Source organism: Nuphar pumila, chromosome 6 (genome assembly GCF_984573655.1).
Source record: "Nuphar pumila chromosome 6, dmNupPumi1.hap1.1, whole genome shotgun sequence".
Taxonomy (NCBI): domain Eukaryota; kingdom Viridiplantae; phylum Streptophyta; class Magnoliopsida; order Nymphaeales; family Nymphaeaceae; genus Nuphar; species Nuphar pumila.
The window spans coordinates 24,658,882-24,719,829 of record NC_143254.1 but is presented as its reverse complement, the minus strand read 5'-3'; the positions used below and the strand labels follow the sequence as shown (position 1 = coordinate 24,719,829).

The following is a 60,948-nucleotide window of genomic DNA, read 5'->3' as shown; positions in this document are numbered from 1 at the left end:
ACTTCCGATTATGCATTTACTTACGCCGTTGCGTCGAACGATGCCAAGGCTCCTGCTTTCTGCAATGTATTTACTTACGCCGTCGCGTCGAACGATGTCAAGGCTCCTGTTTTGTTATATATGTAGAATATTTCGTTCAGTTACACACCCTGAACAATAGTATATGCATTTCCTTTACGCCGCCGCTGTATAAAGCACAGGCTTCTGCTTATATTACATATATGGCACGTAAGTGAGCGTTCAAATGGAGATCAAATCGCCAATGCGATTCCCTTACCGCTCCTCGTGCAAGATTCTGCTTGACGAATGAAGCCCCTATTGGAAAGGCTTTGCCTTTTGGCAAAATGCTCTTTACGTAAAGACTAAATCAATTACGTATGGCCTGGCTATGGCCCAAGGTTCCTGTAATCTTGATGGATGCAAAGTACGCACAACGGTGCGCATCCATTTCCCGAGTTAAGCGTAGCGATTTCCCACCAAAGAGGGGAGATGCCGCTGAAATGGATAAAAGAAAACACACGCTTTCTCCGTTAAAGAGAGGAAGTGCTGCTAAAATTCCTGAAGGTCTAAGAATAGCTCAGAAAGAACGTAGCAGAAGTGCTACCCAGTTTATGGAACGCTTTCTACGATGTAGAGAGGTTCGTCGCACCACTGCCGGTAGAGCAGAGAAGGTGTCGACAGAATGGTTGGCAGAAGAGCTGCCAGAACCAGTTAAGTGGCACAATGATGTCCCTTGTTGGAACGATGTCAGAATGACTCGTCTCCCTGGCACCTGCAAGGGCACCATACTTGTAAGGACCGTTGCGCCAAAGTAGTGGTAGCACCTTGACGAGGTCCTGAGCTCGTTGCGTAAAAATACGCCGAGTAGCCGATCCGTAGAGATCGAGTCATGTGCATGCTCATTAAGAATTATCAGACAACCAGACTCGTAAGGGCCGCTGAGCCGGAGTGTGTTCTTTCCACCGAAAGAGGTGAAGTGCTCGTCAAGGCCGAAATGTCGAGAGCAGAGTTAAGCATGCATATGAATAAAACCTTTGTTCCACGGTGAAAACCGTGTGGTTGATTAGGGTCGGGTACATACTTCTCAAAGGTTGCCCTATAGGCATGCAATGTTCGTCAAGTAATTGTAAGACCGGCATGCCCCTTTCAGAATTTCTCACCGAGGAAGACGGTGATGGAGCAGCCTTGAGTGACATATATTTTACCCGAACCTGATAGAGTTCATTGATGGCCTTCATCACTCAGAGGTATGGAGGTCGTGGTTATCCTTAAATATCTAAGGATTGAACCCAACTACTGCAGTAGTAGAATGCATTCGGATACCTAGTAAGGATCTCTTCCGGTATGTTGTACCGTCCTACTAGGGGGATGGGGTCAACAGACCTCTGGGGTATCTAAAATACATAGAATAATCAACCCCCAGATCGTCGCGTTGTCGCCCAGATATGAGTCCCCTAAGCCCAGGGGGAGGTGCAATTATCGAAACAAAGCATTAGCTTAGGTACATCGCTACTTTGAATGTATGAGTGGATGACGTTGTTGAGTCAGTCCTGCATAACCTTTATGAAGGTGTCATGGTCGGTATACTACTGTACCGATTGGGAAAGAACCCCATTGATATCCGTACGACTAAGTGAAGCTCGGAGAGTTGTCCTTAGATTCGTAGGATACGGATGTGCCAAGCATAAAGGCTTGAGCTAGACATCTATTCGTGACTCTGAGGAAGTCAAGGCTAAGTCGTAGAGACTTAAGCGGTTATTCTAACTCACATCTCTGAGGAGGCTTATGCGAAGTCATGAAGACTTGCGTGGATGTTCAACTCATAGCCCTGATAAGGCTTTTGCGATATACGCTAAGTCATGGAGGCTTGAGCGTCGTATTACGAACTGCGACCCTGAGTGGTCTATGCATTTACTTGAGTTGAATAGATAGGGTTTGCCTACTTACCAGACCATCAGTGGTTCTGACCCCGTTTAATGGAGATTTCAGGTGTTGGACCTGCGTGGCGATATGCGGAGCATGGCGGCATCGAGTTCCAGGGTTTCTCTAGACAGAGTTGTACTGCTTCTTTTTATTGAACCTATACTGCTTTTCTAAGCAGTGATGTTGTAATAAACATGTGGTTTTCGATAAGATGGAACACTTTGGTGGTCAATGAGTTGCTTGGCCACATACCTGCAACGTGCTCGGAGTTTTCTAAAACCGACAACTCATTATCGTCTGATTCCGCTACTAAAAGCTTTTGTAAGTTCTGTTGCAAAGAAAAAAAAAAGAAATTCATAAAATTTGTAACTTAGCTTTGTTTTGGAAATCCGGGGCGTTACACCGAGTGTCTCATCTTGTTTCCCACCCTAGCCTTCACAACTACTTCCTGTCAAGTTCATTTCCTTATGTAAGGCACTACTGAAATTAACAAAAAAAAATAGTGAATGCAAATTTTGGGGCAAAAGTTAAAAAGTTTTCCACTAGAGTTTGAAAACCACAAGGGCAGCAAATATTTTCCTTATAAAAACACGGTGATATTTTGAAAAATATTTCAAAGCTAACATTATCTCATAAACAAGTGCAATCCCAATACCAATGCATAGTGGTGGACATCAGGCTTTGTACCCATTGGTCGGACATTCAGGTACCCAGCCTGAAACAAGTCGGACTAATGCAGCCCAAGTCCAATAAGAGTCGGGCCCAACTAGCTGAACAAACCAGACCTGGGCCTGGATTGAACCAACCCCATTAGCTAGTCGGGCTTAAATGGCACGACCTGATCCAACTTGATCCCAGTCCCAACCAGACATGAATCCAGGCGGGGCTTGGGTTGAGCTTTTCGGGTACTAACAGGCCTCCCAAGCCCGGCCCAATTTCAACCCCTTTCGATGCAGTAAAAAACATTTATTTTCACATTTAATATAACCACCTTTTTCCTGAGAACTTCTGAAAAAAATGAGTTTTTGGATTATCACTAAGATTTTCTCAATACCGAGATCTATGACACGATATCTAAAGTGTGCATTCGATTGTCTTGCGCCCAGGAATGAAGTGCAAATCAGAACAGCAGAAATAACGAATAGCAATATAAATTTGCTTTTGGATCCAAAATGTTCAATGTTTCAAAATTCCAGAATTTTACATACTTGTGGGCATCTAAAGAACCAAAAGAAGCCAGTGACAATCGGAGGCAAACCTTGGGAGGCAAGGCAGCAGCTCATATGTTATTTTTATTTTCCAAAAAACCAAATATTTACAACGATAAGAAAAAAGAATATTCCTGATGGGAAACTCCTCTTCATGGCCTCAAGTTAACGCGCTTAGCTGCCCGGGTCCTTGTTGCTCGACAATGAATGATTTGTAAAAAAAAATCAGGCCGAAAAAATAATAAATTTAATAAAAACTGGTTTCCTTAATGCCAGCAGTTCTAGACCGGTGACGCCGTGAACCTGGTTTTCTCTCTCTGGTACGCTTCACTGGCAACTTCCTAGCTGGACTTCTCACAACGTCCCTGACAAGCTGTACCATTGGTGGTCCCGGTAGATTTACATGTGTGTCACCAGTTGTGACCAGCGACTGTTTTGCAGCTGCAGCTCTAATTGCGTTCTTCTGCTCTAACACATCTCTATGGTATGCCTGCAACAAGATTTATAAACAGCAGATAATTTCTTGTAAAAGAAGTATTGACATTAATTGCAACATTACTAAGGTAGCCACTATCATGGTGTTGTCTTTCTTCAATCACCAATTAATCAATGTTCAGACAAGTTGTGCAACAGAAACAGAAAGTTCTCACTTCTCAGTTTAGAGTCTTTAGACGGTGAGAAGGCAATCAAAAGACCAGAAAAAACTTAATCAGAATATCCCTAAATAAATGATGTCACCAATGCAGGTTAGCACAGACTTAGTGAAATGTGATGCTACCATAAACCTTACTCCGAAAAAACTTGTTTTGCCTAGAAAGCAGCTAACCAGGACATCAAATAGGCTCAGCAATTTTGATGAAAATGGCTGAAAAACCAATATCAATAGACCTGACCAATTAGGCAGAGTGTAAAGATTAGTTGTCTCAGGACTTGTTGAGATCAGAACAAATCACTCTGACATGCTTGATTTCCTCCACTGAAACCAACATCAATCACTGGTGACCGTCTTTGGCAACTTGTCCAATTTCAAGTTGGAGATCAACTTCATTAGTGAAACTAATTAACATCAATCCCCCATAAAATGGAGTCCTCAAATCAAAGACTTGGGTACATTAACAAATGAAACCTAATCACTGGTGAATGTGGTGGCACTCAAAATTCACCAGACTCAAAACAGGCATGCATCAATAGTAATCAATCTATCTATAACCTATTCATGAAAAAAAGTGTACCTGGATGACAAAATTGCGTCTCTCACAGTCGAAGAACATGTTGATGCTCCAATTCACCTTAGACATAATCTTGTCTCTTACGGTGGAAAAGCTTAGCTGGTCCCTGGAAGTGAATCGGTCAACCTCATTGAACCACAGACAAGTGAAGAGGTTTGTAATGGGAATGTGTTCTCTTATGATTACACATCCTTCAGGGACATCTGACAAGCAACATATTGATATGCACAATTTAGCTTTTCTGCAATGCAAGACAAAGCAAAAAAAATATGCAAGAAAAATCAAGCTTACCACTAGTAATAGGAAGCTTGGCAGAAGAATATGAAGTCAGCCCCTCCTTCTTATAGAATTCAATCTGCGCATCAATGGAGGCATTGTTATACTTTCCCGCAGCTTTGTTAGCCTCTGCTTCCTCAAAAACATCAAAGCGTCTGTAATGCCTAGAGATTGCAAAAGTGGCCTTTGTTCTCCACAAGAATCTATGGAAAAGAAAGAAAGAAAAGAGCATGTCAGAAAAACATGTTTGAAAGCTATTGTTGGCACAAACATAACCTTAGCTGAACTTTTGCATGCATACATAGTAGGGGTAGGCTTTGGTTCACACCATTAGACTCCATAAATGCAAAAACATGAGATTTTATTCTTTCAACCAGAAAAAAAACAACACTTTTTATTTTTGGAACTTTGATTCTTCACTGTGTACGCAGACACACATGCACACTAGTGAAATATAAAATAAAGCACTGGATAGACTAATACCGCTCAAGAATTTGGAAAGGATCTACAACAAGCTCTAGCTTTCCATCTATCCATATAGAGAAGCGAACATTGGGGAAAAGCCTATGCAGCAACAGCTTTGGGACCTGCCAATAGTATTACATTTAAGATCATGTAACCAATGACAACTTAATGCTTAAAGAAGATATTATTTCAGATTCTGCAGAAAATGGAAAGCAATAATAGAACAAACATCACTCATAACTGAACTCCGGCAGACCAGTGGATAAATGCTGCAAATTTTAATATAATGGAGTGAGATGATGAAATATTGATCACAAAAACAGAAAGGCAGCGAGAAGCACAAGCCACACTGTAAAAGTCGATAAAATCACGGATCAGAAGGATCATTTTTAATATGGATCAAGCTGAATAGGCCAACGCAGAAGAAAGTAGATGACTAAAACATAAAGAGAAATTATATTCAACAGAAATTTCAAGATCTAGGGTCAGGGAACCCGTTATTCCTCAAGCAAAAAATAACCTTTTTCTTCATTTTTTATAAAAAAGACACATTGCCGCACTTAAACCAGCTAAGGGTGCATTTGGGCACAGCTTGCAAGAATTCTTCCTAAGAAGCATTCTACTCAGGTCCGTCATTAACGTGTTTGGATGGTATTTCCCACAAAATTACCATTCTATCCCATTGCATTACTTTTCCAGAAAAGGTAAAGCCTAAAAAGGTGAAAGTACATGGGACTCACAAATTTCTTCTTTTCTTCTCAAAAACAAATTTCCACTTTTCTTATTCGCTCTAATTTCTAGGAATCCTCAACTTACCTTTCACTTTCCCTACTCAAAAGAATCTAAAGGCATCCTAACTACAGTATGAATTAGATAAGTTCTAGTCAAACTTGAAACCATCCCTAGATGTATCTGTACTCTGTTTCTGCAGCTAGTGCAAAAGTTTCTCAAGCAAAGATAAAAGCAATAATCCACATGGTCATCTTGTACCCTATGATATTAAACTCAGTGTGCACAAACTTTTGAAGTAAATGGATGTTTTCACACCGTATAAATATATAAGAACCCAAACTGGCCTAAACAACAAGTACTATGTTCATTACAACAAAATCAAGTTCCCACTGGTTCCATGATGACACGGGTCAATGAAGTCATGAGATTCCTATATGATTCCTATATGATTCCTTATTCTTCCAATCTTAAAGAATCTGTTCAAAATTGTAACCTAGTGTATTATTTTGACTTGAGTCCACAAGGCTCAAGGTTCAAGACTAGACCACCCATGCTGGCAATCAGAAAATGAATAGTTTCTAAATGAACTTTCATAGACACCTCCCATTTAATATGAATTTTTCTAATGATGGGATGGTTTGGCTTGATTTTCAAAGAAAAACTCAGAATTGTAAAACTTGGCTCCATCTGTTAAAACATATGTAATAATACATCTATATATATAAATATATATATAGATGTATTCATCTATATTCACCATAATACCCGATAGGGGTATTATGGTCTTTTCACAAGTACCCGATAGGGGTACTTGTTTTATTTCTTTTTATTTTCCTGTTTTTTATTTTTCTTTTTTTTGTTTTGTAGAATCTTTGTTTGAGATACTAAAGGGGCCCCACAATGGAGTCGTTGGGGGCTCCCAACGACTATTGGGAGCCCCCTTTAGTCTCCCTTTGCTTATAAATAGGGGAAACCCCCTTGTATCTTAGTATTGCTCTTGAGAGCTCCTCTCCAATAAAAGGAGTATTTATTTTATGTGTGTAGCCTTGTTGTAAGGCCTTTCGTATATCCCTTAGTGAATTTCCTCTCTTATGCTTGTTTCTTTTGTCCGGTGTTGGACATAGTGAATGCATTTGCATTCTTGAATTCTTCCGCATACTTCATTACATGGTATCAGAGCCATACGATTCTCTAAGGTGAAATCTTGTCTCTCTCTACTTCCTTTCTATTTCACATATTTTTTTTGTAGCAATGGAAGTCAAGATCGACTTATCATTCAAGCTTAATGGAAAAAATTACATGATGTGGGCATCCGCAATGGAGAATAATCTCAAAGGCAAGAAGCTTTGGGGTTATGTAATGGGAACCATTCCGGAACCCCAACTTAAGCTCACAAAGATGGAAGAAGATCAAGAGAAAGCGCTTGAAGGTGATGCTCGTCTCAAGGCCATTGAAAATTATCATCACCAAATGGAAGATTGGGAGAGCAACCATGCAAAAATCCTAGCATGGTTTATGAATAATGTTGAACTTAAGGTATGTGCAAATATTGCAAAATTCTGCCGGGCAAATGAAGCTTGGTTTTTTATGAAGGGTATGTATACCCAAAAGGATATTGCAAGAGCTTACTTTTTGCAAGAAAAAGTGAGAACCACAAAACAAGGCGACATGAGCATACAAAACTACTATAGTGCTCTAAATCCTTTGTGGGATGAATTGGCTCTTTTAGAGCCTAAATAGGTGGCTACGAAGGATGTAGAACTAAGACAAAAGCAAATGGAACAAGATAGATTGTTTCAATTTTTATTTAGGCTTCGTCCCGAATTTGAACAAGTTAGATTCTCACTCCTCCATAGATCTGCGTTTCCTCCTTTAGAGGAGACTATTGCCGAAATCACTCAAGAAGAGACTAGACATAGCATGAGTAAAAACATAGATGAAGTTCTTGCCGTATCTAAACCTGACAATCATGTTAAAACATACAAGTCACCTCATTTTGGTAAGCAAGGGAGTGGTGGAAGAAAAATGATTATATGTCATCATTGTTATGAGCCGGGACATATTAAACCCGTTTGCCCAAAGCTAAATGGGACATTCAAGCCAAAAGTGGCTTCCGTTGAGGAATCCTCCACCAAAGAAGATGAAGGCAAAAACGGGGATCTCAAGGATACTCTTGGTCAAATTTCCATGCCTCTCCAACAAATTTTAAAGGCAACTTCTTCCACCTCCGGTGCCGCCATTGCCTCATCATCACCTCCCGGTACGTACTCTTGGATCTTAGATTTTGGAGCCTCTTTTCACATGACTCCTTATGAAAATGCATTAACCAACGTGAGCACCAATTCAAAAATATCTTGTGTCTCTACGGCCGATGGAACTTTTTTCAAAATAAATGGTATTGGAACTCTTGATTCTAAAAATATTCAAAATTTCCTTGTTCCAAAAGTAAGAATAGTTCATAAACTAAATCTTAACCTTTTTTCCGTTTCTCAAATTACTGACGATGGATGTGAAATATCTTTCTCATCTCAAGGGTGCTTTGTGCAGGATCTCTGGTCCGGGAAGCCGATTGGGCAAGGCCATAGGAAGAGAGATATTTATTTTATGGATCACTTAACGCTCCTTAATGCCTCTTTTTGTACTTATGTCCAAGATAAAAATATTGAAACTTGACATAAAAGGCTTGTACATCCAAGTTACTCTAAAATGTATTCTTTTCCTTTTGAAAACAAGTTTTGTAAAGAAAAAGATATCAATTGCAAAGATTGCATTTTTGGAAAAATGAAGTCTATTCCTTTTTCTATAAGAACCTTTGTGTCAACAAGACCTTTTGAATTGGTGCATTCTGATGTATGGGGACCATTTCCGGTTCTATCTAAAGGTGGTTATTCATATTATGTTACATTTATTGATGATTATACTAGATATGTATGGATCTATTTTCTTAACCTTAAATCAGAAGTTTTTAACTTTTTCAAAGAATTTTATGCAAAAGTTCAAAATCAATTTCAAAGCCGCATATCCATTCTTAGATCGGATTCGGGTGGAGAATACTTATCAAATGAGTTTCAATCATATTTAAAACATGGCATTTGTCATAAAAAATCATGCCCAAGAACTCCTCAACAAAACGGTCTAGCGGAAAGAAAACATAGACATATTTTAGAAACTACTAGATCATTACTCATTTCTAAAAATATTCCTAAATTTTTTTTGGCCGAAGTTGTGTTAACCTCCACCTATTTAATCAATAGAATGCCATCTTCAAAATTGAACAATATCTCTCCTTATGAAAAGCTTTTTAATATAACACTTGATTACAATCGTCTTCGTATTTTTGGGTGTAAATGCTTTGTTCTTTTGCATAAAAGAGATAAATTATCACCAAAAGCAATTGAATGCGTGTTTTTAGGATATGGTGAAAATCAAAAGGGCTATAGATGCTTTGACTATAAAAACAATAAGTTATTTGTCTCCAAAGATGTGACTTTTTTAGAAGATGAAAATGGTTTTGAAATATTGGAAAAACCAAATGAAATTGATTATATGTTTATCAATGATCTTTTAGAAGATTCAAATGATGACTCTTTAAGTCATCCAGAATTTTTAGAAAATACTCATAATAATGATTCTCATGATATTGAGGTATCACCAACTAATGGTGACAATCTCCAAGTATACACTCGGCGTGAGCAAGCGCAACCTATTAGTGCTTTAGAAAAATTCTTGCGGCTTAATGAACCTCTAGAAGAAACCTCCCTTAGCGATCTTCTAGAGAATCAATTCCACCAAATAGGTTTGTCTCTTATGAAACTCTTTCACCTAACTATAGAGCTAGTCTAATAGCCTTGCATTCTTTCTATGAACCTTCCCATTATAATCAAGCAAAAAATATTTCTCATTGGGTTGAAGCAATGAAAATTGAACTAGATGCTTTAAATAAGGCTAAAACTTGGAAAATAGTTCAATTTCCTCCAAATAAAAAAACTATAGGATGTCGGTGAGTTTACAAAGTCAAAACAAAAAGTGATGGTTCCCTAGAACGATATAAAGCTAGATTAGTTGCTAAGGAATACTCACAAGAATATACATTGATTATGAGGAGACTTTTGCCCCCGTGGCTCGCATGACAAGTGTTAGAACTCTAATTGTTGTAGCATCATCTAAGAAATGACCTATATTTCAATTAGATCTTAAAAATGCCTTTCTTAATGGTCAATTGAATGAAGAAGTATATATGGACCCTCCGTCGGGAATTAATGTTAACCAAGGTAAAACTCTTCGATTATTAAAAGCTTTATATGGCCTTAAACAAGCCCCTAAGGCTTGGTATGATAGATTTAGTGTTATCATGTTACAATTGAGATTTCGTTTATGTTATACTGACACTGCTCTTTTTGTTAAACGTGCATGTAGTAGTATTATCATCCTTCTGCTTTATGTTGATGATATGATCATCACTGGCAATGATGAAAGTGGTATTCTTAATGTTAAAAATATGTTAAAACATAATTTTGATATATTTGATTTGGGTTTTCTCAGGTATTTTCTTGATATAGAAGTAGCGTACTCCCCTCGAGGGTATATTTTGTCACAAATGAAGCTTGCTGCAGACATATGTTCCAAATCTGGGATTTCAAATGACAAAAAGGTGGAGACTCCCGAGGTTATCAATGCTAAACTATGATTGGAGGATGGAGTTCTGCTGGATGATCCTACGCCCTACATGCAACTCATTGGCTTCCTCACCTATCTGACTATCACCAGGCCTGATATCGCTCATGTTGTGCACTCTGCAAGCCAATTTTAGCATGCCCCTACAACCGTGCATGTGAGTGTTGTGCTTCGGATCATTCGCTACATAAAAAATACTTTAACTAAAGGGCTATTCCTATCCTCACTCTCTTTCTTAAATTTACTTGCTTATGCTGATGCTGACTGGGGAGGAAACTCAAATGATCGAGTCTCAACTACTAACTTTTGTGTTTTTTTAGGAGATTCGCTAATTGCTTGGAGATGCAAGAAACAGTAGAAAGTCTCGTTGTCTTCCACTGAAGCTGAGTACAGGGCCATGGCAACTACTACAATAGAACTTGTGTGGCTTTGAAGTCTTCTTCAAGATATGGGAGTCGAAATTACCGGTGCTTCAAAGCTTTGTTGCAACAACAAAAGTGCGATCTATATTGCCAGCAACCACACCTTTCATGAAAGGACTAAACATATTGAAATAGACTATCACTACGTTCGTGATGAATATCTTTGTGGGACAATTACACTGTCATACGTCACTTCGGAATATCAGCTTGCAAATTTCTTTACCAAAGCACTTTCTGCTCCTCGCTTCTCCTTGGCAAACTTTCGGTCATCTCCTCATAAAGTTTGAGGGGGGGGGGGTTAAAACATATGTAATAATACATCTATATATATAAATAGATATATAGATGTATTCATCTATATTCACCATAATACCCGATAGGGGTATTATGGTCTTTTCACATGTACTCGATAGGGGTACTTGTTTTATTTCTTTTTATTTTCCTGTTTTTTATTTTTATTTTTTTTGTTTTTTAGAATCTTTGTTTGAGATACTAAAGGGGCCCCACAATGGAGTCGTTGGGGGCTCCCAACGACTCTATTGGGAGCCCCCTTTAGTCTCCCTTTGCTTATAAATAGGGGAAACCCCCTTGTATCTTAGTATTGCTCTTGAGAGCTCCTCTCCAATAAAAGGAGTATTTATTTTATGTGTGTAGCCTTGTTGTAAGGTCTTTCGTATATCCCTTAGTGGATTTCCTCTCTTATGCTTGTTTCTTTTGTCCGGTGTTGGACATAGTGAATGCATTTGCATTCTTGAATTCTTCCGCATACTTCATTACACCATCAACATAACACAAAGAAGCTTTATTCTTGGACTTTTCATCATTCACCAGGTTCCTTCAATGCCTTATGTAACAAAAAAGAGCACTTGTCCCTGAAAATGGTTAGTTGATAAAAATGCTATACCAACTTAGAATATTGTCCTATTTACTAGTGAAATAACTAATATATAGTATGGTTTTTAGATTGAGGCTACGGATACAAAGGATTCAATGAGAGAAGCATGTTGATGACTTCAAATCTATTCAAGCAGTTTGATGCTTTGACTTTTGTCATGGACCAATGACTCAAGGCTTTTAAGCATCGTAAGTAGAAGAGTGAGCGGATGATGTCTTTCAGACTTCAACTAGACTGCATCTGAAATTTCTTCTGTAACTGACTCATTGGCCATGACAAGCAGTCGTAGGACTCATGAAACTCGGGACAGTAACCTGTTGCGGGCTTTTTATGATTTTTTTTCATCTAAGCAAGGTGGTAGTTACGGTGGTGCAAAGTCTGAGGCAGCCAAGTTTGATATTAGTGGTGTTAGGTGCCACTATTGTAAGGAGATGGGACTCATGAAAAAGACATGGCCAGTATTAAAAAGAAAGAGTGTGAGGATGGGTGGAAGTTCCTCAGTTTCCAATGTTGTAGATGATGAAAAGAGGGATGGAAAAGATGAAGTGCATTGGCGGTTGCATCGCCCTCTACTTCCGATGCACACTATGTAGTCAAAAGCGCTAGGAGGTGCCTAGTTGGTAGACCCCCAAAAAGACTAGTTGAGGACTAGGCAGGACTAGTTGGTACCCCAATTAAAATATAAAAAAGTATGCAAAATATACATAAAAATATGTTTAATTCTTTTGGTAATCAGACACTTTTATCACACAAGTACAAAATTACACATGCTTTCACAAAATATATTAACATACATAACTAAAATCTACATATATATCTGTACACACACACACACACACACACACATATATATATATATATATATATATATAATTATTCATAACATATTCAGTATAATTAACAAAATATGTTTTTAGTTTTTCACAAAAGCACAATAACACATACATATATAAATAACATATTGCATCATCCATAATTCTAAACATGTTGTCAGGCTTTTATAGAAAACCAGAGTTACCGGAAACGCCTATAGAATAGGGGAAGCGCGCTTCCCCGGGACGCGTTTCGGAAGCGCGAAACGCAGCGCTTCCGAAACGCGAGGGGAAGCGCAGGTTCAATTGAGGAAGCGCGTCCCCCTTTAAAGGGGTACGCGTACCTCTTTAAAGGGGTACGCGTACCTCTTTAAAGGGGTACGCGTACCCCTTTAAAGAGGTACGCGTACCCCTTTAAAGGGGGACGCTATTATGGAAAGGTCGAGTTTGCCCTTAATTTTTTTTTTTACACATGAATTTATATTTTTTACCGAGGTTAAAATGGGTATTTTATAAAACCCGTGAAAAAATAAAATCAAAAGGGGCTTAGGGTTTTGTTTTTTCACGCGTTTCGACTCCTCTCTCTCTCTCTCTCTCTCTCTCTCTCGAGTTTTCGGCGAGCTCCGAGTTCCGGCGACCTCAAAAAATTCCGGTGGCCTCCACCGACTTCCGAAGATGAAGATGTTCACCTTCAGGTACGCTATCCCCCTCTCTCACGCTCTGTCACTCTCTCTATCTCTCTGTCGTGCGAGCTCCCCTCCACCAGTGGGATCCAATAGGGTAGTTTGGGAGAAAGTGATCAAATTCAAGGGTTTCTTTTTTCTTTCTCGGTGTAGATCTATCGCAGGGTTTTTTTTTTCGGGGTGTATATCTGTCTGTGACTCTCTCATGGCTGCTGGTGGCTGAGGCAAGGGCACCCCCCATGTCTCGCACTTCTTCTTCATGGTGCTGGTGCTGGTGCTGGTGCCGGGTGGAGACAGAGGAACACTCTCTATCTTCCGCCCCCTCTTTTCCTCACAGTGGGCGATAGGGACAGAGGGTGGCCCTATGTCCTCCCCCCTTTCTCCCTTTTTTCAGACGATGTTGACAACCACTGTGGTTTTTGACTCGTCTATTTCTCATAACTATCAAGGGTTTTTTTGTTACTGTAGATCAAGGGTTTGTTTGTAGTTTTTTTAGTTTCTGATTCATTATCGCAGCCGTTTTTTTTATTCATTCTGCATGAAGCAGTGGGTTGTTTTTTATTGTCTCCATGATACTAGTCTATTGATAGCGTAAGCAATGTAATATTAACTTCTTATCTAAACAGATGGTATGCATTCGTCACAAAACTTTTCTGATATAGCTGGATTGTTAATTTGCATTGGCCATGATGTGTTGTAGCTTCTTATTTAACTCTTCAGTTGTTTATGATATAATGTATTCTACACTGATGAATAATTTTTTTACTAATTGGTGTATAACGGGTATAATATGCAATATTATTGTTTTATTGGAGAGCATTTGAGTGTGCTGTTCCCACATTTTAAAAGCTATTTCTTCAGTCCGATGTACAGTGAGAGGCTGAGAGCTGCTGGAGGATGTGAGCTGGTGCCTGGTACAAATAGTAAATGAACATTATCATGAAGAAGATAACTGTAATGATTTAGAACCTCAGTTCTAAGTCTATTGTCTCAGAGATCAATGTTTGCCAAGGCTGGTAGCACTTTAATGTTCTCCATTTGTGCAAAATTAAGTTGATGGGTACTTGGAGAATTTCCCAATGAGTCGGGTATTGAACTTTAGTGGAGTCCTGAAAGAAAACTGGATTTATATGTTCTTGATCTGATTTAGCAGTTCAATCAAACTATTCTCGCTCTCTATATTCTCAGTTATTTATGTTGCTTGTTTCTTATTAGAACTTGAAGTGTCTGTTTGAGTATTTAGTTCAGTGATAGTCAGATTGCACGTAATTTCCCCCCCTTTTTTAGCTTAGTCTTTTGTTTACATCCCCATGCTTTGTGTTCTTCACTCTCCATTATTTACTGTTAATAATAGCTTTTTTTAAGTGTTTTAGGTTGATTCTGATACTTTTATGATGCAGATATATTTGTATGTTCTTTGCTTCATTAATGACCATCTCAAGCTATGATCACGATAATTCTGATGACGATGACGATTCTTTGTACAATTTGGAGCATGAATCATCTAGTGGTGTTGGGAAGGGCAAGAAGAGGTCTTCTGCTTGTCCATATCAGTTTGAGGACCGAAACGAAAATTGTTTTGATGAGGAAGATGAAGAAGAATATGACTTGGATGACTACTATTCTGAAGATGACCAAGATGATGAACCACCTAGCATGCATAAAACAACAGTGTTATGGCGCCATGTATTGAAACAAAAGAAGAGTGGGCAAGGAAAGCAAGGTGAAACCCAAGTTTTTATGTGCAGGCACTGCAAAAATATTTATCATGGGTCATATACTCGAGTTTTTGCACATCTCATGGGATCTCCAAAGGGACAAAGTGTTGGGATTGCCTTTTGCCCTGAAGTTGCAAAAAATGCAGAATTGGCAAAAAAAATTAAGAGGCAAGTTCGTCGAGTGGAGGTTTCATCAAGTGCATTTGAGTTGAGGAGATCAAGAATTGATACTCCAAAGAAGCCTATTAGTATTACTACATCATCTAGTGGAAGCCGAAAAACAGTTGATATTCGTGATACCTTTAAAAAGGTAGAAAGAGATGATGTAGATCACAAAATTATCAGATTTTTGTGTGCAAATGGCATACCTTTCAATGTGCTTCGATCACCATATTGGGAAGAGATGATATCTGCAGTTAGTAAAGTGCCCGGATATAAACCCCCATCATATGAAAAAGCGCGAACAACGTTGCTTGACAGTGAGAAAGAGTGTGTTCACAGGGAGTTAAATGAATTTCGAGAAAAGTTTGAGGAGTTTGGAGTTTCCATTGTCTCAGACGGTTGGACAAATATCAAGAACAAACACTTGATAAATATACTTGCCTCAAACTGTTTTGGCTCGATGTTCTTATATGCAAGCGATTTTTCTAATGTCCAACAGTCAGCTGCAAACATTGCCGAGTTTTTGAAAACGGGATTTAAACTTGTGGGGCCTTCTAATGTAGTGCAAGTGATTACAGACAATGCAGCAAATTGCAAGTTAGCAGGTGAAGAATTAAAACAAACGTACAAGTATATTTTTTGGTCACCTTGTGTTGTGCACACACTTAATTTGATCTTCAAGGATTTGGCACATGAGTTTCATTGGTTGGGAAAAACATATTTGCAGAGTAAAGAAATTGTGAAGTATATCACAAATCATTCAAAAGCACTAGCAATCTTTAGAAGCAATGAAAAATTAGAATTAATAAAGATTGCAAAAACAAGGTTTGCTTCACATTATACTACTTTGAAACGCTTGCTTGATGTGAGGGAGAGCTTAAGGCTCACAGTAATTTCAGATAGATTGAGTGATTGGAAGCAATCATGCACGGATGAAATTATGAAAAAAAGGGTTGTTACAACAGAAACAACTGTTCTTGATGAAGAATTTTGGGATTCTGTACGTTTAGCATTATTGATTACAAAACCCATCTATAAGATGATTAAATTTTGTGATCAGGAAGGCCCTATAATTGGTGAAGTGTATGAAGGCATGGACAACATGTTGGGGGAAATCAAAGACAATCTAAAAGGACAACCAGATTTATATGAAAAGATTCATAAGATTGTCTCAAATAGATGGGACAGAATGAATGTGCCTCTCCATAGTCTAGCCCACATGCTTACTCCAAAATATTACGAGTCGGAGTATCTCAAAATCCCAGCAGCAGGAGGGGTCAAACGAGTTTCTCCTGGTAAAAAATTAATTCTATCTATTTAATAAAGTTTAAAGTTAAATGATTTAATTATTTTATTATTTCATTTGCATTTCTCTTGTTATAGTTACTAAACATTTTTTTTTGCAGAAAAGGATAATGATATCTTAGACGGTGCAATGCTTGCGCTTGAAGTCATATCTTCTGGAAATGAAGAGTTATCTACACTTTATAGGTCACAACTTGTGGCTTTTGCATCAAGAAGTGGAAGATTTAGCCGAAATGCAGCACGAATAGATGCACTGAATCCTACAATGTCAGTGCTTAATTGGTGGCGTTTTTATGGTGGTGATACACCGGAGTTGAGAGCATTAGCCATTAAGGTTTTATCTCAACCTATTAGCACATCTTCTGCAGAAAGAGTGTGGAGCACCTATAGTTACATTCACAATGTTAAAAAAAATAGGCTAAATGAAGATCGTGCTCATACCTTAGTGTATATTCATTCCAATCTTCGATTGATTGACAGGTATAATTAAACTGTGTTGTACTTTTGTTTTGGTATTTTTTTTCTATTTTTTTATCATCGATTGTTTATTAACATTCATATTTTATATTCTTGTTATAAAATGTGCAACAATCGCTATAAAGAAGGGCCTAGTCGAAAATGGGATATCAATCCAGAACTTCCTATTGTAGAAGAAAATACGTTGAGATTAGAGGATATGCGATGGAGAGATTTGGATGATAGTGCACAACAATCAAGCACTATTTCCAAATCCAAACATAAAGATGCACAACCAAGAGCTCCATTACCTCCAATAATTATACGTACAAATGAAGTTCAAGAGGATACAAATCAATCCATCAGAGCTAGTAGAACTGCAGATATACAAGAGCGACCATCAGTTCCTCATGGTCGGATTGATCGTTTCTTTAGCCGAAGACCTAGGCAAGGTATGTTGATATTGTGTTTTTTATATTTTAAATTATGGTTTTTGAACATTTTAACTTTTTAACGTATTCATTATAGGAAATGAAGGAAGGAGCAGAAGACATGGTCGTGGAGGACAAGATGCACGTGATGATGCAGAAAGTTCGCGATCTATTGCTGACTTGAAGGGGAAGAGAAAGATGACAGATTAATGAACTCTTGAATTATTATTTTTTTTTATGATGTAGTTGGAGTTGTCCAACTTAAAAACTTTTGTGTTACTTTTTTGTCATGGTCTTATAATATTTTTTTGGTATACTTTTATTTTGAATCTTGCATGATGAAGTGAAGTAGTGGATTATGTTAATTTTAAGGTTAGACTTAGAGTTTAGAACATTGTAGCTTATAATTTACAATTTAGAAATTTATAGCTTCTTAGGTCGCTTCCGGTTCGCTTCCTATGTCGCTTCCGGTTCGCTTCCTATGTCGCTTCCGAGACGCTTCCTATGTCGCTTCCGAGACGCTTCCCGGTTCGCTCCTAAGTGGTCCCCCGCTTCCCGCTTCCTAAATTTTTGAAAGTGCCTCGCTTCCCGCTTCCACTTCCCGTATCGCTTCCCGCTCCCGCTTCCTCGACTGGCAACTCTGAGAAAAACTCATCAGAAACAAGGTATACACACATATATAAAGAACATAATCAATTAAAATTAATTTTGCATGCTTTCACCGTTTCACAGAAAAAAAAAACAAAAGCAAACATATATATAACATAATCAATATATATATAATTAACTACACATGTTTTCACAATTTCACAAAACAAATCATACATACACACACATATATCTAATTATATATATATATATATATGTAAAATAACCATAAATGACTAAATTACCCTCACACCTAGGCAGGACAACTTAGTCGCCAACTAGGCACTCTAGATGGCAAAATCGGTACCTTTTAACGCACCAACCTAGGAATTGCAAAGCCTAGGCGTTTTACATGCGCCCAGGCCGGCTAGGCAGACTAGTCGGTGCATAGTCGATGCTTTTGACTACATAGGATGCACAATCTTTTGTACACTCAAAGCTAGACCAGCTACAACAGCAAATTCAGCAGCTTCTCTCCCTATCCACCTCTTCGGTTGCAATTACTCCTTTGGGTACCTCTGGTTGTGCCTTCGCAGACATCCCTAGTATTAGTTTTGGCTGGTTAATACACTCAACAACATCATGCCATATGACTACTAATGAATCTATATTAACCAATTGCAAATTATGTTGTGGTACCTTTTACACAGCAGATGGATCTCTTATTAAAGTCTCTAAAGTTGGTTTAGTCACCTTTGATTCCAATCCTGGTGAAAAACTCAATGTTCCTGAAGTTTCTTAATTTCATCTTTTGTACTCTCTGTTGGTCAAATTACCTAGTACAATTATGATTTTGTTTTCACTCCTAATTATTGTTTCATGTAGGATCGGTCGCATAGGCGAGGTCATCTCTACTTTCTTGATCAGCTGGATCAGAATCCTAGAGGCTTAGTTAGGCATAGTGTTGGTGATGCAGTTTTGGAGCCTTCGATCCTATGGCATCAATGGTTGGGTCATGTGCCTAATTCAAGGTTACATTTTATGTTATCTTTTGGTGTTCTGGGTGGTATTTTAACTCTCGGAGTGTCTAATGAGGTCAAGTGTTGTGAGAGTTATACGTTGTCTAAGGGTCATGCTCTCCTATGCAGTTTTAGAGAGGTTCAATTTGTTTGTTCATTCTGACGTTTGGGGTCCATCCCTTGTGATGTCAAAAGAAGGGTTCATGTATTTTGTGACATTTATTGATGATTTTAATAGATATACATGGATTTACTTTATGATAAACATGAGTGACTTATTTGGTATCTTTAAGAAATTCTATGTGTATGTTGAGACTCAATTTGTTGCTAAGGTGAAGATACTTTGTTAAGATTCAAGAGGAGAGTATATAGGGCACAACTTGCAATATTTCTTGGTGGAGAAAGAGATTGTATATAAAATATCAGGTCCCTATATACCGAAACCTATGTCACAGGGATTCGGCCAGATAGGTGCCGCACCCGCGATCAGGTGCGGTCAACCCAACCCTGGGTGCGTTCACCGCACCCAGGGTCATTTTGGTCCAATTTTTTGATTTTTTTTTTAAATTTGCCCTGTGAAATGGGCTGTGGAATTTAAAAAAAAAAATCTACTAATAGCTGACCGCGCAGCGGGACCCGCCCCTTGCTGGATTTTGATTTTGGCCATGATAGCTTCAGTCTCTTTAGAGTTGCCTATTCCCTGACGAGGACTTCCAGATTCTTCACCTCTCCCCACCCCTTGTTGGATCCCTGCAGGTAGTGATGAGAGAATGAAAGGACAAAACAGCCGATGCCTACTTGCTGCTGCTGCTGCTCTTGTTTTATAAAGGGGGCACTTGTGACCACAACATCTGACGAGCTTTGTTGGCATCCCATGCTATTCCTGCCTCCAAACAATGAATTCGCAGCGTTGGAAAACATATTGTTAACTTGGAAATGATGATCCATCTTCCTCAAAAATTAAAACCAAAATTCAAGAGCCTTTTGAAGTCTTTATCCTTCAACCATCCAGATCTTTCTTCGTCAAGGATTTTCTCTCTCCATAATAAATGATAATGGTGGTGGTAGCCTTGGTGGCTATTAGTATTCACTTTTCTCCTGACGAGATGGGTGCTCTAGCCGTAGCCTGGTGTAGACCTCTCTTTTCCACATGTCAAATCCAATAAATTTCTTTTAGCTATCATCCAGAGTCCAAACCGGAGATATGTGTGCAACTGTATATAAAATGAAATTTGAAGAACCCGTGGCAGTGGCGGTGGAGCCGTAGGCCTCGTGAAGACTCTCTCTCCAACAAACCACATCAAACCTTTCGCTTATATTTTTTTCGTGAAGACCAGGGAGTTTCAGACATGATTGAATCATGACAGTCAACAGAAGGCAGCAGGCTGGGTCGATCTGATTGTCAATCCTTTCGGTTCATCAATTTTGTCCCGTTGCGCCAAAGTACACAACAAGCAGAACGTGGGTAACAAGTCTTCAAACAAACACACCAGCAAAAAGAAAATTGGTTATAAGTCCTATATATATATATATATATATATATATATATATTTATATATATTTATATATATATATTTTTTTGCCGCACCCCCGCACCCGGGTTTTTTGGAAGTGTCGCATCCCAGCACCCGCACCCATGTGACATAGACCGAAACAAAATGGAGTTGCTGAAAGAAAGAACAAGCACATGAAACTACGAGTGTTGTTTAACAGTGAAATGCCTAAATAATTTTGAATTGAGGTTGTGGGAGTTGCGGTGCATCTAATAAATAGGATGATGTCAAGAATTATTGAAAGAACATCACCATATAAGAAGCTATTTGGAATTATGATATGTTGAGGGTATGTAGAAGTACTTGATTTGTTCTTGTTTTGACCTAATGGGTAAAAACGTTTGGACTTCTAAGCATGTAGAATTCTTAAAGCACATGTCATATTATGAGTAAACATCAAGCAGAGAGTTTTGAGTCTATTTTTTCTTTTCTTATCCCTTTTCCAAAAGATCTTGAAAAAGATAAGAAGAATGAGTGGATTACCTATAGTAGAAGACTAGTTGATGTCCCAACCCAATCCTTCCTTAAGGAGCATGATCAAGAAGGTGAAGCCTTAACTGAGCAAAGTTCCATTGTTCCTCAGGTTGATCCTGAAGAGCAAGCATCTGAACCAATGTTGTTAAAAGCGTTGAGGCGTAGCGAGGCGCTCCACCAAAATCTGAGGTGAGGCGTAAGCCTCGAGGCGCAAAGCGTAAGCCTCAAAAAAAAATTTTAACTTAAAAAAAACTATAAAAATGATCTAAAATTATAAATAAATATACAAACTGAAAATTCATATCATGAAGAGAGAATTCAGACTTATACTAATTCACAGACAAAAACATACACAGATTCTTTTTTTCTTTAACATCCAAAAAGCCGATGGCATCGGCCTGCTCGTGGTTTCATCATTCTGAGGGCCTTCATGGCATCAGCCTGCTCGTGGCTAGGCTATAACAACACACTTTCAATCCCTCTTTTCCTCCATTTAGTGAAGCAAGCATAGTGTTTTGCATGGCACCCATAACCACATTTAGGTTCCAGTCATCCATATCGTCATTCCTGTCATTAGGACCTCACTGATGCAAGTTGTTTTCATCAAATTGGACCCTGTGTATGTGATCTACATCATCCATTTAGTGAAGATCGGCATTTGAATAGACAGAATCCGACTTATGTGCAAGACTTTTTTGCTGATTCAAAAATCAATAACCATTAATAAAAACATGGTTTTTTTGTTAAAGAACACTGTCAAAATAAATTGAAAATCATGTTTTTTTTTGTTAAAGAACACTATCAAAAGATTGATTTCTATTAAATCAACCGTGCTGAACCCATCGATAGGGCCAGATTGATCAAAATAACTTAGTACCAATGAGATCCCAGAGGGAGTTATGACCACAGAGGATGATATAGGGATGAGTGGAGCCGGGTTCCCCATAAACGTAGGTTACACGGTTTCACAAAGAACAAATGACAAAAGAAGAAGCTGGGGAAAAACACACATATCTTACCTGTCACCGGAATGCGCAGAGGTCGCCGGAATGGACGCCGGTGGCGGTGAGTCGCTGGCCGATGGCGAGTGGTGGCCGGCGGCGAGTGGTGGCCGGCGGGTCGCTGATGGCTTCTCAGCAGAGGAAAGAAGAAGGTGGAAGAGTGGTGGCCGGCGGCGAGTGGTGGCCGATGGCTTCTCAGCAAAGGAAAGAAGAAGGTGGAAGAGTGGTGGCCGGCGGCGAGTGGTGGCCAGCGGCGAGCAGTGGCCGGCGGCGAGCAGTGGCGGGGGACGAGAGGGGACAGAGTGGAGAGAGAAGGGGCGAGGGCTTTCCCTCGCCCCGAAGCGTCTGTCTTTTTTAAAGACAGGTTCTCGATCTTTCGAGAATACGGGCCCGGATCCGGGTCGATCTCGGGTCCGGGCCATCCGATTTCTTAATGCGCGCCTCAGTTTGAGGCGCGCCTCGCCTCAAGGCGTACGACTCAAGGCGCATGAGGCGTACGCCTTGAGGCTGTCGCGCTTTTTAAGTGCGCCTCAAGGCGAAAAGGGCCTCGCCTCGAGGCGAGGCGCGCTTTTTGTGCCTTGAGGCGCGTTTTTAACAACACTGATCTGAACTTTCTTCTATTCATCGGCTGCCTAGAAGCTCCCATCTTTCAGTTCCTCTCTCTAGCTTTGTTTCTTATGAGTCTTTTTCAGCTACTCACCAAGCATTCTTAGCTATGATCCAGTCTTATTAAGTACCTAAGTCTTACATTGAAGTTGTATTGGAGCTCAATGGCAGAAAGCCATAAAGCCATGTGTGAAGAGTTGGAAGCACTAGAAAGAATGAAATTCTAGTACTTGGTAAAGTTGTCACATAGGAAAAATGTAGTTGGATGCAAATGGGTATACAAAATCAAAACCAAGGTAGATGAATTAATATAAAGGTATAAAACTCGCCTTTGTAGCAAAGGGATGGTTAGTAATTCGAGATAGACTTTGATGAGACCTTTGTGCTAGTTGCCCACATGACAACTATCTAAACCTTATTAGTAGTGGTTGCAGTTAAAAGGTGGGACTTATGGTAGTTAGATGTCAAAAATGCCTTTCTGAATGGAGATATGGAAGAAGTATACATGGAGTTGCCCCCGACAGTAGTTCATAAAAAGGTAGAGTGTGCAAGTTGAAGAGAGCTTTGTATGATTTGAAGCAAGCTCCAAGAGCTTCGTTTGACAAGTTCAATACTGTAGTTATGAGATTGGGGTTCAAGCAAAGCTTTCATGATCCTGCATTGTTTGTTGCATTCCTTGCTCAAAGGCATTGCAAATTTTTGTTGTATGTAGATCAGTGTTGTGAAAAGCGTTGAGGCGTAGCGAGGCGCTCAACCAAAAACCGAGGCGAGGCGTAAGCCTTGAGGCGTAAAGCGTAAGCCTCAAAATTTTTTTTTGAAAACTTTTAAAAAATTATAAAAAAATATCTAAAAATACAAATAAATAAAGAAATGTGTTATTGATAAAATTGACAACCAATAAGAAATAGAAAATGTCAAATAAGTACTAAAAAATATAAGATTAACATATAAAAGTAACTAAAACCTGATTACATAACTAAAAAATATATGAGATTAGCCTACAAAAGTTAAAATATATGGGATTAACCTATAAAAGTTAAAATATATGAGATTATTCTAAAAAATATGAGATTAACATATAAAAGTAACTAAAAAATTGATTACATAACTGGAAAATATATGAGATTAACTAAAAGAAATTAAAATATATGAGATTATTCTAAAAAATATGAGATTAACGTATAAAACCTAACATCAAACCATGACAGTATATCATACACCTAACATCAAACCATGGCAGTAGAAGTAAATTTAGCCACAAACAACTTAGTTATTGTATTGTGGAATAATTAAAGATTGATAAAATTGATTAAATACTTAGTATCAAGAGCATTTACATTATTATGCCATAAAATAAGTTTGTTTGCATGTGCACACAGTGTTCTGGCCAATGAATGGAAACTCTAAATAAAGTAAAGTAAAAGGGTAAAGAAGACATGAGAGGGATCCCCAACATGAAAAGAGATCTGATATTTTTTTATGACATAAGAAGCGAACCAATACAATTAGCCAGAATCCTATATATTCCCAAACCTATACCATGTGCTTGAAGTTAGACTATTGGATTTGATTCCTGAATTAGTTATACTTGTCAAATTATGTGTTGAAAACTACGTTTCTATAAGCTAAGTAACCAGTGAAACTATGGTTCTCTTTACTGATCCAACTGTGATTTGCATCTTTTTATGAGACAGCGTGCAAAATACAACACTCCCAGTGTGGATGCTATTGAGAAAGCAAGAACAGTTCAACTGTTACAGTTGTATAAACTGCAGTGAAACAACCGTGACACTTTCATTAACGTGACACCCTTTTCTAAGATCTAGTTATTTAACTAATCCTAGGGATGATGTTTCTATATATATACCTATATATCCATTATTTTTGTAGAATAAGATTTAAGTCTGAGCAGAAAATTGGCCTATTGTTGGCCCATCTTTAAATTCTTGTATAATAGTCTACTACACTTCTAATCTTACTAAAAGTGAATCTAACTTATTGCTTATGACTTGAATAGTAAATTCCAGGACAAACTAATTAAAGTTGAACGATTAAACCTATACAAAGATTCTCACAAAGCACATATGAACAGACACACCACAGGGAGCACTTTGGAGTGGAGATAATAATAGATCGATAAGAGAATCCTGGTATTAATTCTGTGTAAAAAGGTGAATGTGGATATGATGAACATATAAGTGATCACTTTATTGAAGGGGAAAAGTGGGCATGAAAATCAATTATATAATTTCCTTCTTCGATAGGCATGTATCTATGGATTATATATAGAGAGATTCAGATGGCATATGCTAGCTGTTGGAGAGTATAATTTGCTAATGACATAGGATAAAGTTAATTACCCACTTAGTTCTTAATTTCATAAGGGGGTTTACTGTTTTCATACAACTTGCAAAAGATTGGTGTTTGAGTTGGACTCCCACTGCATAAAAGTTAGAAAAAGTTGGAGAGAAAATTCAATAGGACAAAACCAGTGTTATTAAAAGCCTCACCTTGAGGCGCGTACGCCTCACCTTGAGGCGCGTACGCCTCACCTTGAGGCGCGCCTCGCTCTGAGGCGTACGCCTCAAGGCGTATGAGGCGTGCGCCTCAGGGCTTTTGCGCCTTATGCCTGCGCCTCAAGGCACAAAGCCCCTCGCCTTGAGGCGAGGCGCGCTTTTTGCGCCTTGAGGCGCGTTTTTAATAACACTGATGTAGATGATATGATAATTATGGGGGATGACAAGATCACGATTGAGAATGTAAAATCTCGGTTGGCAGAAAGTTTTGAGATGAAAGATTTAGGCAAATTGAAATATTTCTTGGGACTAGAGGTTGCATACTCTGAGAGAGGTTATTTGTTGACTCAACAATAGCATGTAACTGATTTGGTTGGAAAAGAAAGGCTATTTGAGGACAAGAAGCATCTGGATACTCCTATATAGAAGCCAATTGCAAGTTAAAGCATTTAGATGGTGAACTTCCTGATGATCCTACTGCATATAGGCAGTTGGTAGGGAGTTTGATTTACTTGACCATTTTCAAGCCAGATATTACTTTTGTTGTGTATGTGGTGAGCCACTTCATGAATGCTCCTATATCTTCTCACTTGGCATTTGTGTTGAGGATTATTAGATATATTAAGAGCATAATGCATAATGCTTTGTTCTTCTCTACTTCATCTACATTAGAATTGAAGGTATATTGTAATGCAAACTTTAGAGGAGTACCATATGATAGGCACTTCACCACTGGGTTTAGTATATTTTTACGGAACTCCTTCATATCATAGAAGTGCAAAAAGTAGCAAAGTTGTTCTGTCCACAACAAAAGTAAAATATTGTATTACAACTCAAGTCACCACAGATATTACCTTAGTTGTTAAAAAGTGGTGCATAGGCGGCACCTAGGCTGTCCCCGCCTAGGCCGCAAGGACATGGTTATCATTTTTTTAATTTTTTAATTTTTTTATTTTGTCTTCTTTCTTTTTTTTTTCTTCCTCCCACCCCCAAAAAACTTTCTTTTTTTCTTTCCTTTTCTTCTTCTTTTGCTTTTTTTTACCTTTCATGCCTAACAAAACCACATGCAGTCAGATAAATGGCATGATTGCAGATATATAATATGCATTATCATGGGTATTCTGTTGCAGAACACGTTTCTCCCATATATGCAAGTGAGCAGGGTTTAAGAAAGTAAATGCTAAATAGAGATAGAAAGTTGTTTGAATAAAGAAAAGGGACTTACTTTGCCTGTGCGCCTTGCATCTGTATATGGTAGGTTATTCACAACAACAAGCCTCCACAGCCCAACCCTCTTTGTACCATTCAAAGCATTGGTCTTGTTAATAAAGGACATTGTCTCTTCATCTACGAACATAAAAAAGCAAACATCTCTCTTTGCAGCATCGCTGATGTTTTTTGGCTGTTGAATTTCGTCATAGTTACCTGTTTTAGAAGTATAAATAGCATAGAACATATAAGAGCCAAAGCATGAAAAAGGCAATTGAGATTTCTATGAATCCATACCAAACACAGCAGAAGCAACTACCACCCCATGACACTGCTCCATCTCAAGAAGATCATCAGCACCAATATGAAATCCAGTATGGTGACCAGGTTCATTTCCTCTCACAAATCTGAAATACAATAGACATCGAATAACTTCAAAAAACACCAACCTACAACCAATTTATAAATACTTAAAGTCACATCCTTCACTGAATAGAAAACTTTAATTTCTTTTCAACCCTGATCTTGCTGAATGAGAAGTCATACCCACAATGGACAGTCATTGACTCTTTTATATTGTATGAATCATCTCTCTGTACAAGAGAAGGATATCCACCAAAAGTAGAACCACCAAATGTAGCGTTTTGGACCAAACTTTCACCCTCTTCAACAACGTAAGTCAGATTCTTAAGCACAGGAGATATTGAAGGTGTTTCCGGCATAAGAGCCATTGCCTGCTCAACGGGAATGTAGCAAACTGGACATGCTGAGAAGAAATACTTATGAGTATCAAATTGAGAGATTGAGTTGAGTTAGTAGAAGCATGTTAATTATAAAACATGAGGCTGATACTTACGCCTAGGACCAATTCGTCTTCTATCAGTTGGTGGAGGTGGTACTACAAAATTGTCACAAGGATGGACTGTGGATAACACATTTGCTGGAACAATTGGATGAGGAGAAGCAGGAAAAATCAGGTATTTGTCACTCTCAAGAGAAGGTAACAGTGTTCTTGATGATGTCAACTCGTCACTTGCTGTATTTGTTTGTTCCTTCATGGTTTTCTTGAAATCAATCATGGTGAGGTCATCATGTCCAAAATTTGCAATGGGTTGAGATAACATTCCACGTGGATTGACAACTTCCTGAGCATCTTCTTCTGAAGAGGTTGGAGAAACAGATAATGCCAACAACAGAAATTCACATAAGCAAATGAAAATAAAAGAATGTCATACTGAAGAAATATGACCTGGTTGATAACTATCATCTATTCTACAAACGAAGGGTCCATTTCATTGAAAGAAAAGTGTAAATTTGACACCATATGACACCTTTAAATAAACAATTACAAAATAATACCTCCCTCAGTTCTCATGCAATGCATGAACCATATACTTAGAAAAGGAAGGGTGGTTGCACCAAACCAGACCTTTTTGGCCCCATTATACGCAATAGTAATCTGTCTAAAAAGGCCAACCCAAGTTTGAACAAATTGACCACCCAAATCATAGCCACCACCATCACGGCTGGCCTTTCTCGAGCAGGAACAGACTATATTAAGAATCTAAATTATCCTCAAACAATAACAGGAAGCAAACTAATGAGGAGAGGGGAAAAGAAAAACAAAAGAAGGTGGAATAAGATTGGAGACCAAATAGTACCACCCAATTCATACCACCACATTTATTATCAGCAGACTTTTTCGAAGAAAATAGAGAATCAAACTAAACAAAAACAAGGGAAGAATAACAACGCAACATTGTAGAAGAATTCAAATAATGTTGAAGGAAAAGAACTAAATCCCTAAGAAATGAAACACCAATTCATAAACACAACCAGAACTGCCAAGTTCGGTATCTTCCAAACAGAAAAAGTGTAAGCTGTACCATACAGTTGAACAAAAAAATCAAAGGTAAAAAGGGGGGAATAATGGCTTGATGCTACAATTCTAGGCCAAGAATCATGATCAGCCTGTGAAAATTCAAACAAGTTACATTAATGTAAAAAATAGGTCAGCATGCTTCAAAGTATGTTCTGACCATGGAATTGAAAATCCAATCCGTGAAATCCAATCCACTTTAACCCACACCCACAGTGTCCAAAATCTCGACAAAATAATACACGAACGGAGGCCCTTCTAACAACAAAGAGCAACATTTCATCATCTGCCGTAGAGTTTCAGACACGGTGTTTCTCACAATTCAAACCACAATTCTCGATTTTGTGCACTCAATTCCGCAGGTGAAAAGCTATAAAAATTCCGACAGTGAAATTAATTACTGGATCAATTTGTAATTGCCACCAACAAAATCCAAAAAAGCGCAAGCAGAATTAGAACAAAGTACGAAAAGGAAAGATCTCCAGGAACGACAGCACCAACCTTTACTGAGTAAGGACAACAGAGAGACGAAGAGAAGCAGCGACACGGCAGCCAGGAGGAACATCCCGGCACGCCTCCGTCCAGCCATCTTCCAGATCCAGGAAAGGCGCCTCTCCTTCTCCTTGGCACCCGAGGCGAGAATCTTCTGGGGCTTGCGCACGACGAAAGTTGTTGTCTGAATCGGCAGGACAACACTGTTCTGCAACGGCTGCTGCAATGATCCATAACTCCCTGTACGTAGACCCAATGACCCTCCAGTCATTGTCCCGCCACGGCCGCAGCTTCCCCTCTCATCTCCCCCCCGCCCCTTCCCCTGCCCCTCTCCCTCTCTCCGATCCTTATCCCCGCACTCACAATCCCGTCAAAACCCCACCTTTCTTCCCCCAAACCGCGTACATTATCCAAAAGATCCCAAAATCGATCTCAAATTACCTAAAAAATCACTGATCGAGCACAATTATCACAATTCACGCACAAATTTACTCGATATAGCAAATGAACAAGAATCACTCGGATCCTCTCTTCCGATTGCCAATTCTGACCAGGATCTAGCCTTAAAACGATCGGAAATCTCAAAATCCCGCCAGATTTCCTTGATCTCAGCCTTTTCCCTGTCAGATCTATCTCAGAGAGAGAGAGCATACCTTCTTTTCCGGAACCGGAAAACGCCGGAGCACAGAGTGAAGTGACCGCTGGATCGGGATAGGAAGGCACGCTAGGGTTTGAAGGAAGAAGAAGAGAGATAGACAGAGAGAAAGAGAGAGATACAAGAGAGACTTCGCCCTTTACCGTAACAAGCCTTCCCTTCGAACCTCCCCCCGCTCGTCGTCGTTGACTCTTCAAATCTTTGCAGAACGTCAACTTCCTTGCAACAAACTGCTCATGGGGACGCGCTCTCTCTCTCTCACACTCTCTCACTCTCTCTCGCTCTCTTCCTAGCAGTGCCTGTAATAGAGACGACGACTCTCCACAGTGGACCAGGCCGTGATCCCGAGCCCCGCAGGATCCCGTTCATTTGGATCCGAGTCCAGTTCCGAACCTTTGATGGAGGACCCCTAGCCCAACCTCATCGGATCTGGGTGGGTTGGATCTCTTCTTCCCGGAATTCCAACGCGTTCTTATCATATCGGCACGGAAGAGGGCTGATTCGGTTGAAAAAAAATTAAAATAGTTTTTTTTAATTAAAATAGTTAAAAAATTAAGATGAGAGACATCATATTCAAAAAAATGAGTGTAGCTACAATAAAAGATAAGATTCGGAACGAGGAGATACGTAATTCGGAACGAGGAGATACGTAAAAAGGTAGGCGTTGCACCCATTGAAAATAAGATGAGAGAGAATCGTTTACGGTGGTTTAGACATATTGGACGAAAGCTTAATGATGTTCCAGTTAGAAGAATAGAGAAATGGAAAAATATATTAGTTAAAAAAGGTCGGGGTAGGCCTAAGAAGACATAGATGAAGGTGATAGGAAAGGATATGAATGCTTTGAACCTCACCGAGGACATGGCATTGGATAGAAATGAATGGAGGAGAAGGATTCATGTGGAAGACCCAAAATGATTTTCTTTGTTGGTTCATATCGCTGACCCCAATTGTTTTTGGATGAAGGCGTAGTTGTTGTTGTTGTTATAGTTAAAACTGTTTTTTATATTTTCATGACACCTGATTAAAAACGGGCGATTCAGTTTGGTTCAGTCCAGAATAATCAGACGACTATCTGGATGGTTTTAAAATCCGATTCAGGGCGATACTGGTTCTGGCAACATTGGTCCATGATCCTCACTTGTTTTTTCCTATAGGTCAGCTTGGGTTTGGCAGAACCCCCACCAACCATACCATTGGGTTTTGAACTTGCAACATCCGAACACTATTGTTCAACCCAGGCTTGTCTTCTGTTCATTTGACCTGATGACCAGGTCGGGTGGGCTTGACATAGTCGCGCATCAAGATTTTTTGGACATTCTCACGACAAAAGCTATAAAAAATTATTATGATCTCGGATCTTTTTGGATCCGAAAACTAATTGGCATCTGCTAGCGATCTGATCTTTGAATTCCCCTTAATATCTTATCAGTGGAGGAACATAATAATGCAAGGAATTGCAACTCCATTGTATCCAAACACGGCTATCGGGGTCGGTCCGTGTGAATCAGCTAATGAATCCATAATCCACGGCTTATTTTGCCAAAATCTGGATCCCATTCATGCTCTTTCAGTCTCCCTGACTCGCCTTGAGCAAACATCTGCCCTTCAAGATGCGGACTAGAAATCCAAAGAACCACACCCAATCGTATACGGGTCGGATCTTTTTGGATCCGAAACTAATTGCTTGTTCGGGTCAAAATATGCGAGCCAGATTCTTATTGGCTAGTTATTATATACGAATCTAGGGCCTGTGTGGACCCTACTATATTAGACAAGTCCATCTAATCATATTAATGCACAGCAAAAATGAGATGGTTTGATGGTAAATTTTGGAAAGCTATTAATTTCCATAATTAGGTAGTGACGGAAATAATTGCCAATTACCTCTTTCATTCGGGTACAGCAGTTCAGAATGTGAATAGAAATACCTGACCTAGGGCTGTCAACAGGTCCAGTTTGTATCGGGTATCCGAACCCAAATTCTCAGGTATGATCTTGACCCGGATAATATTTGGATTGACCCGAGCAATATGTGAGCCAGGTTTGGATCATAATTTTTTCCGGGTATCCAACCTGACCCAGTTATTTTGGTGGGAACCCGACCCCACCCAAGTATTATATATATATATATATATATATATATATATATATAACAAAAATAAATATCTAAATTATCTGTGTCTGGTTTTGAGTTCTATCCGTAACCCGAACCTAGTTATTAGTTATATGGGCTGGTCTGGGTCAACCCTGACCTGACCCGTTGACAGCCCTAACCTGATCCACTACTTGACAACATTGTTTCTACCACTAAATGGGTCGGACTCATAATGTTGATATTTTATGAGGATTGACCAAGAAACGTTTATGTCATCATCACTTATGCATTACATACTTGAATACGAAGTTCTATCTTGAAGCCAAAAGCCAATCACGTCAGGTTTCTATATCACCGTAATAAATCTGTTTGAATTAGTCTTCCTAACAATTTAGTTTTATGATATTTGTGTAGTTTTTGTCTGAACATGTATCCATAAGATATAGGGTTAATTACAAAAAAAAGTACCTAGCTCTTTTATAATTCAATTTCGCAAAATTGTGCCAAGTCACTTGTTTCTAGAGAAGAGATGGAAAACATTGCCTATCACTTATAGATAAAAGCCTTCCACCCGGGCCTACCCCAGCATGATTGGAACAAACCATATGACCGAGTAGGCTCAAAAGCAACAACATGGATGGGAAGGGACGATTATGGAGAATCTCCCGCAACGCAAGCTGCATTGTTCACCACCACTCGATAAGCAAAAGATTTGAGAGTCTTGTCCTTAATCTTTTCGCTTAATAGAAATATACAGGCAGGGGCGTAGCTAGGATTCATGTGAGGGGGGGGGGGGGGGAAACAGGGGTGTAGCAAAAAAAATTTATTTGTGTGATAGTCGGGGGTTCGGGGGCAGCATCCCCGATTTTTTTTTTTTAGATAAAATAAAAAATGGCTACAATTATTAATATATTAATAAAAATCTATTTCATATGGACAAATCAAACTATTTGCTGCAGTCATGGCTGGGCTAGGACTAGACTGGGCTACAAAATGGATAAAAATCTATTTCATATGGAATCAGGGCGGGGCTAGGACTGCGCTTCTTAAAAAAAACAAAAAAAAATAACTGTTTCGGGAGGAGGCAGGACTGGGCTACAGCCCAGTCCTGCCCCCCCTAGCTACGCCCTTGTATACAGGTCAACCTAGCTCCCGTTAGACTCAACAAGTGCAGGAAGTTTATGTGTAATGACTGTCATTTCAATCCATGCCAACTTACCATACAGTGCTACTCTCCTAAGAAACTTCTGTTTTGGGGTGGAGAATAGAAAAAAGAACGAATAGTTTTTTTTTTCATTTTGTTGTGCGCTCTTATCTTTCTGTGAATCACTGCGACTCCAAAATCCACATACAGAGAAAGCTAAGCCAACTTCTTTTTGTTGCGAAACTACAACCATAGTATTGCCAGCCTGCTAGCGTCAGGGCCTCAAGGTTTTATGATGGCAAGTTAAAGGTGAATAATGTTAAAACTAGGGCAGTTCTATCTTCATCTCTTTTATCATTTTACCCTAATTAATCTCTCTTTCTCTCTCTCTCATATTTGACCACGAGAATTGCTCCCCCATGTGAGGTACCGAGTAAAACTGGTTTCGCCGAACAAACTCCTGAAACCTCATAATAGAGGGGTTAAGAAGAACCAGTAGACTAGAATCTTGCGTGGACAACAGGCAATTGAAATCTCCTCCTAAACACTAAAGAGCTCCACACGTAACCAAAACTCGGTTCAAGTCAGCCCAGAAAGTTGATCGTGAGGCTGACACGATAGGGCCATACACAAAGGTGAAGACGATATCTTGTTGCGATGGCAGCAAGCTTGCAAAAAAAGAGATGGAATAATGACCAATATCCACTATCATCACCTTAAGAGAAGCTTTCCAAAGAACCAAGATGCCCCCAGCAAACCCAACAGCCTGTTTAAAAGCATATGACGCATCTTTCCATAAATAAGACACCACTGATAACGAAATATCCTTCATTTTGGTTTCACAAATTGCAAAGACATTCGAACTTTCATATCTAATTCAATTAGCTAAAAACAAGCGCTTGCGGGAATAATTCATGCTCCTAATATTCCAAATACACATTTTCATGATAAATAATCAGGGAGCACCCCAGTACGCCTTTACCTGACTGAGCATCGAACTGAGCTGGATCCATCTTTTTGAAGTTGGGCTTGCGAACATGCCAATGATTTAGCTCTACAATGACTATTTGCGACCCTGGACGCCAATCGTGCCTGAGAAACAATCTGTCGCTAGATCGAAGAAAGCTGTCAGGGTGAAATCTGCACTCCTAGTGCTCGCATAACCTCGACGAAGGACATACCTCATATGATGAACAAGTCATCGACCCCCTATGACCCACACCTCGAACCTAACAAATCTGGGCAAGGTTGTGGATGAACGGGTTGCAAACAAGAGACCTCTGAGGCCCTCTGAACAGATTCTCTAAGAATGTCCACAGAACATCGCCCGTCTTGATTGGGCAGACAGTCCGCCGAACACAAAAATTGAGTTTGTTGCGACATGCAAGGTGAAAACGAGACCATGCAGGTGAAACCAAAAAAACACATCGGGGCGGACCCATGCACACCAGGACAACTTTGCACGGTAGGAATATCGTCAGGATACAAAGGGTAGAATCGGTAGAACAAAAAAATTCACGATCATCAAAAAATGAATGAGCCCGTATCCATCATGGGCGATAAATGCAGCACACCTCCCAGAAGCAATATCGTGTTGGCAGTCTAATAGTCGAAGAGGCAAACTAGATGAACGTACGGGGGATGTACATACAGAGCCCAAAGAATTCTCTATGCAAGGGGACCCACACTCCATCCCGAGAACAGTCGTACTCATTAACTCGTTAGGGCGAATGTGATAGCTTGCTGGCCGAGAAAGACGCTTCCCAATAATCACTTCGGGATACGAGCAGTAGAACTTCGGTGAACGATCGACCTCACGGGACAAACATACGACATCAGATATCTTCAACGGTACCCAGAGCGATCCAATCTTTACAGCCGAAAGCGAACAGGTGCCCGCCTCCAAGGTACACACCTGTGCCATATCACAGAAAGATACACCAGGTCGACAAGGAGTAGGTACCCGATGTCTAGCCTGTGGTGAAGGTTATGGTATACGAGACTCACCGGAGAGGCAAACAATACATCGAATTCTCGAACTATCCGAGCCACACCTGTGACAGAAAACTCTTGAACGGAAGTGGAGATTGAAACAAACATTACACCACCAGTCCCCCGGCTTCGTCCAGACCACATCGGCCCGTCGCCTAAGGTTACAGAAAGAAGGTTGTCACGTCGACCTAACCAACTTCTGCCCCTCTTATACATCCTTGTTAGAGCACGACCGAGAAAAAGGAGCATTGAGCGACCCCTGAATCCCATTGTCTTCAAGCGCTTCCCTGCGAAGAGACTTGATAAACCATCAGACGTCACCTAAATCAAGTGCTCGTCGATGCAAGCCGCGAACTAGGAACCCAGATAAAGATGTGAAGAATCCCTGAGATAACCTGAAAGGGACCCTAACCTGAGCCCCCCACTTCCGGAGTGACACTGCAAAGGCCCAAGCATTAATCCCATCTGCCAACTCTAGGAGAGCCTCTTTGTTGTGAGAAACCGAATGACTACAAGAGATACTCCAAAATCGATCGGACCCTCGCAGCTTGCCTCAAATCCTCAGCAGAAAGAGAGAGAGAGAGAGAGAGAGAGAGAGAGAGAGAGAGAGATTTACTGTCTCCTTCAATGAGGCCTTTGTGGGGAATGCATGGAAGGCTGATTTGAAGGCGGAAGACGCGATACTGTTCCTCCCGAACTAGAACGGGGAGTCCACCAGGGCTGTTGGGGTTATCTTGGATCTCAGTGACAAGCCGGTGAGGTTGGGGGTGCGGTCTAGGTGGTACGCCCTTTGACGGAGTTATTTTGGTGGGAACCCGACCCCACCCAAGTATTATATATATATATATAACAAAAATAAATATATAAAATTATCTGTGTCTGGTTTTGAGTTCTATCTGTAACCCGAACCTAGTTATTAGTTATATGGGCTGGTCCGGGTCAACCCTGACCTGACCCGTTGACAGCCCTAACCTGATCCACTACTTGACAACATTGTTTCTACCACTAAATGGGTCGGACTCATAACGTTGATATTTTATGAGGATTGACCAAGAAACGTTTATGTCATCATCACTTATGCATTACATACTTGAATACGAAGTTCTATCTTGAAGCCAAAAGCCAATCACGTCAGGTTTCTATATCACCGTAATAAATCTGTTTGAATTAGTCTTCGTAACAATTTAGTTTTATGATATTTGTGTAGTTTTTGGCTGAACATGTATCCATAAGATATAGGGTTAATTACAAAAAAAAGTACGTAGCTCTTTTATAATTCGATTTCGCAAAATTGTGCCAAGTCACTTGTTTCTCGAGAAAAGATGGAAAACATTGCCTATCACTTATAGATAAAAGCAACAACATGGATGGGAAGGGACGATTATGGAGCATCTCCCGCAACGCAAGCTGCATTGTTCACCACCTCTCAATAAGCAGAAGATTTGAGAGTCTTGTCCTTAATCTTTTCGCTTAATAGAAATATACAGGCAGGGGCGTAGCTAGGATTCATGTGAGGGGGGGGGGGGCAAACAGGGGTGTAGCAAAAAAAAATTTATTTGTGTGATAGTCGGGGGCTAGGGGGCAGCGTCCCCAAATTTTTTTTTTTAGATAAAATAAAAAATGACTACAATTATTAATAAAAATCTATTTCATATGGACAAATCAAACTATTTGCTACAGTCAGGGCTGGGCTACAAAAATGGATAAAAATCTATTTCATATGGAATCAGGGCTGGGCTAGGACTGAGCTTTTAAAAAAAAATAACTATTTCGGGAGGAGGCAGGACTGTGCTACAGCCCAGTCCGTCCCCCCTAGCTGCGCCCTTGTATACAGGTCAACCTAGCTCCCGTTAGACTCAACAAGTGCAGGAAGTTTATGTGTAATGACTGTCATTTCAATCCATGCCAACTTACCATACAATGCTACTCTCCTAAGAAACTTCTGTTCTGGGGTGGAGAATAGAAAAAGAACGAATAGTTTTTTTTTCATTTTGCTGTGCGCTCTTATCTTTTTGTGGATCACTGCGACTCCAAAATCCACATACAGAGAAAGCTAAGCCAACTTCTTCTTGTTGAGAAACTACAACCATAGTATTGCCAGCCTGCTAGCGTCAGGGCCTCAAGGTTTTATGATGGCAAGTTAAAGGTGAATAATGTTAAAACTAGGGCAGTTCTATCTTCATATCTTTTATCATTTTACCCTAATTAATCTCTCTCTCTCTCTCATATTTGACCACGAGAATTGCTCGCCCACGTGAGGTACCGAGTAAAACTGGTTTCGCCGAACAAACTCCTGAAACCTCATAATAAAGGGATTAAGAAGAACCAATATACTAGAATCTTATGTGGACAACAGGCAATTGAAATCTCCTCCTAAACACTGAAGAGCTCCACACGTAACCAAAACTCGGTTCAAGTCAGCCCAGAAAGTTGATTGTGAGGCTGACACGATAGGGCCATACACAAAGGTGAAGACGATATCTTGTTGCGATGGCAGCAAGCTTGCAAAAAAAGAGATGGAATAATGACCAATATCCACTATCATCACCTTAAGAGAAGCTTTTCAAAGAACCAGGATGCCCTCAGCAAACCCAACAGCCTGTTTAAAAGCATATGACGCACCTTTCCATAAATAAGACACAACTGATAACGAAATATCCTTCATTTTGGTTTCACAAATTGCAAAGACGTTCAGACTTTCATATCTAATTCAATTAGCTAAAAACAAGCGCTTGCGGAAACAATTTATGCTCCTAATATTCCAAATACACATTTTCATGATAAATAATCAGGGAGCACCCTAGTACGCCTTTACCTGACTGAGCATCGAACTGAGCTGGATCCATCTTTTTGAAGTTGGGCTTGCGAACATGCCAATGATTTAGCTCTACAATGACTATTTGCGACCTTGGTCGCCGATCGTGCCTGAGAAACAATTTGTCGCTAGATCGAAGAAAGCTGTCAGGGTGAAATATGCACTCCTAGTGCTCGCATAGCCTCGACGAAGGACATACCCCATATGATGAACAAGTCATCGACCCCCTATGACCCACACCTCGAACCTAACAAATCTGGGCAAGGTTGTGGATGCACGGGTTGCAAACAAGAGACCTATGAGGCCCTCTGAACAGATTCTCTAAGAACGTCCACAGGACATCCCCCGTCTTGATTGGGCAGACAGTCCGCCGAACACAGAAATTGAGTTTGTTGCGACATGCAAGGTGAAAACGAGACCATGCGGGTGAAACCAAAAAAACATGTCATGGCGGAACCATGCACACCAGGACACCTTCGCATGGTAGGAATATCGTCAAGATACAAAGGGTAGAATCGGTAGAACAAAAGATTTCACGATCATCAAAAAATGAATGAGCCCGTATCCATCATGGGCGATAAATGCAGCACACCTCCCAGAAGCAATATCGTGTTGGCAGCCTAATAGTCGAAGAGGCAAACTAGATGAACGTACGAGGGATGTACATACAGAGCCCAAAGAATTCTCTATGCAAGTGGACCCACACTCCATCTCGAGAACAGTCGTACTCATTAACTCGTTAGGGCGAATGTGATAGCCTGCTGGCCGAGAAAGACGCTTCCCAATGATCACTCCGAGATATGAGCAATAGAACTTTGGTGAACGATCGACGTCACAGGACAAACATAAGACATCAGATATCTTCAACGGTACCCAGAGCGACCCTATCTTTACAGCCGAAAGCGAACAGGTGTTTGCATCCAAGGTACACACCTGCGCCACATCACAGAAAGATACACCAGGTCGACAAGGAGTAGGTAAACAATGCCTGGCCTATGGTGAAGGTTCCGGCATACGAGACTCACCGGAGAGGCAAACAATAAATTGAATTCTCGAACTATCCGAGCCACACCTGTGACAGAAAACTCTTGAACGGAAGTTGCGATTGAAACAAACATTACACCACCAGTCCCCCGGCTTCGCCCGGACCACATCGGCCCGTCGCCTAAGGTTACAGAAAGAAGGTTGCCACGCCGACCTAACCAACTTCCACCCCTCTTATACATCCTTGTTAGAGCACGATCGAGAAAAAAGAACATTGAGCGACCTCTGAATCCCATTGTCTTCAAGCGCTTCCCTGCGAAGAGACTTGATAAACCACCGGATGTCACCTAAATCAAGTGCTCGTCGATGCAAGCCGCGGACTAGGAACCTAGATAAAGATGTGAAGAATCCCTGAGATAACCTGAAAGGGACCCTAACCGGAGCCCCCCACTTCCGGAGCGACACTGCGAAGGCCCAAGCATTAATCCCATCCGCCAACTCCAGGAGAGTCTCTTTGTTGTGAGAAACCGAATGACTACAAGAGATACTCCAAAATCGATCGGACCCTTGCAGCTTGCCTCTCATCCTCAACAGAGAGAGAGAGAGAGAGAGAGAGAGAGAGAGAGAGAGAGACGAACTATAACCATCAACATTACGAAACGAAAACAGGTTCAACCAACATTGAACCTACCGAGAAACCAAACACGGGCCCAAGACATGCCAAGGAGCCCCAAAAAAGGAAAAAAAGAAAAGGAGAGATGCAAGTAGAGAATGAAGAAAAAACAAGAAGCAAATACAGTTAGGCGACGAGCATCACCCAGGATCATGAATGGTCCCTGGAGGCAGATGGTGTTGCAGATCAGGGATGTTGATGCGGAGAATGGCGTATACGTCCGCCAAAATAAGGTTCACCATGTTGTTGAACACTGCCAGAATATGCCGAAAAATAGCGTTGTTGCGAGTCATCCATACGACCCACCATGACGAGAGAAGCCAAGTTCGCCAAATAATACGCCATTTGTTGCAATGACGAACTGGTTGAGGACCCCACAACAAATCATTGGCGAACGATTCCTGACGCACGCTGACCCCTGGCTTATTCCAAGTCACCTTAAAGATGTTTTGAAAAACAGAGCACTCCCAAAAAAGGTGAAAGTCAGATTCTTCAGCCGCCTCACACAACACACATTTACTCGGCAGATGAAATCCGATGGATTTGAGGAAGTTGTCAGTCTGCACCCGATTGTGTAAGATTAGCCAAGCCAGGAAACATGATCTCGGAGTGGGACCCTTGCCCCAGATCAGGTTCGTCGGAAACCGGTCCACCCCCGACGGAAGGAGAGCGAGGTAGCCTTCTTTAGAACGAAAAAATCCGTTCGGAGCAAGGTTACGACCAAAGAACGGAGACTGTGATTCAACATTGCCATTATGAGACAGAACTGCAGACCATGCTTGGATCCATGATCGCCGAAGCTTTGACATAGATCGCTGACGCATGCTTGTGACCCCCACCAATGATTCCACACCACCGTATTTAGCTAGAAGCACGCTTGCACACGGAGACCCAGGTTGGTGTGCAAGCCAACTCTGCTTCACGACAAGAATCATACTCCTCAGTCGGGGGTCCTTGATTCCCAAACCCCCCCTATTTTGGGGTAGTCGAAGAGTGTCCCACCCTATTAGGTGGCGCTTGTTTTTTGGACCATGCCCAGACCACAGGAAGTGCGTCACTACCTGAGTTATCTTCTTACTAACCCCCATGGGCATCAGGAACATAGACATAAAATATTCTGGCATAGTAGAAAGAACGTGCTTAATGAGAGTTAGTCTACCTGCGATAGAAAGGTAGGACGCTTGCCAGCCCAAAATTTTTTCCTGAACCCTTTGGATAGTGGTGCTCCAGGCTGCCGTTGATACACGACTGATTTGAAGCGGCAGGCCCAGATAAGAGAAAGAGTTATTCGAAACCGAGCATCCGAATATCCGCTGGCCCAAGTCCAACATTGAAGCAGGGGCGTTGACCATGGAAAGACAACACTTCTCGTAGTTCAAGGATAGACCTGACATCGATTGGAAAAAAAGAAGGACAAGCTTGAATCTTAACATTTGTTGGATGGAGGCCCTTCCGAAGATAATTATGTCATCAGCGTATGTCAGGATCTGACTACGACACTCTTGAATACCGAGAGATTCAATTAGATCACCCTCCACTGCCCTCTTAACCAAGACCACCAGGCCTTCAGAGACAACGTTAAAGAGTAACGGAGACAGAGGACATCCTTGCCGAAGACCACGACCAAGTTTGAACTGTTTTCCCTTGACCCCATTGATCTGAAACTGTGATTGAGCATTGGTTACCAGCTCATGCACCCAGCTAGAGAAACGCCTACCGAAGCCCAAGTTTGCCAACATGTTGAAGAGGAACGGCCAATGAACCGAGTCGTAGGCTTTATGAAAGTCAAGCTTCAGAGTGAAAAAGGCCCCCCCGCTGATCTTGAGAGAGTGCAACACTTCTGTGGCCAAAATGAAGGAATGTTGAAGTCTTCTGTTAGGAATGAAGGCGAACTAAGCCTCTGAGAAAATCCTAGGGGCAATTGACCGCATCCTGTTAGCTAAGACCTTGGCGATAATGCGATATAAACTCCCTAACACTGATATAGGTCTAAACCGCGAGATATCCGATGCGGCTTCCTCCTTAGGAATAAGCGACACAATTGCTAGGTGAGAATGAACCGGCAATCGGCCATTTCGATGAAACTCGGCGAAGACACTAAGAATGTCACTCTTAACGCATTGCCAGAATATGCGAAAGAAATCCACAGGATACCCATCAAATCCCGAAGCTTTCCACCCAGACGACTCCCGCACCGCCGAGACGATTTCTTCTTCGGAGAACAACCCCTGAATCGAGTTGGCTAGCGCTCGATCCATGGACAAGAATAAAGTTGAACCCATATTGCCACCTACAGCTTGGTTGCAGGAATACAAGTTAGAAAAATAGTTGGAGACAGCATTGAGCACCTGATCGCCCGAAAAGGAGACACCATTGATATTCAGAGTGTGAATCGCATGTCTTCGATGCCTGTGAGATGCTAAAGAATGAAAGAACCTTGTATTTCCGTCACCCGCTTTAAGCCAATTTACCCTTGACCGCTGCTTCCAACGAATTTCATCCTTTAGACGCCACGATTGCACTAGAAGAGTCAGCTCGGCCGATCTAGCATTGAGACATTCAATATCTGATGCATTCATATATGACGTATCCAAGAGAGACTGATTGATAGATGCCAGCTCTCGCTCCCAATCCCCCAGATTTTGGAATTTACTTATTCTATTGGAGATGAGCCAAGATTTGATATCGCGGGATAGACGAAAAAGCTTAACCATGCATCTTGTAGCTGCCCGGACTGCAAAGCAAGGTCTACTCCAAGATTGATGGACTAACGACTCGAAGCCCGCCTCCTTAAGCCACCATTGCTCAAATCTAAAGGATCTAACGCCGGTGAAGCCTTGACCCCATCGGATAACCATTTGACTATGGTCTGAGACAGATGGTGGCAGAAGACAACAAGAGATGTCATTAATAGAACTCAGCAGCTCTGACGAAACGAGCACCCTGTCTAGCAGACGGAAGCACGGTGTAGATCGTCGATTGGACCACGAGAAAGCTTCACCAACATGGGGAACGTGGTACAACCGGTTCATCTGAATAAAATTTTGAAAGCCCCTCATTGAAGCCGAGAAATTAACCGGAAAGCTAGAATCGATAGGAGACATAAGGCAGTTGAAATCTCCCATGATAATATGCTGATCCCCGAATGAAGCAATAACCCTATTTAAGTCCAACCAAAACTCCTCCCGATGGCTTTGACGGTGGGGACCATACACCATAGTGACCACAGCTGGAATAGACTGAGTAGGTAAGGGAAGAGTGATGGATATGGAAAACGTACCTTCGTCCACCTGTTGTAAGGCTAGAGAATGCTTCCCGAGGATGAGGATGCCTCCCGCATATTGAGTCGCAGGTTTGAAGAAGGAATCTGCACCACGCCAGATTTCGGAGATGACGGAGCTCGAGATATCTGCCATCTTCGTTTCACAAAGAGCAATAAGATCGGGCTTTTCTTGACGGATCCAACTTGCCAGGAAAAGACGTTTGGTGGGGCAATTCAGTCCCCGAATATTCCAACACAAGATCTTCATAACTGAAAGTCCGGAAATACCCGAGGAGTGCGGATCCTCACAGACCGCCTAGGAGAGACCCCAGACTCGCCGGATGGAGATAGCGAAGGTCGACGACGTCTCCTAATAGGGAGACCACCCCACCCAGGAGGAGATAACCCCTCGACCGAAGGAGATGGGGTGTTGATGAACGAGATACGCCCAGCATCCGCGACCAAGGTCGGTAAACAATCTGCGATCGCAGCCAAGGACTCACGCATAACAGAATCGACGTTGAGGAGCTGGGCTTGGGAAAGCGCAAGCTTGAGCCGCCGAGCTGCATCGTCCACAGACAGACCCAAAAAGGATGAGAGCTGACCACTCATAGAAGACGAACCCGCAAATGACGGATAGACCAAGTTTGGGGAGGCCTCCAGGCCTGCGAAGTCGCCCTCCCGGATGAAAGAGAAGGAGTTCAATGCCAACGGAGCCCTGCAAAACACGGCTAACAGAGGGGCACTTACCAAACTGATAGAGACCAGGCGCATCGGACAGACGATGCACTTTGATGAGAAAGATGAAACCAAGACTGAAAGGCCATCAACCAGCTTGAAGAAGAAACACTGTCGGATCGGGACTCCGATAATAGGCGACCTGTGGGCCCGAGCAAGGAGAGAATCCTCCGAGAGATGAGACCTCTTACGCGAGAAAGGCCCAAACTCAAATGCCCTATAGGTCGAAGCAAACAAAATAGAGGATGTTGCAGCTGCCGAGAGGCAGAGAGAATCCTTAGACGCTAAGGCGACACCTGACGGTCCCCGATCCCCATCAAGCTCGAAGAAAGGATCCACCAAAAGGCTCCGCAACAACATAGCCCAAAACTCAGACCACCCGGGAAGCCACGACAGCCAACATCTTCCTGACCGAGGCCAAGATGCCTCGTCACACCCGCCATACCACCTGAAAACCCGTCCCGCTTCGAACAACGAGCCCAGAAAGGAAGATACTACAGATGATGATGATGCAAGCAAACTCACACCCCGAGGCTGCAAAACGTCCGCTGCCGACATAGAGACACAAACCCCGCCAGGGAGCCGCGGTAGCCCGAACCCCAACGCCCCCGAAGGAGAGCAAGATGACGACAGCGGACAAAGAGAATCTCTGCTCACCCAAGAAGACCTCGCCACGTCGCTAAAGGGACCCACGCTATCCACCGATCTCCGTACAGCTTGTAACCCATGTGGCCAGCACGACCACCAAGACAAGGAGAGGCGAGATCTCGATAATAGAATCGGGGAGAGCCTGCTTGCCTCACCTCTGGCCATAACAACTCCTCGCACATCAAAAAGAGCGAAAGAAGAGAAAAAGTACCTTCGTCGAACAGAAAAAAGAGAATAAATCGAAGGCACCCCCGAGCACGCGACCTGCATCCCCGATCTACGCCGAGGAGAAAAGGACGGAAAAATCGCAGGCATCCCCGAGCAAGCCGCCTGCACCCCCGAGCATGTCGCAAGCACTCCCTGACTGCAGAAGTCACCGGACGCGGAACCCTCAGAGACAGAGGTAGCACAAAGGACAGGCGGGCCCGACGCAGCAGAGCAGAAACTGTCCCGACCCAAGATGGCAGGCGAGCCACTGGTACGATCACGACAAAGATGGGTAAGATTGAAACGCTTCCCTGCGAAAGACATCGGAGCAGCCGTAGATGGTCGCATCGGCACCCAAACAGAGCCGATCTTGAATCCCAAAAATGACGACGAAGGATCTTCCAAGATACCGATCTGGACCCAAGGCGCGAAAGAGGCTTTGCGAAGGCGGTGCATACCTCGCGAAGAGGCTCGTCCGAGGGAGGGAGGAGGGACTACCGCCCACGAGTGCCTCAACACTGGGTGCCGCCGAGACCTGAACAACGAGGCGCAATGGAGGCAAGCACGACGTCTGCGAAAGTTGAGAGAAAGGCAACCCGCGCACCACCAGTCACCCGGCTTCGCCTGTGAAAGACGAGAGCGAGAAAGCTTTTTGGAGAAAGACCGCTGCCAGGTAGCTTTCACCTCCTGCCAGCCCCGACCGTCGATCGAGCTGGGCGGCCTACGAAAGAAAAACGGAGCCCGAAGAGTGGTGCCAACAGAGCATGCCTGAAGGGATTCCACCCTGACAGCTCTAAGAAATCGCCTGACATCACGAGCCAGCAGTGAACCGGCGGCGAGACAGGACGCGAAGGCCTCCGATAGAGAGAAAAACACACGAAAAGATAAGCGAAAAGGGAGAGCAACAAAAGCACCTTGGCGGCGAAGGGCGAAAGCGAGACCCTAATCGTTCAAAGCCTCTAGGATAGAGGATAGAGCATGTTGGTTGGCTTGCAGGGAGTTGGAGGCTCCTAAGCCCCAGAAAAAGAGGGATGAGGGAGGCATGTGTCCCACCGAAGGATTGGCGATGGAGGTCGGAATCCTTGACGCCGATGGCCGAAACTCCTTACACTCGGGAGACTTGGAGCTTGGCGGAGGACAGCTACTAGATGCCGAGGACAAAGGTGTCGGTGCCGCAGACGCCCACCGCCGAGATTCCCTTTCGGACGGCCTCCAGCACGTACTCCACCTCCCATCGTGCATCGCTGAGTGCTGACGATGCCTCAAACACCAACTCACCCGCCACCGCACCGCTGGATCGCAGAGGATGCCCCTTCACCCGGCACTCGGACCTCCAATGGGGCTAGGGTACTCTGGATCCTCAACACCACGGAGAGTGGTCAATCAACTAGCCTCAACACCACAGAGAATGCCCGGGGGGGAGGAGAGAGGCTATCGAGCATGGGAACAGGTTTACGATGGGCGGGAAATGGCAAAAAAGGGGTCGACCGATCAGTCCAGATCGGAGGTCGAGAGGTCATGAGAGAGAGAGATAGATGGGCTCCGATGACCGGCGAGCAACGGGGGAGGGAGAAGGCAGGGTCATCGGCGAGCAGGCACCGACAAGAGTGCGAGCAGCAAGGCCGCCACAACTGGATTCGGAGGGAGAGAGGAATCAGGCAGAACAGGCGATGGCATGGCTCTCAACAGAGCAGAAGATTGGGTTCATCTCCGGCGAGTGTCTCAACGACGGTGCTCGTCCCCGGAGGTGGACGACTGATCAAAACTCGGGATGGAGAGGGAAGATGGGAAGGAGAATCACTAAATAACACACAGGGGGAAGGACCTTCCCACACAGAGACGGGCGGGAGCGTTCGTACGATCTGATGGAGTGCGTGAGCCCTCCGCAGACGGTGAGACGGACTCCTCCTGGCAAGGCCAAGACTCCCGCTTCCAGACCCCCCGAAACCCTAGCCCCTTCCTCTGCTACCGCTCGACCTGCCCTTCACGCGGTCCATCCCAACCCAGAGAGCCCCGCAGCCGCTCAGAAGGCATCACACGAGCGGGATGGGAGGAAGAAGAGCGACGAGCGGGATGGGAGGAAGAAGAGAGAGAGAGAGAGAGAGAGAGAGAGAGAGAGAGAGAGATGGAATATTGTTTGATGACGATTCAGAGAGAGAGAGAGAGAGACTTACTGTCTCCTTCAACGAGGCCTTTGTGGAGAATGCATGGAAGGTCGATTTGAAGGTAGGAGACGCGATATTGTTCCTCCCGAACTAGAACGGGGAGTCCACCAGGGCTGTTGGGGTTATCTTGGATCTCAACGACAAGCCGGTGAGGTTGGGGGTGCGGTCTAGGCGGTACGCCCTCTGACGGAATACAGCATGGTGAAGGTCGAGAGGTGCTCGATTTCAGAGGGGGAAACAGGCATGTCTCCTACAAGGGTTTTGCAGAGAGAGAAAGAGAGAGAGATCAGGAAGGGGCTCCATTGGCTGAGCTCTGCCACGATGAGGAGAGACTCGAACAAGCTCTGCAACGGTGAACATGGAGGGGGAGGGGGAAGGGGAACGAGAGAGAGAGAGAGAAAGGATCAAATTTGTTGTATGAAAAACTATTATCTTTTAACAGAATCCATTGCAAGTGGTCTCCGAGCTCTCAAAACTCATTGCAGAAAATATGGCAAAGATGGGGGGGGGGGGTCTTCATGTTCACACACACACACACACACACACACACACACACACACACACACACACACACACACACAAAGAGAGAGAGAGAGAGAGAGATATCAGAAGGGGCTTAGGGGTGAGCACTGCGACTCGCTTGACCCTGATAAAATGAGGGTCAAGATCTGAGTTGATCATACGGCCGTCAGTGGCTCAACCAGTGAACAGGGTTCCCTCCTCTACATATTCCCGTCTCATCGCAGAGAGGCTAGATTCTCTCTCTCTCTCTCTCTCTCTCTTTGTGTGTGTGTGTGTGCGCGCGTGCTAGCATTAACTTTTTTCTTATGGCTCAACTCATGAATTTGAATGAAAAATAGGAAAGACAAACTTACGAACTAACCATGGCTGTGCTTTTTGTTAACTATAAATTAAATAAGGTATCCCCTGCATTTTAATACCAAATTTTTAGTGTATAAATTTGAATTATAAAAATTTATCATGTATGTTTTTGTGAAAGTGCACACAATTGTGTCCTACACATGGTTGCACTGGTACTTATTAGGCGTACCAGTAGCAGATACTGGTACAAAACTAGTTTTAAAAACCATAAATGTTCCCAGTTACTTTAGAAACGTGTACCAATTTACAAAGAACACGGTTTTATAACTTTGTAAATGAGTATAATTTCTATTAGCTTTTTTTGCATACAAACAATAATTTTATTTTATAGTGACATAATTTTCTTTTAAGATTTTTAATATTATATTCATAAAAGGATTATTTATACAATAATTAATTGTTTTACATATTATGTTTAACTATTTTAATTTACTGGTATCTTTCTAAAAATAAATAAGGGTGATATACAAGAATAAGGGTGCCTTTATATAAGAATAAGGGTGATATACAAGATTGCACAAACTATCGTGGTATAAAACTCATGAGTCATACTATGAAACTTTGGGAGAGGGTGATTGAGTCTAGGTTGAGGAAGGTTGTCATGATATCGGAGAATCAATTTGGTTTTATGCCTGGAAGATCAACTATGGAAGCTATACATCTTCTTAGACAACTTATTGAAAGATATAGAGAGAGGAACAAAGATTTGCATATGGTTTTTATTGATTTAGAGAAGGCATACGATAGAGTACCTAGGGACGTTCTCTGGTGGACAATGATGAAGAAAGGTGTTTCTCTCAAGTACATTAGTATAATTAAAGATATGTATGAAGGAGTAGTAACCAATGTCCGCACATGAGCTTACGAGATCAATTCAAGAAAATGTACTGTGGTGCATGTTGTTTGCTGATGATATTGTTTTGATTGATGAGTCTAGAGCTGGGGTTAATGCTAAGTTAGAATTATGGAGACAGACATTGGAAGCTAGAGGTTTTAAGTTGAGTAAGAGTAAGATTGAATATATGGAATGTCGGTTTAGTAAGCAACGAAGTAGTGATGGGAGTGTAGTGAAGCTTGGTGAGCAAGATATACCGGTGAATGATTATTTCAAATATTTGGGATCCATCATTCAAAAGTATGGAGAAATTGATGGAGATGTAAATCATAGGATAAAGGTTGGGTGGATGAAATGGAAAAGTGCTACTAGAGTGCTGTGCGATCGTAGAATGCCATTGCGGTTGAAGGGAAAGTTTTATAGGATGACTATTAGACCCGCTTTACTATATGGTACGGAATGTTGGGCTTCCAAGAGACATCATATTCAAAAAATGAGTGTAGCTGAGATGCGGATGCTTAGATGGATGTGTGGAAATACAATAAAAGATAAGATTCGGAACGAAGAGATACGTAAGAAGGTAGGTGTTGCACCCATTGAAAATAAGATGCGAGAGAATCGTTTACGGTGGTTTGGACATATTCGGCGAAGGCCTAATGATGCTCCAGTTAGAAGGTTGGAGAAATGAGAAAATATATTAGTTAAAAGAGGTCGGGGTAGGCCTAGGAAGACTTGGATGGAGATGATAGGAAAGGATATGAATGCTTTGAACCTCACCGAGGACATGGCGTTGGATAGAAATGATTGGAGGAAAAGGATTCATGTGGAAGACCCAAAATGAATTTCTTTTTTGGTTCATATCGCTGACCCCAATTGTTTTGGGATGAAGGCGTAGTTGTTGTTGTTGTTGTTTCTAAAAATAAATACTTCATATCAACTTTTTAGAAACTCCTACCAAATTTTTTATAAACCATATTACTGTTAGAAGCCCGCATGCATTTTTTTTTTTTTTGGAATACTATCAATACGCGCTTTAAATAAAGACATACCCAAAACTTTTCAGCCCTCATATACCCTTACCACACCAGTACCCATACCCATTTTTGACAACTATGGTCCTACATGCCAACAGTGCCAATAGTATCAAAACGCGCTTTAAATAAAGACATACCCAAAACTTTTCAGCCCTCAATGTACCCGTACCAGGACCCATACCCATTTTTGTCAACTATGGTCCTACATGCCAACAGTGTCAATAGAAGGTAAACCATCCAATTAGAAGCTCAAAAAAATAAATCTCACTCAACGCAATTGATCTGATGATCCAAAACAACCTTTTTCAATATAACAGGAATAACAGTTGGTAATGACAAAAAAAAAGTTGGTAATGACACCATTATATAGAAACACCTTTTTTTTTAATAAACTAACCTTACAAATGTAATCTACATATTTTTTTTTAGTGAGATTGGCTATTGGATGTTCTATTATAGATGTCCTATTATAGTACGTAGATGGGTTTTTATAAGACTTTAAAAATCAATGGCTGTAATGTATGATACTTTCTCGAGTTATAAAGTTGTATTTGTTCTTCAAAAAAACATGATCCAAGAATTGGTTTCCACTAGTTTGAACATGTTGAATCCATCCGTGAGATTAGATTGGATCAAAACAACGTCACCAGAGATCAGGAGGCATTTTTATAAAATGGTGATATTACCCAAATGTTATCTCATAATATATATATATATATATATATATATATATATATATATATATATATATATATATATATATATATATAGGTATAGGTGTGTGTGTGAAAAAATATATGGTGTCATGATATCATACGGTGGTACACACTCTGGCTTGTATGAATGTAACCATCAAATGGTAGATCTTACTGTACAGATGTGTTTAGCATGATTTATTTACTATGCTAGAAGGTTTTATCAAGCTAATAAAGTTAGCACGAGCTGAACAAGCCAAGCTTGAAATGTATTTTTCTTTTTTTGTGTGTGTGTATGTGTGTGTGGGGGGGGCAGGGCGCGAATCACCTGTCCTTGTTTCCAAGTCAAGGGAGTGCCCAGATGAGTGATATCATGCAAGAGATGGAAAAGAAAGAAGAATTCAAAAATTGAAAACAACATAAATATACTTGTCTAACAAGAACAAAATATCTCTGAAAGAAGAAATATCATCACTAATGAAAAGCAGGTCAAATGTGATGGCTAGATGCAAGCTGGCTCCCTTGAAAAGTCGAAGACATCACAGCCACATATGCCAAAATAACATTAAATAAAAAAATCAAGTTCAAAATAAAATGGAAGAAAGGCAAAGCACTTGCATTCTAGAGCCTTTTATAGCCAAATCAAAATTTCTTTACATTTTTTATATACTTTATATATTTTTTATTTTAATGCATTCAGATATTTATAGAGATTTTCTTTAAAACTAAATTTTAATATATCATTGAGATTTTTTTCTTATAAAAGCAGAAGACTTGATACCGTGAAGATTTGTAAAGTGAAGTCTCGGCTTGGAACTTTTAAGGTGGCAACACGGATCCACTGATCTCATAACTCATCTCTTATATGCGAACAACCATTTTTTTTTCTTTTTTTGACAGAGAAAGTTGGGGTTAGGCAGATTCCTATCAGTCATACAACCATACCATTGGGAATCGAACTCGCAACATCCAAACACAAGGTGACGTCCACTAACTGCTCCTGCCAAGTATGCATTTGAATCTTATTTTAAGGTCCATACCTTAGAATGATGTAACAGGCCCGTCCCAATTGGACCCGTTTGCCCAAATGTGAGACCCAAATACAAGACCCATTGTTAAGTTTGCTTTTTTAGGATAATCCAAAGGAAAAAACCCTCATTACCTATGGCACATTGGCTGGCCTTCATTTGGTAAAACCCTTGAGGTCCCACCAACCTACCCACTATAGATTACAATCAGCTTGGACCTTATAGCAAGGGATGCCACCCATGGGTTTCTAACTTGTGACCTCTCGTAAACTTGGTGACATTCACAAATCGCCAGCAGTCCATACTAACAGCAAAAGCTAGGTCCCCTTTTATGATCTAAGCATAAATAGGAACAAAAGCATTGAAAGGCAAGTGGCAACAAAAACTAGAAATGATCTAAGCATAAATAGGAATAGAATTCAAGGTTGTTAAATGCGATGAGGCAAAGCGAGGAGTTGAGCCTGCGCTTCGCCTATGAGGCATACGCCTCAGGTACTGAGGCATGCGCCTCTCACAACGTGAGACTGAGTCGCAAGGTTGTAAATGCGATGAGGCGAAGCGAAGCGTTGAGCCTGCGCTTGGCCTCTGGGGCGTACGCCTCTCACAACACTGATAGAATCCATTAAGAAGGCAAGTCACACTGATTTCATGGACCTTTTTTAGTCAAAAGGCACCAATCAGAATTCTACTTCACTTCTCTCTCACTTCACAAACTCATTGTCCCATCACGTTGGTTTCAATATTGTTAAATAAATACAAAAAAAAAGGTCCCCACAAGTTAATATTTTATAAGAATTGACCAAAAACCCTTCATGTCATCAAGCAACTTGCATTCACAGTTATAAATTGACTAAAATAAAGGAAAGGCTGAATATATTGAAGAAAGACAAAGAATTGCGATATGTTTCTTTATCATCCTAATTACAAGTTAGTCTCATGGGCGTCACCCCTGCCCCGCCCCGCCCCGCCTCGCCCTCGTTTGGACCAGGGATGGAAAGCAGGGATGAAGGTTCAGATTTTGAGACGGGGCGAGGGTGGACCTTGTCCCCCACCCCGGTCCATTGCCATCCCTACTTGTGGCTCAGCTCCTAAAGCTGGTCAAAATATGCGAGCCAGATTCTTATTGGCTAGTTATTATATACGAATCTAGGGCCTGTGTGGACCCTACTATATTAGACAAGTCCATCTAATCATATTAATGCACAGCAAAAATGAGATGGTTTGATGGTAAATTTTGGCAAGCTATTATTAATTTCCATAATTAGGTAGTGACGAAAATAATTGCCAATTACCTCTTTCATTCGGGTACAGCAGTTCAGAATGTGAATAGAAATACCTGACCTAGGGCTGTCAACAGGTCCAGTTTGTATCGGGTATCCGAACCCAAATTCTCAGGTATGAGCTTGACCCTGATAATATTTGGATTGACCCGAGCCATATGTGAGCCAGATTTGGATCATAATTTTTTCCGGGTATCCAACCTGACCCAGTTATTTTGGTGGGAACCCGACCCCACCCAAGTATTTTATATATATTTTTAACAAAAATAAATATCTAAAATTATCTGGGTCTGGCTTTGAGATTCTATCTGTGACCCAACAAAACCCGAACCTGGTTGTTAGTTATATGGGCTGGTCCGGGTCAACCCTGACCTGACTCGTTGACAGCCCTAACCTGATCCACTACTTGACAACATTTTTTCTACCACTAAATGGGCCGGACTCATAACGTCGAATCCAGATCTAAAAACTAAAACATAATGATTGATCCAATAAAAGGTTGAAAACAAGGAACTTTACATGTAACAAGTGCAAACATATCAGACCAAATCCAGATCTAAATGTAGACTTTACAGAGAGTATATTAGTCCAAATTTGGATACGGAGAAGTCCGGGCATCTAAAGTCTGACTAGATCCGGTTCTTGTTTTTAAGGTCCATCTCTTAGGATAATGTGTTGTATTCAGGTCGCGGGTTGGACCAAATTGGATCCATTGGCCATATATGAGACTTAAACACAAGACCCCAAGTGCCATTAACTGATGAGTTCTGTAAGGGCTTGGGTATTGGTGACCCGACCCGGGGTTTAATTCGCAGAACTCATCAAGTGACCCAGTTCTCAGTAAGGGTTCTTCATCATAACAAAAAAAAGAAAAAAACTGGACATGGCCATCAGATCCAACCATGAGGTCTGTTACAAAAACTAGAATGCAAATGTAATTTTCTTAAAGGTCAATTCATACAAGTAAAGCAAAAACTAGTTTCCCTTTTATGATCAACAACCTAAATGGGTACAAAAACTATTGAAAAGGCAAGTAATAAGATCACAGAGTCACTAAAATATGAAACTGGAAATATGAGAACTAATGTTTCAACCGCCATTTTCATGAATTTTTTGTTCGTTTTTCTTGAATCTAATCATACAGATGTGATCTACATGCTTGGTTTTATAAGAACCCGCTCTCGAATCATCAGCTTTTGATGCATAACCGAGCTTTTTTTCAAGGCTTTAAAATCAATTACTCATAATCTTCATAAATATTCAAGTATTCAAAAATCACATTTTTTAGCAAAAATATACTATCCAATGGTTGGTTCCTAGCAAATTCACCATGCTAAGCACATCTACACGATTGGATTTGCAAAAAAAAATTGTTAGAAATACCCATATTTATTTCTCATATTCTAGTGAGTCTAACACCACATGTGGGCACAGTGCACACTAAACCCTCATTGTCCTATCATATTCGATCTAATTATTATTGTTGAAATAGATACATCAAAAGGGCCCCCTACATGCAAAAGGTGTTGATATTTTATGAGAATTGACCAAGAAACGTTTATGTCATCATCAATCATGCATTACATACTTGAATACGAAGTTCTGTCTTGAAGCCAAACGCCAATCACGTCAGGTTTCTATGTCACCGTAATAAATCTGTTTGAATTAGTCTTCCTAACAATTTAGTTTTATGATATTTGTGTAGTTTTTGACTGAACATGTATCCATAAGATATAGGGTTAATTACAAAAAAAGTACCTAGCTCTTTTATAATTCAATTTCCCGAAATCGTGCCAAGTGACTTGTTTCTCGAGAAGAGATGGGAAACATTGCCTATCACTTATCGATAAAAGCCTTCCACCCGGGCCTACCCCAGCACCGTTGGAACAAACCATCTGACCGAGTAGGCTCGAAAGCAACATCATGGATCGACGGGAAGGGACGATTATGGAGCATCTCACGCAACGCAAGCTGCATTGTTCACCACCACTGGATAAGCAAAAGTTTTGAGAGTCTTGTCCTTAATCTTTTCGCGTGATAGAAATATATAGGTCAACCTCGCTCCCGTTAGACTCAACAAGTAGAGGAAGTTTTTGTGTAATGACTGTCATTCCAATCCACGCCAACTTACCACACAGTGCTACTCTCCTAAGAAACTTCTCTTCTGGGGTGGAGAATAGAAAATAGAATGAATAATCTTTTTTTTTTTATTTTGCTTTGCGCTCTTCTCTTTCTGTCGATCAGTGCGACTCCAAAATCCACATACAAAGAAAGCTAAGCCAACTTATTCTTGTTGCGAAACTACAACCATAGTATTGTGCCTCGAGGTTTTTACGATAGAAAGTTAAAGGTGAATAATGTTAAAACTAGGGCAGTTCTATCCTCATCTCTTTTATCATTTTACCCTAATTAATCTCTCTCTCTCTCTCTCTCTCTCTATTTCTGCGGAGCGGCCTACGGCAGGGATGTCCGCTATATCCGTTTTTGTTTAATACAGTGACAGAAGGACTTGCGGTGATTCTTAGACGCGCGCAGACAAGAGGCTTTCTACAGTCGTTGAATATCCAAGGTTTTTCTGATCATATTATACAATATGCTAGTTTTTTTGAAGGGCTTCACTACAGTAGATGCTTCGCGTTAGGCTTATTCTCATGTTTTTGAAGCTTTGTCTGGGCTAAAGCTAAATGAAAATAAGAGTTCGGTCACGCTTCTGAATAGCAATTCGACCAGTTAAAACACGGTGGAAAAAAATTCAACTGCGCTTTAGGGTCGTTGCCGATCAATTACTTGGGCCTCCCCCTACAAGTCAAGTCAACCTCTAAAACATCATGGGCACTGATTGTTGACAAGGTGTGTCTTAAGCTCCAGTCTTGGCGTGCAAGATATTTGTCTCTTGCTGGCAGAATTACTTTGATCAGGCATATTTTGTCAGCAATTCCTGATTTTTTTATGTCGGTTTGTGTCATGCCTGTCATTGTTGAGCACCAGCTTAAGCGCGCCCTGTCAAGGTTTTTGTGGCGTGGTGTAAATGGACCTTATAAGAGGCACTTGGTGGGATGGGACTCCATCGTTATGCCAAGGACTATGGCTGACTTAGAAATTTTTGCTTTGCGTAAAAGGAGTGTGGCATTGGCTGTGAAGCAGTGTTGGTTCGTTATGCCAAGGACTATGGCTGACTTAGAAATTTTTGCTTTGCATAAAAGGAGTGTGGCATTGGCTGTGAAGCAGTGTTGGTTGGCTCATACGTCACAGGATGCATGCGCAAACTTCCTATGGCTAAAATATGGTCTAATCGATTCGCTTGTTATTCGTCAGGGGGCTCGTGGACCATACACATCGCATTTGAGGAAAATGTGGTTTAGGGCATTGCGTTTGTTCCTTGACAGGGATTTGGACGTGGAGGTAGACGGATCTTGGCTTCAATGAGCAGTTTCGAATGCGGGAGTTTTTCAAGTCCACAAGGTCTACCATTCTCTTTTACCTTCAGGTCAGGGCTGGATCCCCAACAATGCTTTATGGGCGAAGGGACCATCTCTGAGGACCAAGGTGTGACACCCCATATTTCCCGACTTTGAAAATCCTTGGGTAAATTTTATTTTTTTGAAAACATTGCGCGAATGCGGAAGTACCCAAAAAGGGAAACAAGCGAAAACTCTGGGCGGGTCGCAGGAGTGAAACAACACTGATTTGAAACAACTTTATTTAATACATTTACAAATAGTACAACCATCCCTTTTTACAAAACAACAACTGCCAAGATCTCAAAGTTCTAGAAGTGTGGGTTCATGTCCTCCGCTGCACATTGAGCTCCATCGCACACCTAAGCTAACACCTGTATCCCCATAAAACGGGGTCAGTACTCTTTCGAGCTGGTGAGACAAACCAATCACAATATACCAATGTGTGGAAAATGAAGCAGAGCTTATCATGCAACACATAGCATGCTCATTCACAACAATTGAACAGGTAAAGCATGAGCAGGTATAAGAATAGTGAGCAAACTGAAAGTGGAGCAGTAATTGATGACAACTAGTGATAACATGCTTTCTAATGCAATTAAGCAGACATACAAGAGTGACAAGGCTACACATGGAGTAATAAGCGATAACAACTAGCATGAGTCGATAAACCTAAGCAAGACATGAAAACTTAACTACGACTATTCATTTCACCATTCATAGCATTTATCGCATAGTATGCATCAAGGAACATAACTAAACACAATTCGTAGTATTTGTAACGTGGTATGCATCACAGAACATAAATTACTAATGTAACATCACAAGAGGCTGTGTTATGCAAAACAGGTGTATCATCGTGAATTGTGCATAGATACAAGTGGACATACATGTACATCATGCCACAAGTACGTGAACTAGCAATGTGACGATACAGAGCATTGAGCATTACGATGAGACAATTAGAAACATTTCACCACGATAAGTCGTGACTCACGAGTTATGTAAAAGTACATAAACCATGTATCTCGACCATAAGCGAGCTCGTCTCATGATGTGGGTCCATTGCCCACAACAAACTTGCCAAGAAGTTTCAATTTTCGCATAAGTCTCAAAAGACTATAATTCCATACATGTATCTCGAGAATCCCTTTGTACTTAGGGAAAATACATTAAATTGACAAGGTGATTCATACATTCAAATATAACGAATACGAATATGTGACTGCATTCGTTTCGCGTGCTAGCTTTATGCTAAAGTGTGTTGCAGTGCACAACTTCTTCATGACACTATGTTACGTAACACATTATGACACGTTTAAATAATTAAGTTGTGAAGTGCCAAGTCACCAAATACGTATGACAAGAGAAGTGCCACCATTGCATTATTTCGTTCGACATGTGCCATATGTTTCTCAATTTCGCAAAAACCTTATTTTATAAAAAGGCATTTAACAAGGTATCATTTGCAACATTTTGTGTGCTATGCCAAGGCGGCCATACCCACAACGAGGGTGAATCTACACTACACAAATTGACGGTTTATTGTTTCTTTGTGCAAACATAACTACGTATACATTTTTATATTTGCTTTGGGGCAATCACGCGCTCTTCATACATGTCGTAACGTGTCAAAACCTAAGGAATCACCTGTGTAATTGGACCTGTGTCAAGCACATATGCAGCCCTAAAGGTTGCAGCCCGAAGGCTCGCCAACAAGGCGAAAAGTGCGGCAAAATGGAGGAAGTTCCAACAGCTAGGCTGGAGTTGTCCAAAATGGACCCGCAACCTAAACTGCCACTTTGGTGTCGTAGGGCACCACACGCACACAGCAAAGCCCCGTTTGGGCAGCACTGCTGAACCAAAAAGGTGTTGTGGAAGCGTAAAAAGGGAGACAACAGGCTATGCTGTCACCCCACTGCAGAAGCCAAACCGCCTGGACCGTGTAGGTCCGGTCCACTGTAAGACCACGGCATGGGCCTCAGCAAGCGAAGGACAGCCCCGGGTCTGGACCGCTTAGTCCAGACACACGCCGGGCTGGCCCATACAGCAGGGAGGTCTGGATTGAGCGTCCAGACCGGAGGTGGCTCAGCCACCAAAAATCGGTCCAGGTCTGGACCGACTGGTCCAGACCATGGAGGGCGTGCTCATGCATGAGCACGGTCTGGACAGAACGTCCAGACCCAGCTGGGCTCAGCCAATGCCGAGGGGAGGGGTGCATGCCCAGCTGCCTGCACTCAGCTGCAGCCCAACAACAACACAAGGTTGCAACAAGGCCGAACAGAAAATATGAAGGGCTGACGCCCATCCGAAACAAACGTGGGACATGCCTTTGACAGGTCTGGACCGAACATGTTAGGCCAAAAAGGGGGTGACCGAAACCCACAAATCCACCATGGGTTCAGCTGAAGGTCATTCTAGACCAAAAAGAGAGAAGGAAACCGCCCGGGCTGGGGGGGGGTCGGTTTGGGATCACCTGTTGCTGGACACGTCCAGCAGCCTGGACTAGCTGAAATGAACTCAAAAAAATAACAGCCCATGGCATCTATCTATGGCCGAACGAAACAGAAAAATAAACGAAAAGGGTATAAACTGCTGGTGCATTTCCACCTAGGCTCGACCCGACTAGCCCAGGCCAGCAGAACCTAACCCAACGGAGTTGGCTCAAATGGGTAAGCTGCATGGCGTGGGCCTGTTCCATGGTTTCCTTGCCAACTGAACATTGCTTTGAAAAAGACTTTGGCTGTCACGATTTCAGCAACACATGAAGGAGATGCAACAAATCAAGGAAACTCAAGAAATATGAAAATGGCCTCAAACGTTGCAGCTACTTGGTTAACGAAGGAAAACAAATTCGTGGTGGCATGCTCAACCGAAAACCTCATTTATAATGCATGCAAGCTTGCTCAAAGAAATCGACAAATGTGAAACAAAAACCGAAATGCTCTTAAGCGAAAATCCACATTAAGGTATGTGAAAGGGAAACTCACCACCGAGGCTTTCAAAGACGGATGGGGATGCTGTCCACGAATGGGACAAGAGAGTAGAGAGGTGAGAGGGGAGAGCAAGAGAGGAGAGAGACGGTCTCCAAGGAAAATCACTCAAGTCCTTCTCTCTCTTTCTTTTTTAAAGGTTTAAATACTTAGGTTTAGAAGAATGGAGGGTGGAGATTAAAGGAGAGGAGATGGAGTGTTGGGGTGCTCCACGCCCCCCATAGCCGCCCAAGCCTCCAATGCATGTCTTCCTTTTCAAAACTTCCAGAAAAGTTTTCAAAAACGCCATTAAGGGGTTTCATAAAAGCCTTTAATCTTTGAAAATTTTACAAGGGCTGCCCAAGGCTAGCCGCCCCATCCAGCCACTCGTTTTATGTTGTTTGAAATAGTTTAACATATTTACAAAAAGACCATGGGGCGTCAGCCCCATGCCTACCTTTTTGTAAATTGTCCCTCATGATGAGCTCTAAGCCTCATCATGAGGTCTTGAAACAAGAGGATGGCCAATCATGGCCCTCTTTCCCCAAGCCATGCATTCTTTTGCAAGAATGCCACCCAGCTGGTCAACCCTTGACCAGCTGGTCCACCATGGACAAAAACGTCCACTAGAGGGGGCGCCACATGGGTTTGGGCCACCTCTAGTCGATCCGGATCCAAATCCATAATACACTATTTAAAACAATGCTAAATTCATAATTTCAAAATGAAATCCGACTTCAATAAATCATTTATTTATTTTCAAAACCTCAATTGACATGAAATGTTCAATGCTACTTAAAGAAATTCCCCTTTGTTTGCAAGAAATAGGCTTATTACGACTCGCGTACTATTGATAAGCAAATCTCGTAATTCACATGCACTAACGAGGTTTTTCCATCGTATAGGTCCCAAATTCGGGGACAAACTATATAAATATAATATAAACTTACCCTTAAAGTTTCAGAGGTTAATTCGTCCAAAATTAGACTCTTCTTACTTATATATTGTATTTACGCGATTTTTGGGTTGCGCACACAAAGCCGAAATACAAAGCATAATCAATTTATAGCTAATTACGCGATTCAACCTCATAACCATATGAAAACATACATTTCAATACTAGACAAACAATAAATTCCTCAAAAAATTTTGCGGGTCTTACATCCTACCCCCCTTAAAAGGGATTTCGTCAGCGAAATCACAAAACATCAAATAACGACAAAATGGTCAGATCTCTTCTGACGGTGCCTAATCGGCCACAACTAAGTCTCTTGTAGACTTCCTCGGATAAAACTTGACAATATGCCTTGGTTGTCCACACTTGAAACACTTGCCATCGTAACGAGGACAAGATCCAAAAGCATGATCTTTATCGCATTGTCGACACTTTCGCTGGACATTCGATCGCTGGCATTGCTTTTGCTGGCGATTATGTTGCACTTTCTGATGCTTCTGCTCTTTAGTAGGTGGCGAGGTCTTCGTCCTACTAAGTTTCTTCTCAGTCACAACCGTAAAAACATGAGTCTGTTGCTTGGCTTGGTCTTCATCCAACAGAGTAGCTACCTCGATAGCCTCTTCGAGGTATCAGAGCAGTGTTTTAAAAAGTGTTACAGAAGTGTGGTTCAAGTCTCTGCATGCATCGACCATTGCACTGTATGTATGCCTAATTCAGTAGAATTGTATTTTTGTTGTTAAATTGCTTATTCTGCTTGTTGAGATAAATTTGTGTGCTTTTCGGGTGTCGTCCGATGTGAGACACAATTTCGCGTTTAAGCCTGTATTTTTAGCTTAACGTATCGATTGTCAGAACCTAAGGGTTCGTTTACGCTTGTGAATATAATTTCCCAAGTTGTTTCAAGTAGACTCTTGCGAGAGTTGACATTTCTGACTCAGACCTAGGGAACTACTTGCGTAGTTCGTCCTTCTCGTTTCACATCGTGTTGGTGGAGACGATTGAAGAATTGTAGCGATGATTGAACTTTTATCCTAATCATGTTATGGATGAGATGACTTTGATATGAATTTTCATATAAGGCTCTGAACGAGTGTTTTCCCTCTTTTCCAACTTCGTTGGAATTGTTCGTAACCCTGTCTTTGACGAAGGGTATCTTGCTTGATGTGACCCTTTTTGGACAGAAGGCTGAAGCCTTGTCTGTGCCAGTTGAGCCTTGGTGTATTCCGTTGGTGGATACTGTTGATCCTCAGTCGTTCTTGGTGATGAGAACATACCTGATGTTATGCGCTTAGCAAGTTGCTTTGGTTGCTGGTGATGGCATTTGACTCCTGAGAGGGTCGTATCTAGGGATGGCTTAACACTGATTTTTCACGGTGTTGTTGCGCTGGAGAGAGCGTTGCGGGGATTTTTGTTTTCCCCAACACTGTTGGAGGATTGTGGTGAGTTGGCTCAGGTGGTGATTTCTGGTAGAGTCAACTGTGCCGCTGGCTGGGGTAACTCATCAGCGATGCCGTTAGAGTGGTGATTCTTTAACGATGCCGTCATGGTGGTGATTCTCTGACGATGCCATTAGGAGGGTGACTTCCTAATGATGCTACTGGGGTGGTGATTCTTCAGTAATGCCATCAGGGTGGTGATTCTCTGATGATGCCATTAGGATGGTGATTTCCTACTGATGCTGCTGAAGTGGTAATTCTTCA

General features: G+C 41.5%; 1 protein-coding gene and 1 long non-coding RNA gene across 6 annotated transcripts; one reads left to right on the top strand and one right to left on the bottom strand.

The window, feature by feature from the left end:
* Positions 1–3,063: 3,063 nt before the first annotated feature.
* On the bottom strand, positions 3,064–29,675 carry LOC149834386 (putative hexosyltransferase MUCI70). Of its 5 annotated transcripts, none has more exons than XM_090010096.1 (10): positions 29,382–29,675; positions 28,738–29,169; positions 27,214–27,516; positions 26,904–27,123; positions 26,655–26,764; positions 26,374–26,573; positions 5,120–5,223; positions 4,652–4,839; positions 4,364–4,563; positions 3,064–3,621 (listed from the first exon to the last, which is right to left on the bottom strand). In XM_090010096.1, the coding sequence occupies exons 2-10, from the start codon at positions 28,997–28,999 to the stop codon at positions 3,379–3,381; spliced, it is 1,830 nt and encodes a 609-aa protein (XP_089866222.1). In that variant the 5' UTR covers positions 29,000–29,169; positions 29,382–29,675; the 3' UTR covers positions 3,064–3,378. The 5 variants fall into 5 exon arrangements, with proteins under 5 accessions (XP_089866222.1, XP_089866224.1, XP_089866220.1 ...); XM_090010098.1 differs by having other exon boundaries at positions 27,214–27,510; XM_090010094.1 differs by having other exon boundaries at positions 28,738–29,180; positions 29,382–29,673.
* On the top strand, positions 16,166–17,969 carry LOC149834387 (uncharacterized). The gene is made up of 3 exons (XR_016432532.1): positions 16,166–17,412; positions 17,489–17,851; positions 17,887–17,969. It is a non-coding gene; the product is annotated as an uncharacterized LOC149834387 (long non-coding RNA).
* Positions 29,676–60,948: the final 31,273 nt, after the last annotated feature.

Bases quoted from the DNA above. Each gene is read 5' to 3' on its own strand.
- LOC149834386 (XM_090010093.1), bottom strand. From the start codon at position 28,999: ATGACTGGAGGGTCATTGGGTCTACGTACAGGGAGTTATGGATCATTG. The intron at 27,124-27,213 runs GTAAGTATCAGC...ATTTCTTCTCAG, and splicing joins AAGACGAATTGGTCCTAGGC to CATGTCCAGTTTGCTACATT. The intron at 5,224-26,373 runs GTAAGTCCCTTT...TACTATTGGCAG, and splicing joins ATGCAAGGCGCACAGGCAAA to GTCCCAAAGCTGTTGCTGCA.